Raw genomic sequence first — 60,948 nt, 5'->3', positions numbered from 1 at the left:
CTTGGAGGTAGTCTTTCTGGAATGATGGAAGTTCGTAGTGCTTAATACTTGCTTTGATTATTATTCCGGTGCCACCGTGGGCCTTTCCGCTGGGGTGTTGGGTATGGTAGAATTTGTAACCATTTATTGTCAGGTAGTTCTTGTCGGTGAAGTGGGTTTCCGATACGAGCATTACGTCGATTTGCTGGTGTTTTAGGAAGAGTTCTAGTTCAAGTTTGTGTTGCGCTAGACCGTTGGCGTTCCAGAGTGCTATGCGCCTTGGTTTTATTTTGCGTCGGGGCGTGTTAATTTATCCACGATGAGTGTTAGTACCGATAGCAAGTTATTTATTTGCTCTGTTTGTTTCTCTATTAGCTTTTCAAGCCTAGAGAAGTTGTCTGTGTTAGGTGGGTTGGTGACACTGTTTTGGGGAAGATTCCTTTGGCTATTCGGGTTATTTTGGATGCCTTGTACTGCTTGGGCATAGAAGGTTGAGGTGGTGATGAATTTGGTAGGACTGGGTGTGGTGGATGCTTTGTAGGACAACCCGGAAAGGCCTTTCCTGTTTGAGTTGGTAGGTGTGGAAGTTGGCGTTCAGGGTCCTGAGTATCTTGGTGAGTTTTCTGTAAGCTTCTGGGTTCGTCGGCAGTATTTTTATTTTATTGTTGTTTAATTTAAGGTTATAATCCTCCTTGGAGATATCTCTCTCTAGGGACTTGATCATTGTCTGTATGTCGATGACGTCGTCCAAAAATATTGGTGGGGGAGGGGGGATTTTCTGTGAGTGTTGGTTTGGTGGCGGTTCTACGATTTCCATGGCGTCGTTTGAGGATTCCAATACGGCGAACCTGTTGTGAGTGTTTACTTGTATTGTTGTTTCTATTTTCCGTTTCTTGGTAGTATTAGCGTCTTTGGTGTGGAGAGTTCTGCTACACTTCTGCCACGGGGGAGGTAGCGCGGGGTAGCTGCGAGTCTGCTCCGGAGAGCCTGGTCGCAATTTCTGGGCCATCATCGAGCTAGTTAATTCGGAATGAATAACTAGTCGTGAGGCTATGAGGCTAGTATTCGGGTTGGGGTTAGGTGCGTGGAATTTTCTTCTCCCTAAAGGGTAGGGGACACTTGGTTGTGTTCACTTTCGACGGTTGGGCGACACGTGTTGTTTTCGGACTACGCTGGGCACTAGAGACACGTCTGCACGCTTCGGCACTCCACAGCGAACTGATCGAGTAAGATGATTGCCAGATGTCGATGCGTCTCCGCAGTACATGTTCAGCTAGCCCGAGGGCCTGTTATAAATCTTAATATTTAGTCAACTAGAGTCCTGCAAACAGACAAACAGCCTTTGTCCCAACTACGGGAAAATAGGGGTGACCCATTTTTCAACGAGCGGCGTCTCCCACTAGCAACTTTCCCTCGAGGGCGGCTAGCATCCCTTTCTAACCACCGGTATGGAGATTGACCAATTAGCAGCAACGCCAATTTCCCTTACTTTCTAAACGAAGGCTTTTCTCGACGAATCCGATGATCTCGTGTCCTTAGACACGCCCCATTATAGTTTTCCTCCGTGGCATCATCGGGACGGGAAAGTCATTCCCGCTCGCGATCTCATCGATGAAAAAGAGTAACCCCTTACGACCAGGGAACATTACGCATCCGACTTAGATTTTGTGAGTACGTTCATCTATCATCCCGTCGACCGCGGATTCGTTATTGAACCTAGGATCATTGTCATTAGTTTCTCGAGTACCTAACTACCGCGGTTGCTTGTCCGGTTCTATAATAATCGTATTTGCACTAGTCAATGTCTTCTCTGTTGCATAACGACAACGTGTAACCCAAACGAAGATTCGTTTCACGCCCGTAACCCTAATTCTAATGTAAACCCGACATACTTAATATATAATATTATCAAATAATAGTTAGTAAATAGTGTACGTAGAAAGGCGATGTTTGGGGGGGCCCACCTCCAATACCCTTGACATTCTCATATGTTATTAAGGTTATCAGGTTCCAGTCCTCGCTCGTTGTTCGTTATAAAATTATTAAAATATCTTTGATAGGAAGAACGTATTTTTCGACACTGCGTACATATTTAAGGAGTCAGCATGTTGTATGTACGTGTTGTGAACTAATTGCATTTATCATTGTATTCTGACTTCTTCTGTCGAGATTCTTCTTCTATATTCTATATCCTCTTCTTATGTATTACTCAATATAACTATTCACAGTCAGTTTATTGTGTAATCAAGCAGTAACTTACACAATTTCTAGACGAAGAGTTTCACGAAATTTCGAAATGCGTTTTTTTATTTGGAAGAATTTTACAGTCAATTCTCATTGAGAACTATAAGTAAATTATTCTGGCGTGGTACTATAACTTAAATAATAAGTGTTTAGCCTATGTTTGATTCTAGTTGAATCTAATGCTTAAATCTAAAGGGTAATGCCTTCTTAGCCTGCGGATCTGATTCGTCGTATCAAGTAATTGAGTAACTAGTGGGTTTTGGTGGTAGTTAATTCTCATGTTATATCTATTACTGAATTTGGATATTTCTTCTTTAACTGTAGATATCTTAAGGTCGCGATGTATTGTTTCGTTGGTAACATACCAAGATGCATCTATTAAGGATCTTAGAGTTTTTGATTGGAATCGTTGAAGAATTTCTATGTTGGAATTACTCACTGTTCCCCATGGTTGGATCCCATAGGTCCAAACAGGTTTTATTATTGCTTTGTATAGCATTATTTTATTCTGCACACTTAAGTTGGAGCGTCTGCCAATGAGCCAGTAGAATTTTTAAAATTTTGATTTAAGTTGTTTGGATTTATCCATGATGTGTCGTTTCCATGTCATTCTTCTGCCCATCAAAATGTGTTTTCACGAATTCGTTAGCGCGCGTCTTTTATTATTACAAATGTCGAACAACAAACGGGTGAAAAAATTTAACGGTTTCTATCCTTTTGCAAATCATCTTATGGAAGGTTTCTAATTTCATACGTCCTATTTTGCACATTTTTCCAAAGTCTACAGTTGTCAATCTAAACTGTTTTCTGTAACATCATTATATTTCTTTCTAGATGCAAAAAACTTACTTTTCGTACTTCCGTGCCTCTTCTTAGCAATGACATTCAACCTCTCACAAGTTTCAAAGACATACATTTCGTTTCTAATGACCTTCCGGAGCATCTTATATAAGAAAATGTAAAGTCCGAATGCTCGGGGCGGCCGCCTGTACTTCGTTACCTTTGGCTGTGGAAACAGAAATCGTAGATAACAACCATAAATGGTCTGTGGTAAATTACTATGGGTTGGATACTAATTTTGCTATAATTTTGTTCACTAATTTTGTTGGATGCTATAATCACGTGAAATCATAGAATATCACAAACTACAAGAATGTTTACAATTTTTACGATCATGCATGTGCCACGTCAAAAGTCGTATGGACCTTTTTGTCTTTCTTTTTTAAATAAAGTTTGACATCTCAAAGGGGGATCGAGAGTTTACTGCGTACGATAAACTTCGCTTAACTTTGCAGAAAATATCAAAATTTAATTGTAAAGTGTTACTATAATTTTTTCGCAAAATAAAAAAAATTGAAAACAATGTTACGAATCAATTTTATTAAATTCACTCTTTGAAGAACAATACAAGAAGAACCCATTTCTGGTGGTTGGGAATGGCTTTTATAGTCTTGCAATCGAAAAAGTGGGGTATTCGTTCTAAGAACTTCGTGGTTTTGATGGACCATGTTCAGATGACAAAGGAATTTTGTCAGATGCGCCACACATGCTTGATGACTCCATTTAATGTAGAATCGACGAAAACAAAAATTATATTATAATTTCGTAAATCCGAATTCCAGGTGATATATTTTTTATAGGAATTTTTGAACTTTATGAATGGGAATTTAGATGAAAATGTTATTACCTTATGTATGTTATTACCTTCTCACACAGCATCAACAGCGACAAACAGCTAGCACGTGCCAAAGTACCGGCATCAGCAAGATAATTATGTGTTTAGTCAGAGTATGACCTATCACCAGTAGAAACTAATACTGTAAGAAGAATGCAGCAGAAAGGACTTGTTTAAAAAAGTGAAACTAGAATAATACTTCCACGAAAACTACATCAGCCGAAACCCTATTAATTCCGGAAAGACACCCGTAGAATCGAAGATTGGAGCGTCCACAAAAGTAATCACGTACCAAAACTCCACGCTATCATGGAATAATCCTTCATGTGATAATTAGCTCTTGATAATCTTAGTATAAATAAGGGTAGCCACTTAGAGACAGTAGTCAGTCAGTTAAAAATTTGTCTACATTTCAGTTCTTTATTTGTCGAGAGTTCGGTTATTGAGTTTAGTTCAGTTCTTGAGTTTAGTTATTCGTTTCAGATATGGAATTCAGTCCAGTTAATTGAAATTTTGTCAAGAGTTAATTAAAAATTTATCGCGAGTTAATATCACGTTCAGAAGAACGGCAGTATTTGCTTAATCGAGAATTGTTTTTAATCTAATCTTTGAGTATTGTCAAGCAATAAACCCGATCATTTTATTAATCATGAACGATTCATACAGTGTTTAAACTGCACTAATTTAATACAATAGTCCAAGAGTGCGGTCGACAACATATATAAGCAAGGTGAGAAGCTAAACATTGTAACATTTTCTTCTTCTTCATGAATAAAATTATTCATTGACTATTATTGTCAACAATCAAGAAGATATTGAGAATATTTTATTCATTCCAAGAAAACTGTAATCTTCCCCGTGCTGGTAGTCCTAGACATAGTAAGTAAGCCGAAACGTGGAGTTTACTTACCAGTCGCATTGATACGCTAGTTAATGCTACTCATACGGTTATGAATTAGGATATCAAGGATACAAGAATCTGGGAATTCAAAATAGTGTCGCGCTTTAGAATGGTACGACAAGCTTTTGCCTTGTTTCAAAAATAACGAATGAGAATCGAATTAATCGAAACAAATTAACGACTATTTCTTGTGGCAGCAACTACTGTTTTGATTTAAACATAACTCGAGAAATTTGAGATTCGCCATCTAAAGTAATACATAACGGTTACGAACATCGAAGATCAAGACCAGATCGCAACAACCGGCTTGCCAATGGCTATCGGAGCAATGGCTATCCCAAATCCTTTTTCTATCCATTTTCCTTTCTCACAGTCCTATCCTTGACATTCGATGTGAGGTTCTAGGCGTGGATGCTGACTGCTTCAGAAAGATAAAGCAAGCGTAAAAACCCACCCGAGAAAGGGAGCGGGACGGCGATGTAGGCTTAATACATGGCATCGGTCCGACCGGAGGACTTCGCGGGTTAATAACCCGCCTGACCTGCGTCAGCCGCTGCTCGGAAATGGACATGGACGGGACATGGCCGCGAGGCCGTCAGGGCTGTAATTGTTCGGAGCTGCTGTCACGGCTCGTCCTTTCTCTTTCCTGTAATCTTACCACATTCCCCTTTCCAACCCTTCAGGGGCCGCGATTCCGCTAGCGGCTCGTTGTACGGGAATGCGATCCCGAGGAAATCCAGCCAAAAATATCGTACCCCGTTGATCATATCGCAACAGGTGGGAGCCCCGCCTTCATCCACCGGACTACCAGGATGACTCTATAAATGATCCCTAACCTTACGCTGAGGTGCGCGGCTATGGGGAATTTTCCCATCAGTAGCACTGGGAGGTGACTGATGAGTGTATCAGTCATTAACGGCCAACCTCGTGATTCCAAGTGGTATTAGCCGTCGATCGACAAGCAGCTTTACTGGGAGCTTCGCCTTTTCCGCTGAAATTGGAGGCCACCGGAGGCTTCGGTCAAGGGGGAAAGGCAAATGACCCAGTTGATGTTTGATTCCATGAAAGCCAAAACTACAACCAGGATTCGAAGCAATGACGACAACAGCAAGCATACAATAACGGAAACGAGAAGGACCAGAAAGGAAGCGACATCGGCGGAAGCGATATTAGGTTCTCCGATCCCGGTGACGACAGAGAGAACTGCTGACATTGGTGTAGCTTTAGTGGGAGTTCCAAGGAAGCGGATATCATCGGAGGACGAAGAATCTACTGGTAGTAATGAGGAGACTGATGCAGGAAGGCAAAATTGCCTTGGATGGTTGACTGCAATGGTCGAAGCCATAGGGCAGAAAGCTTCTAGGGAGGTAGCCTTGTAGTACCTCGGGTACCTCGAGCTGGAACACGTGAGGAGGACATGTGCCTCAACGGTAGATCGGTGGTACCCATGTTATAGGTGCCCTGGCTCCGATCACCGAGCGAGGGTATGTCCTGCCTCTGCTTCCAAGTGTCCACTTTACGAGGTGCTTGGAACACATACGGCACATCGGATGGAGTGGCCGATATATGTGCCCCTCCCCGAGATTGAAGAATAAAAGATTGTATAGGTATCATAATTGAGGTCTTCACTTTTGGTTTTAAATGTCATGAAATCATACTTTTCTTAAAAATAAACAATACTTATAATTGTCTGTGACACATTTTTTGTGACAATGCGCTCATTTAAATGGCCCGCTTTAACATATTAAAGTTTGAAAAATCGAAGATATTCACCAAGTTATAAACAAAGCAAATGGATAAGATAACACGAGAAAAAAGATAAAAGTAGGTTTAGAGAAGTGGTATCAAAAAGAATATGGACGCAAGTAAAGAGAGAAAGCACTGTTCTGGATTTGTATTTATTTCCCACCGACTCAATTTATCGAGAGAGCGTGCCCTGAAGGGGGATCAGGTTGCATCGACATCGGCACAGCGGCAGGTGAACGAATGTCAGGGACTAAGATATGAGTCATCGCCACGTTTCAACGCATTTTTCTGCTGACGGAAACGAGCGAAATAGATAATCTCAAATGTTCAAATCCTCAAATGCTGGAAAGAGGAACGGTCGAAATGGAAAAAGGATAGAGAAACGATTAAAATGGGAAGAGGAAAGAACTTGGCAGATATCCTACAGTACAGATGGACAGGGCAGGGCAAAGACAGATACAATATAAAAAAACAATAAAAGAAATGGAAAGTACAAGGAATTAAGGAGAATATAGAGGAAGAAATCAAGCGATGATAGCAAGATTCAAATACGGTAATAAAGAAAGAATCAATAACTTATGGATAAAATCAGAAGAGAAGAACCTGAATGGTACTAGATTGTAATTAGATTGTTTGGACAAGCTGAAGAAACGATGGAAAAGAATAAAAGAATGCAGGGAAAAGGATAGCCATGTGTGGACAAGAGCAAGGAAGGAGATAATGAAGAAAATAATGGAAAAGAAAAGAAAGTTAGCTGGAGAGATCTAACGAGCATTTTGAACAGTTTAAATTACTTTAAATACCATTTATTTTAATATCATATGAAAATTTCAATAACTAATTAAAAAGATTATTATAATGTATGTGTACTCTGATTTTCATGACACAAGTATGTTACATATCGGGATTATGAGCAACTTTGCATGAGCTTCAACGGAATTTTGTGTTTCTTGTAGAATTTCCTTGTCCGCGAATAGCGTGTGCTTGACCTCGAATTTATGTTGAACGAATGGGAGTGGGGGAGAGGGGGTTTAGGTAGATTAATGTAGCACAACATACTTTGTTCCTTATACATATTTAATGAGGGAGGGCGAGGAGTTATATGGCGATAAGGAACTTCGCTAGACTGTATGAAATAAGCACTATGAAATTGTTTCCCCTGTTTTCTTCCTTATTCTAGCGAGCACAAGAATGTCATGCATGCCGCACAGCGTTTCGGAGGAATGTCTTCGCATCTTATGTATTTTTTATCTAAGAGCCTGACTGCATTTTGAAGGAACACCTTTTGCGTATGTTGCATAATATTTCGGACGAATGTTTTTTACGCGTTATTTATTTTACGTAACTTGACATATCCTGTTCCTTTGTATGTTTGATTTATATCCTTTCCAAGAAATCGTACAAGAGCAAGAGGAAGAAATTCATAGAGAAGGAATGGAAGGCAGAAATTTATCTAAAATAATTCTTTTAATTTTTTAAATTTTGCAGCATCATAGCTTTATTTTCTTTCCCGAGAGAACGATTGAGTTGGGATCCATGGTTCCTTTCAGATTTTTAATCCTCACGCTGAATAAAATATGACGTAATAAAAGAATTTCGTCTTGAACTTTAAGATGAAAGTCATCGCGTAGCTGCTTTCTTTGCAGTTCTTCACCGATCCGTATATGTAGAATAACGCTCGCAGCAAATCATTTTCGAATACCCGGTACATTTTCAAGAGATGCAGCGAAATTAATCCTTAATTATTATTTTCACTATTAAACTATTTAACCACTATACTATTGATATTATATAATTATACTATTATACTATTATTCTTAACTATTAGGTTTACTCAAAATTGAAATATTTTTCGTTATTTTGACATAAATAATATAGCATGCCATTTAAAAGTAAGAGGAAGTTGGCTTTTAAATCTTCAAACCGCCACGAAGTATATAAAAGGAGTACATGCACTTCATAATGTTCGAAACCGTTCGAAATTATGCAAACCATGCAGGAACACATTTTTTCATATGACGCATACTTTAGATGTTATTCGAAATTTTCGAGTTGCGTACACCATCCTGTACACTGATATTTTGTATTCTCTGTACAGTAGTCTGCGGATGCTCGTCTTCAGCCAACTCATTGTTTATCAAATGTTTTTCAGTATATTGTAAGATATTTAATTTTTCGTATAACATATGTGGAGAGGACTTGTATAGAGGGTGTCTGATCGTGAGATTTATTGAATGTTATTGCATGTTGTTGAAACCGTCGAATATATGTAATATCGTGATATAGTATACTTATAAGGAATGGACAATAGAGATGTTAATCAGACAGAAAAAGACGATTGATGTTCAACCTGAACTATTCACACCAAACGTACAGAAAACAGCGCAACTAAATAACTAGCTAACGACTCGACTTTACAAAATGCATTCAACACTCTCTCGGCAACGCCACTCGCAAACTCCGCTTCTCCGCTCACACCCTGCTTTTCGAATCACACTCTATTTCTCGACTAACGCTCTGCTCCTCCACTGACTCTCTCACCGTTGTCGCATTCTATTGCCTTTTTCCTAGGCCCACCGCACACGTGTTCTACAGACGCTCGTAGCCAAGGTCACGTAGGTCTTTTCCACGAAACTATGCATTTGAAAAGACCGATGACACATTGATGGGCCCGACGGCGCCTCGGCTCTCGCGACATTGTTCATAGTTCGCCCGATATTTCTTAGGCCTTTCGTCCACGATACTACATTCGGCCATCCTGCAATAACATCTGCTCTCAGATGTTGCCTTCTATCTCACTGTCATCAGATGCGTCACTTTCGGCGTTTATGACCCAAGGTTTCATAAAATCGAGGTGTGTGCGGGTCCTTCCTTCGGTACTGCTTCGCACGCTTTCTTCTTTTCTTGTAATTTTGCAGGTTCCCTTCTAGCTTACCTATGTTTCGTTCGGTTAGGCTACAGTCAAGGCAGTTGGATACCACGTGTTCGACCTTTTCGCGTAACCCCTTGAACCAGAAGTCCTTCTTGACCACAGCTTCTGTTTTGGTAACCTCGAAATGCCCACGCTCGTGCGCTTGCCTGACTACTTGAGCCCGCATCGCCTTCGGTACTACTATTAACACATCGTCCTTACACTCCTTATACAAAATATTGTTCCTTACTACATACCCATTGGCCTGACTGCACGTTGCGGCGTCCAAAATCCTACGGACTTCAATGTCCTTATTCTGTGCCCTTCTCAACCGTGCAATCAGCCCGTCTTCACTCTCCGTTACATACATAGTGCTCGGCAGGGGGTTCCTACACGGAGCATCTACATGCTGCATACTTTTCCCCGGCCGATGACACACCTGATACTTAATCTCGCCTAGTAACAAGGCCCATCTAGCCACACGCACACACAAATCTTTCTTTCTAACTACACCTATCGGACTCGCATACTCCGAGTCTGACGATTTGATGACACCCTCGTTTGTCCACGCTTCCATCAAATCATCTTCTTCCTTTCTTTCCGACGGCGCCAGTCTTCGCGGTCTTCGCGCTACCGGCTTGTCGCTTTCCAAAACTACTTTTGCGGTTATTCCGACGTCTCGCTTCTTCTCCGGCCTATACCTCCTAACGATATCTGGAATCGCTTCACGATAATGCGGTTCCCGTACGTGTGTTAGGTCTGTTTCGTCGGTCTGTTTTACCACGTTAACTCTAAACACATCCGGCACGTCTTTGTTAGTCTGTTCGTCAGGCCGCAAGAAAGTCACTTCGCCTCGTTTAACCCGTAACTCTACCTGATCCAGAAAATCAGTGCCTAACAACAGGCCGTGCTTCGTCAATATTTTGTTGGAAACAACGTGCAAAGTGATTGGCAGTTTACACCCATCAACCGTCATTACCTTGGTGAACTCACCCCAGGTCTCATTGCCAGCGGAACTAAAACCGTCGAACTTAAACTTGCATTTACCTAGCGGTGGTGACCCTAACCTCGCATACTCGTCTGATCGAATGAACGTGAGATCACTACCCGTATCCACTAATGCCACAAACCTACAATCATCTATCGCCACTTCCTTCACATACTTCCCCTTTTCGGATCTTGACACTACGCAAGTCTCTTTCCGTCGTGCCGTACACCTCGCTGCAATATGTCCAAATCCGCTGCACTCGAAACACCTAACACCTTCTCCCCTGTCCAGACACTTAACACTTAGATGATCCTCACTACCGCAAATGAAGCATCTTCTTTTCTTCATTGCATCTACAGATTGACTGGGCTTCCCGTTCTTCTGGGTTTTAGCCGGCTTCACAATCGACTTTGCTCTGCGACTCTTCTGCTCTTCGTACATCACTAACCTCTTCCTCAACTCTTTGATTGACGTAGCGCCGTACAATATAGCCTTATTGTTCTCGTCGTCTATTATTCCATCCACTATGTATTCCACCTTTGCTTCCTCCTCCATGTCCACATGGCTGGCTATTTCGAGCATGCGGTACATGTAAGCCAAACATGCTTCCTCACTCTCCTTTTTTGTTTCTTCAAGTTTCTGATGTACTTGCCTACTGTTGACTTTCCTCGAAAATTCTTTCACTAGCCCCCTCTTCAACTCATGCCAAGTCCTGGCTTGACACTCGAAGCTCGCAAATATTTTCGCTGATCCCTTCAGCAGCTTCCTCGCGTAGACTGCCTTCTGCCCATCCGACCACATGCACGTATCAGCGACTTCCTCGAACGACTCGAACCATCGTTCGACATTTTCACCTTTGTCGCCACTAAGCGACTCTAATGCATCTTCGACGTCTCTAAAACTCAGTGTCGAACCAACACATGCCCTTCGACAATATTCATCACGGTCCTGATACACCCTTCGCGTATCTCTCTTGTATCCTCTTGCGTTTTTCTTGTCATCTTCATCCTCACTTTCGTCGTTGCTTTCTTCTTCCGACGATATGTCGTTACCATCCATGGCCGCTTGTAGCCGTGCGCGTAATTCTACTTTTCTTCCCGTCGTTTTTAAACCCAAACTAGCGAGGCGCTCCTTCAACTCCTTCGTATTCATTTTCTCAACATCTTCATCTTCGTTACAATCACGCTCAGCTCTCTGTACATTTCCTAAATCTCGTTGACCGGTTAGCTCTTCACCGCCCGTCGATCCCTTAGGATACGATTGTCCAGCCCTACACGCCCGATTCAGCCTTGCCATCAGCACTGACCTCGCACCAGATATAGGGAGGTTCATTCGCGCGAGCTTACTCCTTAGCTCCTCCAGCGTCGAACCCTCTTCACCCGACAATCGTTCGTCCCCGACGTTTGCCATTTTTCACATTACACAAACTTAAACAGTCAACGATATCGTCTTTTACCGCACCGCGTACCGGTAAATTCACAACTAGCTCGAATAGCTCTGTTAAACCGTCTCGTTTTCTGTCTTGTCCTATCCCGGCTGAGCCCCCAAAAATGTAATATCGTGATATAGTATATTTATAAGGAATGGACAATAGAGATGTTAATCAGACAGAAAAAGACGATTGTTGTTCAACCTGAACTATTCACACCAAACGTACAGAAAACAGCGCAACTAAATAACTAGCTAACGACTCGACTTTACAAAATGCATTCAACACTCTCTCGGCAACGCCACTCGCAAACTCCGCTTCTCCGCTCACACCCTGCTTTTCGAATCACACTCTGTTTCTCGACTAACGCTCTGCTCCTCCACTGACTCTCTCGCCGTTGTCGCATTCTATTGCCTTTTTCCTAGGCCCACCGCACACGTGTTCTGCAGACGCTCGTAGCCAGGGTCACGTAGGTCTTTTCCACGAAACTATGCACTTGAAAAGACCGATGACACATTGATGGGCCCGACGGCGCCTCGGCTCTCGCGACATTGTTCATAGTTCGCCCGATATTTCTTAGGCCTTTCGTCCACGATACTACATATATTTAAAAATAATAAGTTAGTAAACAGGCTATATTTTCTAAGTCGCTCGTACAGTTTATAAATTGCAAACTAAGATTGCTAATTAATACTTGATAGATGCTCGCAAGATACTCGTCGATAACTTAGATAACGCGTCGATACTGTCGCGCACACGATCACTTCTGTTTATTTATACTAGTCGGGGAAGAGTCGGAAAATTCAAACTCGTCTTTATTCGACGGTTGTATGTAGCGGCGACATTGTTTTGCCCGGAGTTTATTTGTTCTTACATTACTTGTAATCTAACGGTCTTGATACTCCGAGGCAAAACAACAACATGATTTGAAATGTCCTCTGTCTCGTGTGCCGCTACACATACTTTGCAATAGTTACTCACTTATTGTGATATGATTTATTATCGCAACAGTTCCTTTTACGCGGATACATATTCGATTATGTAACAGTTACGACCTCTTGGACTACCAATTCAGACTCTCTAGATGTATTTTCAGAACTGTTCTTATTTAATATTTTCCTAACATTTCTTAACGATCTTATCTTAATGATCTTAATCTTTTTGATCTTCTCGAGAAACGATTCTGGGCGGTGTATATATGTAAATTGTATTACAATTTAAATAGTAAGACAGTCCATAAATTTGGCTGGTGAGATATTTCTTTCTAAATTTTTAAGATTTAAACCAATATACTTACTCATATGTGTTAAACTATTTCGCAATATTTTAATAAATTTTATTAGCAGGCTGCAAGTGATGAAGTGGTGAAGAGAAAGACAGGAAGAAGCGGAATGTTATTTAATTATTCTATATGTCGTACGAATAACAGAAAAAAATAATTGGAGAAGGTGTCACCATACTCATGAGTCATATTAATACGCGAGTGAATTCGCCGATCTTTCTACTTACGCATGACCGACCGCCTTGCGGCATCGGAAAATGAGGAATAGTCCCATCCTTATTTAATAACCACCAATTTAATTACAGATATATGCTCGCACTAACGTCAATAATATGTTACTTTATTCAAGACCACTGGCATTGCACCGTCCTTTTAAATTATTTTTCTTCTTATACATACGTCGTGACAAAGTGATTAAAAAAAATCTCTTTCAAATCCTTGAAATTGCATTTCGAGACATTTTTCTTTTGCATATTTTTTAACAGCGGCCGCCAACACATGTCAGATCTATGCGTTTAAAGGATCTTTTTTTCATTTTCGAAGTAGTTTTCGGTTAATAAAAAAAAGAAATAAATAGTAAAATGTTTGTGCGTTATAGAGATTGTTTCGAGATGGTCGTGATGTATTTATGGATGCAATAGATAAGCGGGCGCACCATGCAGATACAACGTTGCCATGGGCGGTAAGATTCAACTTAATATTAACAACAATTGTTTGTAAATATCTCGGAAACTAAGGCCGAGCGGTGGTTATATGTATAGGAAAATGTTGCTCGGAATGTTGAATTTTACAATAAATTTAAATTTCAGCAAAATCGACAGTGCAGCCTTACTTATGAATAATTACAGAATATCATTGTATCTTACAAAGCTGCAAATTTTTCTAATTCGTTTGCATAAGCAACACCATACGTCATTCTTCATTTTATAATACGTTATTTATTATATATTCCATTTTTATTTCTATAGTTGAACAATTGTTTCGACCGTTCGCGGAGAGACGCGATCGCGAGATAGCACGTCAACGAGAGTTGTAAGCTCCCATTACGATTAAATAATCGACGCCACGAACTGATCGATTCCCTTATTTCGATTAGGATAATAAGGGTAGTTCAATGAATTCCACAGAATTAACACCAATAAATTAACGTTTATTTTAACAACTTATCAACTAGGAAGACATAAAGAGAACAACAAAAAAAATGTAACTACGTTTGCTTGATAAGTAATGCGCGATATATGAGATGTGTTGACGGTTCGACTTCTCGAAAAGTTCTGCCCGCCTTTCGATTTTTTCCGTTTTTTCTGGAAGGCGACCCCCACTACGTTCGGATCACGCCACATTCTTTTACGCGAGGTAAAATAACGGCCACGAGTCGACGTTTCTGGAGGTCGCCCTGCTTAATGAACCATGCGCGTGCCACTACAATGTTTGTTTGCCGGGCAGCCGCGACGATCCGTCTGCGACATTATAGTGCCGCGATCGAGAGTTAAGAATATGACCTATGGTAAGCTGCATGGCGTAACAACAATATAAGAAAAATGTTTTCAGCCCGAGAAAGATTTCCGTACGTTACTTCACTACTTATTGCATAATAATTATGCTATAAAATGTCGATACTTATACTAACTTATACTTGTAAATGTAGGATAAATTATTCTGTTCTAAACTCTTCTATGTTTTTGACTTCCATATTAATGTATAAACGTTAGTAATGAAAAGAGTTAATATGGATATTTATATCATTAATTTTCACATACACATCTGTTTCACATACACAAACGTCTGTTTCCGAAGAATTTCTAAAGACTATTGTCTACCACGGCTTGACAAGGGAAAGACCCTTCGTTTAACCAATTAACAACGAAGCCTATTCCCTCACTCTCCTAACTAAAATCGTCACCAACAAATCCGATGGTCCCGTGCGCTAGACACACCCATCCTTAGCTTTCCTCCGACGCAGCATCGTCGCTCAACTTCACTTCTTCTACATCGTTGGAAAAGTCAACTACTAAGTCTACCGCTAATGCCCATCGGGGCAGTCTAAGCATAACGCGAGAGTCGGTCTCGGTGTCACGTAAAATAAAAAAATAAAAAAGGAATTTGAGGTAAAAAATAAAAAAAGAAAACTTTATTTTTTTTCTAACATCAATACACTTTACAATCTACTTCCGAACTCTAGGCGTGACTTTCTAAGACTGACTCTTATGATTTTACTTTCGATCGGATCCGATTACTTTCTTTTGTCATCCCTCAACATCCCCACCGTCCATGCATTTGCTAGGCGTCCGCGATCGTTGCCACGTGCTCTTTCTTCTAGAACCTTCGGTGGAAGGACCGTTGGGATGTTGATGGCTCATTGGGCACTTCAGCGATATACGTTGTCGCCGAGTGCTTTATCTCTATCGTCAGTCCGTCGAATTTGAAGTATGCCGGTCGTGACATACCCCCCTGGTTAGATTGATCTTGGTCCTCTAAGATCGTAGTAGAATGGAGTTATTTAAATGTAGATCAAAGGATATGTTTACGCTTTTTTTTCAGGGATCGCTATGAATTGATTTTCTGCATGTGATGGTACAAAAGTTATTTCGTTAATCTTAAATATAGCAATTTTACAATATTTGTTAGTTAGCTAATAATTTCAGAGGTGTAATCATGTTGTAGTTTTCGATCGTGAATTAGTTGGGTTTGTTTACAAAGCGTAATTCCTATCCCGTGAATTTAAGGCAACTAATTAAGGGTATTGTTACTAGTGCTAGGCATTATCCCGAAAAAAGTACGCTTTCAATCGGTTACCATGTATCTTTTTGTTAGCATTGTCGATAGAAATAATGTAATAAGGAGTTTTCACATCGTTAATCCTGTAGGGTCCTAACCATTCAATGTCCAACTTATCTCTTTTATGGTCGTTGTGAATTAAAACAAAGTCTCCTTTCCTAAACACAGTCTGAGTTTTAACAATCTTTCTTTCTTGGTCTCGCTTGTATCGTTGCTTATTCTGAATAAGTGTTTTGTGAGCTGTTTCCCAATATTTATTCAACTGTTTTTGCCAAAGTGAGTACATATCATCATAGGTAAGTGTGGGAAATTTGGATATTGCGGAAGGTAAGTTAGCTTTTCGCCCAAAGGTCAATTCAAAGGGAGAGAATCCTGTTTCTTCATGTTTCGCGGTGTTGTACCCTAAACAAATGAAATTAAGTACTTCATCCCATTCTTTGTCATTGTCGTGTAATGCAGTACGAATTAAATCTTTAACTGAGGCATGCGTTCTTTCGAGGGATCCGTTACTTTGTGGGTGAAATGAAGTTGTTTTGATGTGTTTGATTTTAAAAGCTTCTTCAAATTTCGTCATTAAATCACTAACAAAATTTTGTCCCTGATCTGTTAGGATCGTTTTTGGTGCCGAAAATATGTAAATATAGTGTTCAATGAGCGCGTTAATTATGGATTCAGTTCGTTGCGTTTTAAGGGGAACTAGTATCAGATATTTCGTAAGTTCATCGTGTATTGAAAGTATGTATTGGTTTCCGCGTTTGGTTTTCGTCATCGGTCCTATGATGTCCATAGCGATTTTGTCGTTAGGGTTAAGTGGCGTGTCTGAGATTTGTGGGGATTCTTTGGGTCTGATACGTGTTAGTTTCTCCTTTTGACGTGAGTCGCATGTTTTCACAAAGTTTTCTACTCTTTTTAAAAGTCCGGAAATTTTGAATTTATCCTTGATCCGTTGATACGTTTTCTGTATCCCTAAATGTCCTACGGTGTCGTTATGGTTTTCCTTTATTGCTTGTATTATTTCGTTTTCGTCTAGTTTTAAGATGGGATTAGGTGCATAAGTAATTTTCTTGTACGTGTCGTTAAAATATATTAGCATGAGTTTAATCTGTGTTTTCTCTAATTCAGTGAAATCGTTATTTCCTATACCGATTTTTGTTGTATCTTTAAGAATTTTGTAAAGTCTTCTGATCCAAAGTGCCTCGTCGTATTCTCCCAAGTCGTTTCGAGTTAATTGGTAAAATGTTTGGTCATTCGGTTTAATTTCTAAGAGTTTCGGATTCTCGTTGTTGTCTTTCCATGCGTTGAATGAATTAGTGTGAGCAATTACTAGGTCGAGGTAAACTACTTCGTCGCGAGTTACTGCGTGAAATCTAGATAAAGCGTCTGCAGCTGTGTTATCTTTACCCTTTGTATATTCGATTTCATAGTCATATTCTTCGAGTCTAAGTCTCCAACGAATCAGTCTGCTAGAAGGGTCTTTGCAATTGTGTAGCCACTTAAGAGCTTGGTGGTCGGTTCGAATAATGAAGCGTCGTCCTAACAAATATTGTCTTAATCTTTTCACGGCCCATACGATGGCTAAGAGTTCCTTTTCTGTCGTGGTATAGTTTCGTTCGGGTGGATTCAGTGTTCTTGAAATGTAACAACAAGGATGACCGTCTTGCGACAGTATTGCTCCTAGTCCTTCGTTACTTGCGTCGGTAGTTAAGGTAAAGGTTTTGTTAAAGTCTGGATAAGCTAATATTGGGAAATTACAGAGTTTGTCTTTTAAAGTATCAAAGCTAATCTGGTGTTTGTCGGTCCAATGGAATGGTGTGTCCTTTTTTTGTTAAGTCTGTAAGGCTTTTCGCGATTTTGGATAAGTTACGAATAAATTTGCGGTAATAAGCTGCTAAACCTAAGAATGATTTCACGTCCGTGGCATTGCGGGGTAATCGAAAGTTTTTTACAGCGTCTAATTTCTTGGGGTTGGGTTTGACTCCTTCGGATGAAACTACATGGCCTAAGTATTCTAATTCCGGTTTTACGAATTCACATTTGCCCGTTGCAATTTAAGTCCTAATTCTCTGAGTCTCTGAAATACTATCGTGAGGTTTTCGTTATGTTCTTGAATCGTTTCTCCGAATATCACTATGTCATCCAAATAAACAAAGCAGTATTTTCCTACAAGTCCAGTTAAGGCTCTGTCCATGAATCTTTGAAAGGTAGCGGGTGCGTTTTTAAGTCCGAATGGCATTCGATTGAAATGAAAATGCCCTTGCGGTGTCGAAAAAGCGGTATATTTTTTAGATTTCTCGTTCATTGGAATTTGATGGAATCCTGAGGATAAATCAAGTGCCGAAAAGAATTTTGCGTTTCCTAGTGTGTTAAAATGTCGTCTATATCAGGTAAAGGTCAAGCGTCTTGTTCTGTGAGTTTATTTAGTTTCCTGAAATCGATAACTATCCTCCATTTCTGTTTTCCTGAGGCGTCTAATTTTTTCGGAACTACCCATACCGGAGAGTTATAAGGGGATTCGGATTCTTCTATAATATTTTTCTTCAACATGTCTCCTATTTGTCGCGAAATCTCGTCACGGTGACATTCCGGTGGTCTATACGATCGTGTGCTAATAATTTTGTCTTTGGTTAACGAAATTGTGTGCTGAGTTAAATTAGTACAGGGTAAAAGATCGGTTTCTAAATTAAAGATGTCAATATAATGGAGGATAATCTTTTCGATGGATTCACGGATTGGTTTTTCAATGTGATCTGTTCTCACTAGGCTTTTTAGTTTTGATACGTTGGAAAAGTCATGAGAATTTTGAATATTGCTAGAAATTTCAATGTTTTGCTCACCAGTGTTCATAAAACATACTTTAGTTGGTTTGCCTTCCAAATAGATTGTTTGAACTCTGTTTTCTCCAGGAGTCAAATGTATTGGTTTCTGAAATAAAATGGTTTTGTCGTTTAATCGGATTTTGTCATTGAATATTGAATAGTTATACTTCTCTAAACATGGTAGCCCAATTATTCCGTCTTCGATAATAGGGAAATTGTTCGGTACTATGTGAAAAATGTGATTTTGTCCAAAAATTCGTTTCGTTACGTATTCGTTAGTTTCGTATTTGTCTCGTCCCATAGAAAATTTTTGTTTAGGCCCTATTTGTATCGCGTTGACAGTTTTGTTACGTTTCACCAGGTTTATCCCTGCTCCTGTGTCGACCAGAAATACTCGCTCTTCGGTTCGGGTTGACAAAGGTATTGCGAGTAGTCTCTCCGTGGCGATGTTGACTCGTATGTCTCGTACGGTTCGTCCACCTCCTGGTTCGATATTGTTTCTTGTATTTCGTCCCATTCCTGGACTGCCTGAATCCTTGCGGGTGGTCGATCGCGCTGGCTCGGTGGTAGAAAATTTTGACACTTGTTGGCAATGTGTCCCAGCTTTCCGCACTTGAAGCACTTCATCTGCGCGCGTTCAGCAGGTGATCTATTTTCTACTTGGTTAAATGTAGCAGGTTTCTGAGCTACTGGCGTGTTAGGCGATCTTGATGGTACATTAGATCGTCTTACCTGCATATGCTGGTTGTCGGGGCGATTACTAACCGAAGGTAAGCGATTACATGACCAATTAGGTTGTCGTTCTTCTCGCAAGTAACGTTCTACATCGGCTGCCTTTTTTTCAGCTTCCGGAAGATTCAAGGGTTCACTACTTAATAGTATTCGCCCTATGTCGCGTCTGAGTCCCTTTAGGTACACACGAACAGTCTTCTTCGTGATTTCTTCAGTCATAATTTTACGTGTTAGCGGTTGTGGTACTCATTGGTTACTGCGTACAGCAAACGGTTGAGTATTCTTCTAAACCGAATATTAAAACTTTGCACTGATTCCTCGCGTCCCTGTCTCAACTCTCGTAATTGTTCTTGGTACTCATCCGAAGTCACTTGTGCTGCTAAGTTATTTCTCAGTGCGTCGTACAGATCACTGTAACACTCAATAGGAATGTTGCGAATACTTTAGGCTGCTTTCCCCACGATTTTTTCCACTTTTATTGCTTTTAGCCATAGATCTTGCTCCGTACAGCGATCCTTCATACTTCTCATTTCTTTGATGAAGTCTTCAACTCCTACATCATCATCTCCGTTGAGCGTTGGGATGTAGCGTATTGCATCCTTAGCTCGTAGAGTGGGAGGAGCGGGCGGAAAATAGCCTCTTTCTTCCACCTCGGGTTGTTCGATGTCGAGGTGGACAGGTGGGGTGTCTGGAGCTGCTAACCCTGACAGTTTGCGTGCTTTTGCCATATTCACGGTGCGATTGATTGCTGTCGACGCACTTTCATTGTCTTCGGTGATAATGGAAGCAAATTCATCGGTCGCAGGTGATCCGAACCCAGTCCGTAGCGCTGCGACGGTTTTCCCGAGATTCTCGATTTCTGCTGCCGTGTGTCTGTTCTCTTCGTCATTTTGCATAGACAAACGTAACATTTCCTCTCGTAAAAGGGCAATGTTCTCGTTCTGTTTTTGAATACTGTCCCATATTGCTCGCAACATTGGGTCAGTTGAGGTTGAAGTTTGAGATTCGTTTGCCTTAGACATTATTGCGCTGATTTATAATTTTCAGACGAAGACGAGTCTTGACTACTGAAGCTAAATTTTCTTTCACGGTAACGTACAATGGAATTCAGTTTACCTTTTATTGTTACTTCACTTGGTTCGTGATAGTTACTTTGTTGTTGCGGATGACCGTAGTCCCAAATAATTCGATCTTCCGTAGATGATGAATGTCTTTTTGTTTCCGAACAAACACTTTTCACTATCCTGGCAGGATCGCCAAAATGTCACGTAAAATAAAAAAATAAAAAAGGAATTTGAGGTAAAAAATAAAAAAAGAAAACTTTATTTTTTTCTAACATCAATACACTTTACAATCTACTTCCGAATTCTAGGCGTGACTTTCTAAGACTGACTCTTATGATTTTACTTTCGAACGGATCCGATTACTTTCTTTTGTCATCCCTCAACATCCCCACCGTCCATGCATTTGCTAGGCGTCCGCGATCGTTGCCACGTGCTCTTTCTTCTAGAACCTTCGGTGGAAGGACCGTTGGGATGTTGATGGTTCATTAGGCACTTCAGCGATATACATTGTCGCCGAGTGCCGCCACATCTTTATCTCTATCGTCAGTCCGTCGGATTTGAAGTATGCCGGTCGTGACATCGGTATTGTCGAGCATACATTTCCTCTCCTAAATATCTTATAGTGCTACTATAGTCCACTAATATATTAAATCCAATTATAAGAGCCCTGCTCTAACGTACATATATATCTTATCTTCGTGCGATAAGTGATTATCTATCTATCTATGCTCATCAGTGTAATCTAAGTGTTGGAAATATATAATTTATAATTCTGTGAATCACAGTGTTATACAAACTCAATCACCCCTATTATCTCACCGGAAATCAGGGGATCGATCAAGTCGTGGTGTCGATTGTTATAATCGTAACGGGAATTTACGACTCCCGTTGACGTCTCTCCTAGCGACTACGTCTCTCCGCGATTGGTCGAACAAACACGTAAAGTTGGTACTTGGGTTGTAGTAAGAACGCTGAGTCGTAACCCAACTACTAATTTCCCTTTATAAAACTTTATTATAAATGTTAACACTTACAAAATAACACCGAACCGGAGAAAAGGTGTTGTATGAGTACAGCAACTAGAAGAAGAACAAGAACTGCCCGAGCTGGGTGAAGTCTCGGTTTATATAAGTTTTGGTTTTAGGATGTTGAGGGGCTAGGTGTGGGTTATGATGTGAAAAAGTGTCCGAAGGTCGGCGGTCGATGTCTTATCACTGATGTAGGTTGAGGTATGATTGATGTCACACGCTCGTCGATATATTGTATATGTTCCGTCGGGCAGATAAGACGATCTGCCTGCGACACTGTAGGACCGCGAGCGACGGTTAGAAATACAGCCTGTAGTAAGCCTCGTGGCGTAACACCTGTCAAGTTTGCAGAATGAAAACTAATCGAATTCTTTAGTTCGGCACATAACATTGAAATATCTGTAAGCATTCATTAAATCTGACACATATATGCATGTAATGATAGCAATCTGCCGCAATAAAATGGTAAACATGTTTATAACTTGATTAACAATACATTTCATAAAGCTTATTTATCCATGGTTCAGAACATGCATTACGTATTATAATACTTGAATTTATACTCACTTTCTTCAATTGAATCTCGTGCTCGAAGAGGAAAGCAATGCGCTCCTTGCGATTTAATTACGTTTTGTAATTGTATTTTAAATGTCTTTTAGAGGCTTTCATTAAATGTTTTGTTAAACTGATTAGTTAAATTATTACAAAGCGTTTAAGATGCATTTATATTCTTATTTACAATTACAATTCCGTGTCATTGATTTTTATTTAATAAAAAAAATTAGGAATATTCATCAGTCTTTAATACGATTTATCTTTGGTACGTGGCTAAATAAGCTTATTACGGCTACAGCAAAAAGCATCTTCGTATATACAGACACTCTTATAAAATTTAAATTATACTTAATAAAATTTGCAATCCAGATAGTTCATGCGATAGCGCTCGATGTAGCCTAGATCTTCGTAACCTGGGTGTAGACGAGGTTGTGTCATAACGGAGCCGCAAAAACCCATCGCGACGTAACAGGTAAACGAGCTAAAGATACAATGGCTCATAATTATTAATGGTAGTTGATCGTTACTTAATCGGAGCTTTTACAAGCAATATTAAAAACCATGCAATCTAGTTATGCATTTATGAATTCAAAGATCTCATCGCTATAAAGAATACATATCTTTACTATTAATATGTATTACTATTATTGCATATATAATTAATAAAATATTATTTCATAAATTACATCCAAACAAAGTTAAGAGCTTTACACATTTCCGTTTACACATAATTTGACAAAATAATGTTTCGAACGAAAACTAATAAATTCTCAATCGGCTATAAATTTCAATGCATGAAATTTCCAAAAAATTGTTTTTTCGATAAAAGGTCAAGGTGACTTTATACTACGATCTTAAAATGACCTTGAATCTTGAAACATCCTGTAACAGCAACAGACATTTTATTCATCAATATTATAGGAGTTCTCAGTTGTTGTAACAAATATCGAATATTCAACGAATAGATACTATAACGATATTAAATCATTATTACAGTTAAATTTATATCGTAAATATATTATTTATTTTTAATACTTACTTAGGTTGTTCACAGTTTAAAGCTTATTCATGTTTTTGATTGAAGTGAACAATTTTGAAGATAAGAATGTCACTGAGTTGTACATGCATAATATATTATCTATACACGTTATTATACTATACATGCATTATTATATTATAGAATTGCTACCTACTTCAGCTTATTTGAATGATGAAAAAATGTTATTTGTAAATTATTCTTGATAAGTTCTCTTTTCTGCACAATACCTCTTATGAAACAACTAATTATTTATGTTACGATTTTCATACCTTTCATTCAATAAATATGCAAATAATATCAATATATGTATTATATTGTGAAATATAACTAATATTTAATAGTTTGGTATTTTTATATATTTCATGGTACCCTTTTTAATGTACGTCCTAAAATAACGTATTTCTGCGAAATTTTCATTAAATGGAATCTAAAATATCTCGAGAACACTTTTTAAGGAAGTTCATACGAATAATATTTCTTTCCATAACAACTCCACAGATATGGAACAGGAACAGATATTTTCTTAAACGGAGGTATAAGTTCGAACAGAATTTTTCGAGAAATGAAAGTTAACTGTTTACTTTGGTCCCTGTTCCCTATAGATATAAAAGCGCAATTTTACATTTTGCTAACAGAATAACTCAATTCATTACGAATATTTACTGTATCCTGTTACCTTTTAATGTTTCTGGTTATATAGTTGCATTTATTTGAATAACGACAATAATGATAATACACAACAAATAAATACAACAACAACATATAAATAAGTTACAAAATGCATTTTCTTTAATAATAGCTTGTAAGAACCGTAAAGTAAATAGATTTTATTTCTACAAAACTTTACGAATAAGCTTAAAGCGTTTGATACAGAAATCAATCTTCTAGCACAATCTTATAATCCAAAAAGAAGGTACTACCACAAAGCGGTAATAAAAATTCAAATTATAATTTGAATACACATAATTTGATAAACACAATCTGCACACCATCAGTGCAGTATGTACTGTCACCCCAAATACATCCTCCGGAGGCACGGTGGACTGCGTCAATGTTGGAAGCTGCACTATTTTTATTCATCGACAATGTACTATTTCAAAGAAATGTAATATATATTTGGTGCAGGAGTATCGTAACAATATCATATAATGTAAACGGCCCTATCAGCTGCTACCTCTACTCTTACAGCTAAGGGTAATCCCTAAGCTTCACACTAAATGGTATATCAACCTTCAACATATACGCTCAGCTATAACACATGTAAAGTATCCGATTGTTACGACGAACACTTTGTATTAATCATAATATTACGAATAATGGAACAAGAATTTTAACTAGTCATCAATCATGCAACTAATTATAAGTAATGTAACTGTTACAATATACAGAGTCACATTTTTTAACAGTGATTCCTGTTTATTCGCCTATTTGTGCATTACGCAACAAGTTCAAAGTTTGATATAAGTATTACAATTAGTTTTCACCGATATTATAGCGTTGACATTTTACTAATTGCGGAACTTACTTCGTAATCGTGATGCTAATCATAATCGTAACAAAAACTTCATTATATGATAAAATTAATACTCTGGATACGCTTATGTAGAATTATCTCCTATCGCGGCACGTAAAGCGGTGAAGATGGACATGGCATTGGATAGATACTGAAATGTCACCAATTTGTTATTCATATGTTATCCTTCGTCGATATATTTATCGCAATTGACATTTGAATATTAACTTGTCGTACCGAACAATAATAACGGAGAGAGAGCTCTGGTAACACGCAACTGACAGACAAAGTTACGGGTTCTTGAAATACTAATACGTTCAGTAAATTCTTTTGTATTTCTAACGTCTGTTTATACCATATCAAGTTGTATGCACTTCGTGAAACATTTGCGCTCTAAGAAATGTGATAGATCGATTGTAACAAATAAATTATATACAAATTACGATTACATAGAACATGACTTACCATTTCTCTTAAGTGGTCAGCAGGCCATGCGTACATGAAAACTTCCGTAAGTACAGTGAGAGATACGATTACGAACTGCAGTTTTAGAAGTAGTGGTGAATTCTATTTAGAAATAGTATTATCAAGTCGTTATATTATACGTAAAGTACAAGAAGTCTCACTTACCACAATTAATATAATTCCACCAAAAGTCAAGACAAGTGTGCTTATTATTATTGAAAAAAGTACCATAATACGGAAATTATTTAGCACTTCCTCTGCGTACCTAAAGGAATAGAACACTTACAACGAACGTAAATGTATCATTCGATCTATACTTTGTAAAATATTGGATAATTATATCGATCAGACTACAATTCATCGATTTCAATAATTTTCAAATAAGTTACCAGGGTTATTATTCTGACTAATTTCACTTATATATATAACTGTTGTTTAATTTTAGTTTTCGAAACATTTTTTGTTTTAATTAAAATTTAAAAATTTTATGTTCATTAAAATTATTTCGATACCTTTTACTTTGTTGTAGATCAAATGTGCATTAAGTTTGGGTGAAATTTAGCCCTAGTCGCGAATTTGTGTTTTTGAATGATGTATATTTGACCCAAAATACAATTTTAAATACATTTTGGTATTCACAATAAACTATGAATTTTGGTAATGATGTGTTAGGCAAGGGTACCGATACGCGACGGTACGACGTAGCCATACTATATTATGTGTCGGCGCTTTACATTTTTTGTGTTTAATACAAACTTTGGGTTTAAACCGCTGGAGAGCGGAGCTTTTATATGATTTTATTTTTTTTTTTTATTTTTTCTGTCCTGAAAACTTGGTCGCAAAACAGGACGCTTCGGTAGTCTGCTTTTTGGGTGCTGTGTAACTTTGGGGAGGGACGGGATGGGGGGAGGGAGAGGGGAGGGGTCGCGAACTTGTGTCCTTCCCTTCAAATGACTATGGCCTGCTGCGATGAAGCGTTGTTACGGACGATTCGGATAAGGACGGCGTGGCCGGAAAATATCATACAGTGTAGCATACCATAAGGGGAAGGCGTAAACCTCTCTAAGAATGATGGTCGATGACCGTAGTTCCTTTTCTTTTTAAACAGTGTTTTATTATCATGATAAATGTATATAATACATAACAATATTCAAACGTAGTTTCGAAAGACATCAATAATTGATTACGAAGTTTGAAAGAAATTTGAGAAGATAGATGGGAAGGAGGAGAAGGGTGGACCCAGAATTTTAGCTTTAGGTATTTATTAGTTTCCGAGGTATTACTAAAAAAATGTCGGTATTACACATTGAATTCTGTCTATACTGTCTATACTATACAAATGAGAATTGAGAACACAGACTCTAAGAATTCAAGACCCGCGAAGAACTATTTCGCATAAATGTACTTTTGTTTGGTGACATCATATAACTACCCCCGTGATTATTACAATTACAGCGCAGAAATTAATTCTTGTTACCAATTTCCAATCTGCAAACTCGTCACTAATATAAGGCAGAAGGACGATAAAGAGTATCGACCTATTAAATAATTTACGATTTGGTGACGTAAAAATTCCTCAACAAGCAATACTAAGAATATTCAGCATTCGGTGCAACACTAAGAATATTCCCGACAGCAAAATTAATGGACGAATATCATACAAAAATGATAGATGATCACTATTGATCCACATTATTATATGTACATTATTGATTCAGTAGACGAGTTTCGCTAGATATGGAAAAAGATTACCCAACGATGTTATTTCTGCAAATGTAAATAAATGCAGCGAAATGTTGCATACAATAACGTTAACGTTAACTATCATTAATTATGTTACAACGAAACATAGCAATTTCTGATGGTTTGATGAACGGTCCAATGGGAATCGTAAAAAATTTATATCGTCAACATTTTGAAGAAATCAGCTGGAAAACGAAGCATTCCCTGACGCAGTGCTTATAAAATTTGACGACCAATCCATTGAAAGCAGATTCAAAGATATCAATGGCTACGTTCCGATATCTCTAATAGTGCAACATTGCAGGCGATGAACGGTTATGAAATTAACGTTAAACTAAGAATGTTATCCCTTATCTTATAAGCTGTAGTAACTGTATATAAATTACAAGAAACTACATTAACCAGGGCTATAATTGGTCTTGGCAGAAAGAATTCTTCAAAGGACAAAATCTACGTTGCTCTTAGTCGTGTTAAAACGTAAGATTGTCTAGCTACATCTGATTTAGCGCCTAACAAATTTCTCCATGACTCGCATGACGAAAAAGCACTTGCAGAAATGCAAAGATTACCAGGACTTCCTTCGGCAAAAAAGCACCTGAAGTATACTTCCTATGATCAATGTGTAAAGAAAAGACCCAAGTATCTTTGAAACGAGGAGTTAGTAATAAAATACGCGGAGCAAGTCAGCTTTGAGTAACAAGCCTATGTTTAGAAACGGGCGATGATAGGAAACTTTGTAAAGCAACCGCTTAATTTCATCACTTTCAGCGACGAGTTTGTGGAGAAACGCTGGGATAGAACCAAATGAAACGACGAATAATTCAGATTATTTGCAAGAACGATAGTTAAGAATAAAGAAGTTGAATAAATTTCACAAGCGAGAACAATCGTTGGACTATCCCTACAAGATGCAGGATGTTTCACGGTGACAGCTTCATCTAGCACAGAGAGATCGATGCGCATACATAAAAATTAAATGTTTGTTACAGACAGTAGTTGACAATAAACATGTGTGAAAAATTCTGTAATGGGATCAACAGAAGACATACTCTACACGAAGCAAATAGAATCATCTTGAGACGCAACAATTGCAGAGCTCTCACTGATCATACGTAACTGAAATTGACGATCAGCAAATTCTTTGCAATAATAGCAGTAAATAATAAATAAATTGGACAAAGTTTGCAAACGAGACTAATCTCAGCGCACTACCCCTACCAGGGATGCAATGCAAAAGGTTTTATCCTGATAACTCCATCGAATTCAAAGTAATCGATAAACGTACATAAAATTTGGATTTTTGCAAAAAATATAGTTTACAGAAAATTAAAACAAAAAGATTATATAACAAGGCCAACGGGAAAACATATTCTATGAGATGCAACAGGAATCGTTTTGGCTGATGAAGTCTTTCCATGAAAATCGATGAACATACACGAAATCAGTATAACATTCATCGGTGAAATTAGTGTTTTAAAACAGTTTAAAGTAAACAAATTGAAAAAGTTTACTTAACGAGATCAACGGCAGGATATGCCCTACAAGATGCGAAAAGGATCATCAAGATTAGCCAAGGTGTTTCTTAGAAATTGACGAACATACATGAAAAAGAGGAAAGAAAATATCGATATAATAGAAATATCATTTAATCGGATAAAGATTTATTCCAATTAGAATATGTGTACTTGTTATATGTATTTAATTATATTATGTCGCAGATCGAGGAACATGTTTAATATACTGAATATAAAGTATTTTTTCATGCATTATTGTACATTTCTTTTCATATTGGCCTTTACAATGAACTGTCTTTCAAACGTTAAATATAAAAGTCTTTTGCTCTTTGGTAAATTTATCATTGACGCATAACTGAATAATCTCTCCCTGGGTGTAGGAGAAGAGATTGGTGTGTTATACCAAAGAAAATACACGTCGAATCAATGGGTAATACTTTAACATATGCAAATCACGACTTTCACGGAAGAAAAATTTTGTGACTTCCAATTCTGCATTAATAGAAACTCAATTATTGGTTTCAGGTTGTGATGATCCAAAATCGAAAAACTCATCATCTGCACTATCAATATCCTCTGACGGTCCCTAACGAACATAAGAAATGGAAGACAAGTTGCATAAAAAAATAATACTGCATACGTTATCACAATAATAATACGAAAATTTTGTCTATACGTACTTGTCAGCAACAATCGTTTGAAATTCTGCGTATAATTGTGGATGGTGACTCGTTTCGATGCAATTCAGCCATCCAGATTTAAATTTTGAAAGCGAGAACGTTATAACTGCAATTTGCTTAATCTCAATCGTGATAAAATAAAAAAATAATGCCAATCTTGTATAGAAACTTCAATAATCCTTGAACTAATGGCGCACAGTGCTTGTATTTCTTTTTTATTAATGTTGCTAACTTTTTCTAACATAAAATCTATAACACAATGCCATAATGTGGTTCTTTTTCTCCCAGGATGATATCTAAAACTTTTGTTAGTGGTGTTAGACATTGTAGATACTCTTCGATATATTGAAATCCAGTGCCTTTTATGTTAGCGTTTAAAGTTACTCGCGTATTTTAAACATTATTTGCAACGAGATCGCATAGCAAATTCCATCTTGCTATTTCTGGTCTGTTCAAAGTATATCTTAATGTATTTTACATAATTTCGGCAAACTTAGGATGTGCGGTACATTTCCGTAATGTACCATTCCATTTGGATATAACTTTGTTGTTAATTAAGAGCAATGTGTCACATTTTTCACACATTGCCGCCATGCAATAAATTGTAGCACATAACCTTAAAGTATGTGCACAACATTTTAAATGTAGTGATAAACACGGCCTGATATCCAAGGGGAAAGATTCATCGTCTTTATCGACAGTTACATAATTTTACTGTCTTTATTTTATTAGAACTTTAATTGAATTCAAAGAGAATTTAACGAAGAATATCAACAATCTTATCAAAACTGTGTACGTCTTTGAATCTCTTACATGCCAAAGCTGCTGACCACCGCTCGTATGTAATTTGCAACCTAAGCAGTGTACACTAACATCGAGAGAACTTCTTCCTTTATCAGACCACACATTGGCTGTAGTGTATAGATACTGTGTTTCATGTAATTGTTGCTTTTACTGAGTAACTGTGTGCAAATACATCTCACTTATCATTATTAACTATGTTTCTACGGCTCGTCATCTTAATTGCGTTTCCATGCTCTTCGATTCCTAAGTTTTCAAAAATAAGTCAAAGGTCATCGACAGCTGATAAGGCTGCCATTCAATGCACAACATATTTGTTATTTATGCGTTACACCGTTCTTCCAATGACCGTTCCTTTGCTTTTTTGCTCATTGTTACATGTGAAGAGAAATGTGTAACTAAAACAATATAAGAAATTTCCTCAGTTTAATTAGATTTCCTGCTTTGTTTAATAAAATCTTTGTTGAGAATGACAACGTGAGTTCGTACTCGCCATCCATATGCAGATGCGCTAGTTACAATAAATAGTAACTAGAAGATAGTTTTAGATATAATCGATAGGTTTAAAATATTCTTTTGTTTTTTTATCCCTAGTCCATGTAAGAAAGCGCAATAAAGGTTATTCAGCTCAGAACGGTGTGATAGATTTATTCGAAGAATAAACTAATAGCTATTGTGATCCTACCTCTAAATACAGAAATAACAACAATTTTATGCTTTTAATATGATTTATAATTAAAGCTGTTCCTTCAGCCGATGCCACTGATGTCTCGAAAACGTTCTGATTTTCAATATAATGGTTCATATTTAAATTCCATAAAAAGGACATTCATAAACACTACGTAATTTTTCAAATTAATCACTGTAAATGTTTCCTTTCTTATAAAATATTGAAATGGATCTCACTTGTAGGAAAACTCTACATCTTCTCTAGTGTTTAGTTTGTGGCATAACGATTCTCTTTACAGCAGCTTTTTTGGTCTTTATTATAGTACCGCCGAAAGATCGCCGGCATACAGACAATGTCGACGATAAAGTGCAAATGCCGACAAATCGAAAGGGTCGGGAAACTTCAATATACAGGGTGGCTGGTAACTGGTGGTACAAGCGGGAAGGGGGTGATTCTACGCGAAAAAAGAAGTCGAAAATATACAAAAAAAATTTTTTTTTTATTTTTCCATCGAGACAACAATCTACAGTGAGATCCGTCATAACGAGACGTGATAAAGTGCACGCGTACCGAGCGAAAATTCAAAGTCGATTTTCTCGAAAACAAAGCCTCAAACGAAAAATTTTTATTCTATATTTTCGACTTCTTTTTCGCGTAGTCACCCCCTTTCCGCTTGTACCACCAGTTACCAACCACCTTGTATATCGGCACCGCAGTCGTTGATCGTCAATTAGCCACTAGAGAGCGAAGAGTCAAGAATCGTTAATGGGGTGTTGTCATATCACACTACTGCATTAAGTTCCAAGTTAAATAATCATCGTTTTCTGTTTAATCCACTGTAGTAAATCCATCTATCAATAAATTACTACATAGGGTAGAAACCACTAGAAATCTTAATTTCTAATATTTCTGAATAAAGAAATTCTATAACACATTCATTCACGTTTGTTCTCTCTATTCCGAGATAAAATCTCAACATAAAATACTTTCACACTCATAATTCAAAATATCGACTTTTCGTATTTAACGAATACTATTCTAATGCTGATAACATGTTTATGTGTTATGCTGCTGTGCGTCGAATATTCAGTTAATTCAATACAAAAGATCGAGTATGTACATGATTATAGATAAAATATTATCAGCAGAATAGTGAGAGTTTACAATTCAAATGAAATCGAAAATAATTAACACTTACTCGCAATATTATTCAAATAGTATTGCAATTGCTATTTGAATAATGTATTCGAATACATAACGATAAATTATTCGAACGACTAGAGAAATTAACTTCCTATGAATAATGAATAGTTATTATCCGAATAAAATATTCAGCCGAAAGAATTTATACGAATAATTAGTTTAAATAAATATTTATTCGGAATCATTCGAATAACGTCCAAATCAGATTTTAAATTACATTACATTTTAATTTTGGTGGTCGGAAAATATGAAGTTACAATATACCGTACTTACCGTAATTTCGGATAGCATGTTGGATGCTGCCTTATGGAAATAAGAAAGGGTAAATATTGGTAATAATCTTGGTAGTAACTTGGTAATAGAGTAACATTTGTTGCGCTATATATTTTTCCAGTCACCCTTATCTAAAGAAAGCAAAATGGCAAAAACGCAGAACAAAAGAAAACAAAAAACACCTAAACCTCGCAAAAGAAATAAAAAACAAAATAAAAGAGCACAACAACAACGAGTTCACAAAGTTCATCGAGTCACTATCTGCACACGAGAACTACAACTACCCCCTATGGAAAGCCACAAAAAAAATAAAGAAGACAATAAAAATGGTACCAGCGATCAGAAGAGCAGATAACACATGGGCAAGAAGCAACGAAGAGCAAGCGGCAGAATTTTCCAACCACCTATGCAACACATTTACCCCACACAACATCAACAACAGCAACCACAATAGTCATACGGACGAGGATGCGCTAACTACTAGTACACCAACTGACAATTACTACACCATACACAAAGCAACAGCACAAAAAATCAGAAACATAATTGAGAAAACAAAAAATAATAAAGCACCAGGAAACGACCTAATTAACGACAAAATCTTGAAAAACTTTCCGCCAAAAGCGATAAGACAAATCACAATAATAGTTAACGCAATACTAAGAATACAATACTTTCCAAAAACTTGGAAACTGGCGCAAATCATAATGATACCCAAACCAGGCAAGGACCCACACGAAACCAAATCCTACCGACCAATCTCATTACTTCCCGTGTTCTCTAAGATACTAGAGAAAGTAATTTACGACCGAATAAAACCTATAATAGAGAAGAATCAACTAATACCGGATCACTAATTCGGATTCAGAAACAAACACTCCACAATAGAACAAATGCGCAGACTCGTCAATGAAATCTTACAGGCGCTGAAAACAAAACAATATTGCACGGCATTCTTTATGGACATCGAAAAAGCATTCGATAAAATAAACCACACTAGCCTACTTCAATCAATCAGGAAACAGTTCCCGGAGCAGATATACCAATTAATCAAATCATACTTAAGCAGCAGAACCTTCATAGTAAAAATCAAAGACACATACTCTGAAGTTAAAGAAATCAAGGCAGGAGTTCCGCAAGGAAGCGTCCTAGGACCAATTTTATACACATTATACACGGCCAACATACCAACAACTAACAACAGGAAAATACTGACATTCACGGATGACACAGCTGTACTAGTCAGGCACACTAACCCTGCAACAGCAGTTACATTACTACAAGAACATATCACAAAAATAGAAAAGTGGCTTCAAGCAAAACAAATTAAAGCAAACCCCGATAAATGCAAACACATTACATTCACACTGCGAAAACAGAAACCACCACACATTGTACTAAACGGCACACACATAATACAAACAAGGCAAGTCAAATACCTAGGACTCCACTTAGATTCACGACTCACATGGAAACAACATATTAAAGGAACAATAGACAAAATACAGATGGCAAGGAGACAAATGCATTGGCTAAGAAGTCTAAAATCCAAATTAAGCACAAAAAATAAATTAAAAATATACAAAACGATCATAAAGCCAATCTGGACGTACGGAATACAACTATGGGGAACAGCAGCAATGAGTCATATAAGCAAAATAGAGACAATGCAAGCTAAAATTCTTAGAACAATAGTAAATGCCCCATGGGACGTTAGAGACGAGGATATTCGGAAAGACCTGGGAATACCAACGGTCAAGGAGGAGATTAACAAAAGTGCAAGAAGGTACAGAGAAATAGCAACGCACCCAAACCGGCTGGCAGCGGAAACGGTCGGCGCATCAAACATAAAAAGAAGATTAAAAAGGAAACACCCAACAGATCTCACAAAGGACACAACCTAACAAACAAACACTCACCACACTAAAGAAATAAATCAATCAAATTCGAAGATGGTATCCCACTGGGGGTAGCCATCCACATGTTATATTATTATACCACTAAGCTATAATATTTTACCAAATGTCCTACTGGACAAATTGTAAAATGTAAATAAATAAATAAATAAATAAAAACCCTTATCTAAAATGTAATTTTATGAATCGTTTCATATATTGAAAATAAATTGATATTCCACTACATTCTATTACTTCAAGCGCAATATTTATTTAAATAAATAAAGTTTATCATCTAAATGGTTATCACGTTAAAGTAAGCCATGCAGTACGCTGAGAGAACCAAGCTTTGGAAACTCATAAATTTTGAACTAATGGATTCCTAAACTCAAAACCATTACATTTTATCTATATTATAGTATCATCATCAGAAATATTAGAAATTAGGATTTCCAATGGATTAAACAGGAAGCGATGGTTATTTAATATGAACTTAATGCAGTAATATGATATAACTAAGACTATCATTGATAGTTCACAACTCACAACTAATAATTAACAACTCATAACTGTTGTGTCGCGTAAGACATCTGCACTCCATCTCTCGTTGCTTGGCAGCCAACAATCTATGTACCGTCATTCCGACCCTCAATAAATCTATGGACCTACCATAAACATTTAACTTTTTAACTTCATTGTTTCAACATATGTTTTGCAGTTAATCTGTTTGTTCTAAAAGATTTCCTAATCTTAGAAATGTTTTCAGTTTATGACTGGTTTTTAGAAAAGTCCTGGGGTTTATTATGCGTTTTTAAAAATTAGGGAGAAAGCGGGCAGTGATTTGACGGAAAAAGTGGATATTTATCTAACGGAAAACCCGAGTTTTCCCTTAAACAATGACACCAACTAGCAACATTGGTAGGAGGTTTCCTTCCCCTCTCATCACTCATTAACATTGACTAGAACCAATGAACATCGCAGATCGTTGCCCTCACCTTACTAACGAAAAGTGTGAACAACGAATCCGCTTTCTTCGTTCAAAAAATCACACCCACACCGAGCTTTCCTCCGTAATTGCACGAGAGCGGAACATCAGTCTGTTTAATTGCTATTTCTGCTAGACCAAGAAAGTCACCCTTTTCTTATATTCAACTGTAAGGGCTTTGCTCTACTACAAAAAAACATTCAGTGCTCATCTATCGGAGTATCATACTTCAAAGTATCGTCTACGATATTTATATCATACATAACGGCGTAACACATCATTGTATTAAGTTGTTGGAAATATAAATTTTATAATCCTGTTAATCGCAGTGTTATATCACATCAATCATCCCTATTATCCCACAAGAAATAATGGGATCGATCTGTTCACGGTGTCGATTCTTATAATCATAGCGGGAATTTACGACTCCCGTTGACGCGCTTCCTCGCGATAGATCGAAAATACAATAACAACTCGGCAAACAATGATTAACCAACTTGCAACTCGCTCTTAACTCTCTCTCGACTCAACTCTCTCGACTCAACTGACGACTCGCAACTAACTCCTGGCAACTAGGCTCTCAATTAACAACTGATGATTTATTGTCTTGCATACCCCCACCACGTACATGTTCCGTAACCGTCCGCGATCATGGTCACGTACGCCTTCCTTCGAGTAACTATTTGACTGAAGGAATTAGGATACATTGATGGGCCGTTTCGCCAATTGAAGTTACCCTTTTGGCCTGTTGGCACTTAGACTTTCTCGCAATATTATTTATATTTCGTCGGATGTTTCTCAGACAATCTTTCCACGGTACTACAATATTTATCGAGTACTATCAGGAAACACAAAAACGGTTACAAAAGAGTGGTGTCCAGATATGAAGTTTAACCACCGGTTGCCTGCGCATCCAATATCATGTACCATGCAATTTGAATCCGTGGAATATGGAAGCAAAATATAAAATCTTCCATGGGCCAACTCGTTTTGTGACATTTGTAGATATAAACCATATTACGTGACATTTTGTAAGAAAAATCGTAGATTAAACATTATACCTAGCTATTCATTAAAATCCATAGCAGCACATCGAAGACTGCCTCATGCAGTATTTGTTTAATGTTTCCTTTAATCCTTCCTTTAATCCCCTGTATCCATAAATAATTAATAAGGTTCAAAGATCTGAAAATGGCAAGGACCCAAAAAATCTACGGCAGAATAACTTAAACCTATACTAAATCTGCAATTAACTCCAACTTTATTGTGGATTTTTACAGTGTATACAATTCTCTAGCATTTTGCCTTGGATATCGAATGATTCTGTCCTTCCAGAACTATTCTACTCTCTTATCGAATTTCGAAAGTCGCTAAAATATGTTACGTAATATAATAATAGTGGAGAGTTCATTCGCAAAGAAAAACTTACGATATTCTTCACCAATGTTTTCCCCTTTTTTATATAATTTTCTCGAAATTACCCAGAAACAGTCATGATCCCCGAGGTGTTTCTTCTAAAGCATAAAGAAGTATGCCTATTGAGAAAACATTCAGAGAAGACATTCAGTAGCACGATTGTAGTGCGTGCGTGAAATTTGTATAAACATTGTTTATATGTACTTTTGTTTATTAATTATTCATTGAGGTAAAGGATTAGAGAAAACATTAGTCTTCTGTACTCAAAAATTCCTTGTATTGCCATGACAAAACTTTGAGAATATTGAGATATTGTTCGGAAAGGCACCAGTGGTCGATCGATACGGAATTTGAGGAATGTAGTGAAGAGGGAGGTAGTCAAACATGTGATAGGAATTTTGAAATTGATGCGCACGGCTACATTTTTGTTCAGTTGGAACCATGTGGGCATTGATGGCCTAAAGAGTAGTTGTGTAGTTTCACACTTGATGGCATTAATTTTAAGCTTCCAGTATGAAAGAAATACGTACATTTTATTAAGTAGGTCTTGCAAATGTTTTTTGATTATTGATAGTTTTTTATGACTAGTGTATACTATTAAGTCTTTGGCAAAAGCAATTACAGAGTTATTGACGTTATCAGGAAAGTATAATTTTAAATAAATACAATGTTAAATAAGTACAATTTATCACTGAAATAAAGAGAAAATAGAATTGGTGAACGTCCCTGATAGTAATCTGCTGGGGATTTTAATCTCAACGTTAGCAGCATAAATCGAAAATAAATTTGTTAATTTCATGCGTTGTACTTATTTTATTCGGAAAATCAAATTTTGAATAAGGCGGAGAAGATTGAAATAACAAAAAACAAGTACATACTTGTTATATTGCAGTTTCAAATTTCTCCAATATCTTATCTTAAATATCTCCAATGTCTTACTTATATTTGGTAAAAGTGAAAGAGGTATATACCTAGTGAGGTTGGAACCACTTTTATCTTTCTTTAAGAGTGATATAATTTCAGTTTTTATCTAAATATTGTATTAGGAAAATAAACAAAATCTAAGTAATTCTTGAATATAACGACATAATCCCTTCTATATGCCTGAGACATATATATGAGCGCTATATTAGGGATCTTGTTATACCCACATACTCTCTCTGGTTTAAGTTTACTAAAAATTAATCTGATCTCATCATAAGTGACGAAATGTTTATCAACCGAGGGAATCTAGAACCGGGTCGCAGATAGGATAGACTTTAATAAGTATACTTAAGGTTGTCTTTTGAGATCAGTCTGCAAACGTCTGTTTTAAATTGTAATATTCTACTTCAGACAAAACCTCCAAATTTCTTGCTACCTAGATTTGCATTTCACTCATAGATCGTCTTAAATTTAACATCTATATTTTGTAAATCAATATTTACTTTATTAACTAAATTGGAATTGTCATGTGCAATTAATAAAACAAAACAGAAATATTTGCTTTAGGACGAAGTATTGAATGTATCTGAGGGAACATTTTTCCAGAATTATTAATATTAATAATTGAAATTCTATTGTACCAATAAAAATTTATGAAGTTTTGAAATTCTTCTTTTATATGTCTTTTAAAGGAATTTAGGCCTTGCTACGGACTGCATGCAATCTTGCAAAATATACTGTATCTTGGTGAAAATGATCTTTACAGGAATGCTTCTGCGTTACAAAGAAGCTTTTAAACTGTTTTAATTTTTTAGTTTTAGGTGTTACATACTGTAAAAGGAATTGATATTATTATTCACTTTGTGGTTGATGCTTCGTAAGCGTTACTTACATTCTCGTTCCCTTCGGCCAAATAGAAGCGCGTGCTTACGCTGGGACGGGGAGGATACGTTCAAGTAAGAGCGCCGTGAAGGTTCTAGTCGGTACAGATTCGGCACTACGCGTTAGGATTACGAAGTGTCTGTTAAAATTTACTTCACATTGAAAAAAAAAGGTTGAGATAGGTTTTCTATACGGTCATGATTATATTACATAGGATAACTCAATAAAAACTATTATCTAACATAGTTTGTTATCTATTAATTGTATCAAATAACGTTCGAAATGAATTATGTTGCATTTGAATGATTTCTTTGTATCTTATATTTTTGAAATATCAGGGTCACGTATCTTTATTTTAATGTTACGTCCTAGCCAATAAAATACGATTTCAATTATCTGTAATAGGGTGTCCTTGGGCCATTGAACCGTACGACGAGACAAGATATCCAATCTAATTGTATCACTTTGTTTTATTGTGTTTGTTCGAAGTTTTCGTCGTTCATTCCTTCGCGTTTCTTCAAACGTTGTCAGAATAATTGGTGAACTATTCTGAGTGAGCCCTATTATCTCGCACATTTCTTCTAATTCGTTGTGTCGTATGCATTCTATAGCAATCTGTACATCGTGATAAACGAAACAAATACGTAAGCTCATTGATAAATGTATCATATCTGTTTTTGGAAGAGCTTTCGTACGATGTTCGCAAAATTTACATTGTACTTATATTTATATTGTACTAACAAGACTAGTACGCTACACATTACACTTTAATTTCGAGGAAAATTACCCAACAACTATTTTCAAATAGATGGATTTGTCCAAACGGATTCACTTTCGTCGAGTCTAAATCCACAATTCTTCTTGCGGAAGGCATTAAAACCCGCTGTTTATCAAAAAGTACCAATTGGCGCAGAAGATATACGATGGCGTATTGAAAGAGCGTTCGAGAAAATGAAACCGGACTATTACACTCAGTATTTTGTGTAATTTTGAGATTCAAGGAAAAATCAAGACCACCTTACTTTAAAACTTGAATTCATCTTCTCATCGGTTACAACAGGGGCGCAGAACTTCTCCGCCGAACACCGCACGACTAATCCTCTCAGCTGTCCGATTACCAGACCATTGAGAATGCGAGCGACGAGAGCGAAAAAGGCAGTCCAGGGGCTACCGGGAATAGTGTAAATAAGAGAGTATGGTGGAGCTCGCTTTCCTGCGGTCTACGACAAACAAACGACTTACTCGAGGCCCGCGAATTACGATATCGTGTTAGGAAACAAACACATTAACCTTGAAAAATCCAAGGTTACCTTGATATCACAGAAAATATAAGATGTAAAAGAATCAGATTGTATCCATCCGACAGACCATTTCAAATGCAACTTAATTCATTTAAAATACTTTTTATTATTATTATTTTATTTATTATTACAATTCTAGCTATATTAGATGATAGTTTCTTTTTACTGACTGTGTATGTTTCTACGGCGATGCATTTATACGTCTCACGTTTTATTTTGTATACAGAGAAAGAAAAGAAATGAATACTTCAGTAAATGACCAACTTTCCTTCTTTCATATTCTTTGGTTTGATTTTAGGTTTGGATCCTTTGAGTTAGTTAATACACGAAGAAAAACAATAAACAACCTAACCGGATAACTCACACCGAAATAAAAAGCCTACAAAACATTTTTACAAGCACTTTGAAAACTACAGCCTTGACAACACTTTAGCCTTGACAATACTTGAAATTGGTGATGTGCGCCCTGATCGATATAATTACCAAATGTTGCCTTTACCTCCTTAAAGATAATTGCTTTTTAATGCAAACAATTAGCGTATTGATACTTGTACTTTTTTCTAACTCCACAGTCAAACATTCGAATCTTGCGGCTGTGAACCAAAGCAATAGCGCTCCAAATATGCTCACGCAACTGTGTGCAGCGCATTGGTAGCTAAGAATAGATTGATGCGCATATATAATAATATTCATTGGCGTATAATTAACGCGAAACGGATATTCCGCATCGGCTGGAAAAGAAATTGGCAAGATTGCAGGTCCCAATGAAAAACCAGTCGCAGTCGCGTACATACATACTATGGTACATATGCACAACATGTCGCATCTTGTGATATATTTATAGAAAATTTCCTTTTCATACTGTTGCGTTTCTTTAACATAAGTCATCATTTCTCTAACTGTACGCTGTAATTCGTAGTTAAAACACATATCTGTTTACGTCGAATGCCAAAGGTAAGCAAATAGAAACTTACTTGTAGAGAGTCTTGCTTAATCCAACACATAGTAGTCTGAACGATAAGTTGACACAAAGCTGTTGACATGCACATACATTTGAAAACAACGACCAGGTCGTCAGGGTGCAAATAAATCGAATATAACATAGGCAGTAGTAACATGCAAGCACTAATAATTGCACTTATTTGTAGAATTCTGAAACCAAGGACTCGAGTTCTGCTGCTACTAATAGGAAGCGGCCAACAGAAAGATAATGCAGCACTAAGCCAAACAATGTGGATAACTTTCTCCGGTGTCACTTGTCTCAACATAATTACAACAAAGTACTTGCTTTGCGATTCGAACGAAATGGAATTAAAGTGATAGATAGAACGATAGGAACGATATAACAATATATGCAAGTTGTTGGGACTTGAAAACCCGTTACATTGCTTTAAATGCATCTGAATAATCACAGATGTTACCCGTATAAAATTCTGTTGCATGCATGAGAAATTTAATAAATTATACCCGGCGTAACATTCAAAAGCGAGATATCGATTAGTGGTTTTCTTTGAATAGTATTTCTGACGTTAACAGCTGTGTTGATAATGATACATTGGCGGTGCATATGTTATTAGACAGGTGCAAAGGGAGGCTATCATGCAACAATGCTAGAGTTCATGAGCACCGTATCTTAGGAAAAGAATATACATATGTATGTATATATTCAATTAAACATTCAGTAAGACAAGAGCGTGCTCGCAATGTTTACGAAAGACAATGGTCAGAAAGAGAACGTAATAGCTTAAACGTACGGTATCGCTTTATCGATAAGTATCTTTTAACGTCTGCTAGTCTAGTCTATATCGCTACAAAATACAAATGCATTGTCCCTTAAAAGAGTTTTAAATGCCTATTACAATCATAATTCAAGGTTAGCAGTTACATCTATCAGTGAAAAAATTATTTGACAGTTTTTTTTTTATAAAGAACTTGTCGTTGCCAGTGAGCAGCGAGGAGGAAAAAACTTACTTTCGAGAAAACATATCAAAAATTGTCTGACTAAGCTACCAATTCTGATCAGAAAACCATTGTATAATACGAAATATAGTGAATTCTCCACGTGACGTGGGGGATACGTTCCATGTCATAGGAAACAGCACTGTACGATCGACATGTGTTATACGGATTATATGTTATCACGCGAATCGGAGAATCGGCTGGAAATGATCCCACATACAGCAGTGTGTCGAAAAGAAAGAGTAAAATTTTTTCACCCGAGGCTTCATTTTCGAAAATATCAGATTCGCAAATTTACGCGGTACACGTGCACTCAACTGTATGCCGACTTTATGCCGCATCTCGCTCTACATTCTTGTTTCGCTTTGTACTTGTAACTGTAAATAACCTAGATTGGTGGTTTACTGTCGGTACTGTCGGAGAGTACGAAGTAAGGATGCACATTGCGCACAAAAGGCAAAATCTTTGCTTTGCAATATTTTTATACTTGTGCTCTTATATTGTATGTAGTCATCAATTGTTGAAAATATTGTCTTGCCGTTGCATGCAAAGTTGATCTCTTCTGATTAAATTATTATGAACTCTTCCTAACCTATTCTGTTTTCTCAAGGAGCCAGATGCAAAAAATTCTTAAAGGCTCTTTACTTCTAAACGATTGATGGTTACATTAGATACGTATGTTTTATAGGAAGAGGGCTAAATAGTTTTAAAAAAAACGAATCACGTTTGTCTGCTAAAGTGTTTTATGTACTGAAGGTGACCGAAGTCTCAAATCTGAACCTCTTGAAGTTTTCTCGCCGATTAATTAAACCGATCATCGACGGTTCGATGTCGGGGAAATATTTAGATTATCGGCGCTCGATCCGCCGTGAACACTGATGCCTGACACTGAAATTTCCGCATCTTACAGCTTATAGTTTGTATAGATTTGTATAGATATTGATGGTAAAACTTTAGATGTTCATGTATCTCCTTTTCACATTATTTCAAGCATTTGATCCATTTTCATCTGTGCCTTTAACTCTAGACTAACAATGAAACATCTCCAAATGTAAATTACAGAAGATATGTATCCATTGTTATTTTGAAGATTATATATATACAGCGCTATGAAAACAGTTGATTCTTGGATTACTAAACAGGCGCGTTGCAATACATGCACGAATATCGATACAGCATATTTCAGTGTGTCGGAAATTATTAAATGTGGCAGTTAAACGTACGACTATTCGATTCAATAGAATTTTTATCGGCAAGCAAACAAACATCGTACCAAAGTACGATAACAAGTACAAAAATACAAACTTACATAATAATGCAGATAAGCTTTCATTCCTTTCACTTAAGCCAGAAGAGATACGAGACGATGACGCAATCGATAAATTCGAAATTAATACTATTGAAGCATTACCCGTGATGTTTAACTATTTGGTTGCAGAAACAGCAGAGGATATTGAATTACAAGAACTTTTTTAAGGCTTACAAAATGGTACTGAGTTGAAAATGAAGACTAGATTTTACATTCGAAAAATTCGACAAAGGAATTTGGTTGTCGAAAGAGAGTCATGTAATGCGACAATCGTGTGGTAGTGCCACGAACATTGTAAGACTATGTTTTACGTGAACTAAACAGCTATCATCCGGATATTGCAAAAATTAAATCTGTAACGCGTTGATATTGTTGATGACCCGATGTTGACCAGGATTTAAGGACGATAATGAGAGATCATGCGAACTACAACGTATTACGTAATGATCCAAAAATGGTTAACGAATCACGTTGAAAGATCACCGAAAGACCCTTTCAGTAAGTCGATATTGATTACCCTGCATCTGGAAAAGGCATCATGGAAAAGAAGTCGGTAAGATTACTAATCCTAACGAAAAATTGTCATAGTGAAGTATGCAAATAACATACAACTACCTTAAAAGATGCATTTTGCAATACACTTGCAGAAATTCTTCATTATTATTTTTATTATATTAGCGTCATGTTGAAGAAAATTTCTGTTTTGTGTTATTGCGTATTGCTACTTCTTTGACATATGTAGATCTCCATTTCATCGATTGATTACGCGTAGTATCTTTTAATTAACTCAAACGTTAGAAAACGCAGCAGCAACAATATACTTTCCATGTATTATTTTTTCTTCTAATGCTATGAACGAGAATTAGGTTGAATATTTATTTTATCACTAATAGCAAATTAATTATTATAAAGGTAGGCTTTTTATCGGTTTGTAACTTTTTGTAACAATTGTCGAAATCACGTCGACGAAATGGTATAAAAGTACGAATATTCTTGATTTCTGTACATGTACAGTCTGTATGATAGCGTATGATAAAAAATCTAAACAGTGCCTATGCAAATTGAAATAAAATGATAATGAAGAATAAAATGAAAGTGAAGAATAAGTTACACTGAAACTTTGTTTATTAGGTGTTGGTTTTTAAAAATTAACGAACATGTCCTTGAGGCCAGGATAAACTCATCTATATGAACGAACGTAATGCAATTTAAGCAACGGGAAACACAGCAATCATCAATTACTAAGGTTAATTTTTAAATGCCAATAAACAAAGCTTTAAACAATTGAATGATATATATATCAATAAAGTAAATTCGTTTTCAAGTATAAATTAATTAACGATTTGTGTTCCGTGTCCTGGATTATTATTGGCATGTGATGCATAAATTTATTGTTTGAATAATGTTTCTTCAGCAAAAGGGGAAGGATATTGAATGAAATAGAATTTAACTGGTAGGATAAAACGATATACGCAGATCATTGAGTTCCAGGATACTGTTATACTCAAATTATGCTCATTGTCAGTCAGAATGGTATGTCGGTTAGTGTAACGGTCAATAACTTCCTTTGTACAAATGTAACGTTGTTGCCTGACTTGAAGATGATAATTATTGGTTGCATTACACATTCATATGACTTGTGGTATTAAGCACGTGCTAATGGAAGATATTATACTATGGAAAAATAGTATTACACATCGATGCTATGCCATAATAGAAAGGAGAACAGATTCAGTTTTTAAACACATTTTTATTATATTTTATCATCTGAAATATCTTTGTTTACTTAAAGTTCTAGAAAAATGTTGCCTACGAAAGTTAATGACCTTCATCAAGGTCAACGTATAGTAATAATAATTTCGTCCTGAAAAGAATTGCTAAAATAAACGGACAATACGTCAAGTTTCGTCTTTTTAAGTAAACTCTATGTATTACTAATTTGTTTTACTTACACGATTGTCATTTCGAAACTGAATTCAATAAACTGTGCACTGCGATAAGACTAAGGCTTGTGAGCCACCAAAGATTATATAAATTAAGTTTCTCTTAATTTCGCTATCATCATGAAATTATTATAATTCGATTCGTAAAAACATTACATTTCACAGTACGATGTTTTTCAGTTGGTCAATTGTTATAAGTAGACTGCGGATTTTTTTCGCATTTAAAATACGCGAGAAGTACATGGCATCTATGCATATAAAATATACAAATATGTAAAATATATGTGTATGGTTGAAAAATGTGTATACATATATGTACATACTGTAGGTTTTTATTCTTATTTATTTAAAATAGATTAAACAGGAAACGATGGTTATTGAACGTGAACTAAATACAATAATGTGCTGTAACTAAAATAATTAAATAGTTAATTTACAACTCTCGTCACCACGGTTTCAACACTCTCTTTCACGCGGACCATACTCTCTCACAACGCTGACCACACTCTCTGACTTCTCATGACTGACTGTCAATTCGTTTTTCTTCCTTAAGCATCCCTTTGTCTTTTCTCATGGCCCCACCATGTACGCGTTCCGCAACGGACCGTGGCCATAGGCTTTCTCGCGACATTGTTTATAGTTCACCCGATATTTCTTAGGCCATTTGTCCACGATCAGTTCGCTGTGGAGTGCCGAAGCGTGCAGACGTGTCTCTAGTGCCCAGCGTAGTCCGAAAACAACGCGTGTCGCCCAACCGTCGAAAGTGAACACAGCTAAGTGTCCCTTACCCTTTAGGGAGAAGAAAATCCCACGCACCTAACCCCAACCCGAATACTAGCCTCACAGCCTCACGACTAGTTGTTCATTCCGAATTAACTAGCTCGATGATGGCCCAACAACCGCGACCAGGCTCTCCGGAGCAGACTCGCAGCTACCCCGAGCTGCCCCCCGCCCCCCCCCCCCCGTGGCAGAAGTGTAGCAGAACTCTCCGCACTAACGACGCTAATACTACAAAGAAAAGGAAAATAGAAACAGCAACGCAAATAAACACACACAACAGATTCGCCGTATTGGAATCCTCAAACGACGCCATGGAAATCGTAGAACCGCCACCAAACTAACACTCACAGAGAATCCCCCCTCCCCCACCAATATTTGTGGACGACGTCATTGACATACAGACAATGACCAGGTCCCTAGAGAGAGATATCAGCAAGGAGGAATATAACCTTAAGATTAGCAACAATAGAGTAAAAATACTGCCGACGAACCCAGAAGCTTACAGAAAACTCACCAAGACACTCAGGACCCTGAACGCCAACTTCCACACCTACCAACTCAAACAGGAAAGGCCTTTCCGGGTGGTCCTACGAAACATACACCACTCAGCAGACATAGACGAACTCAAATACGAACTCTCAAAACTCGGCCACGAAGTCATCAACGTAAGTAATATAAGGCATAGAGTCTCGAAAGACCCGTTATCCTTATTCTTCCCAGACATTAAACAAAAGCCGAACAATAAGGAAATCTACAACATCAGTCGCCTAATGAACGCGATAGTAAAGATCGAACCACCGCTCGTGAAAAAAGAAATAGTGCAATGCAAAAGGTGCCAAAGGTACGGTCATACGCAGAAATACTGCAACCATACTTTCCGCTGCGTTAAATGCGCAGGCACTCACTCCACTGACCAGTGCGCCAAATCACCGGAAACCCCAGCGAAATGCATCCACTGCCAAGGGGACCACCCTGCCAACTACAAAGGCTGCCCAGCATATAAAACACTATACACGAACAGGTACCCTAAGCTCAGAGCAAAAGAGGTATCCAACCAAGCACCCAGCCCGCCGAAATTCACGACTACCCCAACCCCCTCAACCAACCAAACACCCAGTCCTACCAAATTCATCTCCACCTCAACCTCCTATGCCCAAGCAGTACAAGGCATCCAAAATAACCCGAATAGCCAAAGGAATCTTCCCCAAAAGAGTGTCCCCAACCCACTTAACACAGACAACTTCTCTAGGCTTGAAAAGCTAATAGAGAAACAAACAGAGCAAATAAATAACTTGCTATCGGTACTAACACTCATCGTGGATAAATTAACACGCCCCGACGCAAAATAAAACCAAGGCGCATAGCACTCTGGAACGCCAACGGTCTAGCGCAACACAAACTTGAACTAGAACTCTTCCTAAAACACCAGCAAATCGACGTAATGCTCGTATCGGAAACCCACTTCACCGACAAGAACTACCTGAAAATAAATGGTTACAAATTCTACCATACCCAAAACCCCAGCGGAAAGGCCCACGGTGGCACCGGAATAATAATCAAAGCAAGTATTAAGCACTACGAACTTCCATCATTCCAGAAAGACTACCTACAAGCAACAAACGTAGCAATAGAAGACTGTCATGGCTCAATCACCACCTCAGCAGTATACTGCCCTCCCAGACACTCCATCGCCAAAGAAGACTTTGATAACTTCCTGGACACCCTGGGCAATAGATTCATAGTTGGAGGAGACTATAACGCCAAGCACATCCAATGGGGCAGCAGACTGGTTACAGCAAGAGGCAAAAACCTCTTAAACAGCATAATAAACAACAACCTCAACTACCTCACCACATACGAACCCACATACTGGCCCACTGACACCAACAAAATACCCGACCTTCTCGACTTCTTCATAACTAAAAATATCCCATCAAGACACGTCCAGATCAACTCCTCGGCTGATCTCTCCTCTGATCATTCTCCCGCGATAGCAACAGTCAGTTCAACAATCATCGAGAATACACCTAACGGCTCCATTCACAACCAACACACCAACTGGCAGCTCTTCAGAGAAGTCTTTACACACTCAACCTCAGCCTTCACCCCACTAAAAACAAAGGAAGATATCGAAGCAGCCACGGAATACTTAAACACGAGCATAATAAACGCAATCCGCCTCTCCACACCGACAAAGCCATCTAACAGCAAACAAGAATATCCCCAATACATACTAAAAAAAATAGCAGAAAAACGTAGACTAAGAAGAGTACGGCAGACCCATAGAACACCGGAGGACAAACGCAAACTTAATAACGCAACTAGGAAGCTATCCAGAACCTTAAAAATCTATAAAAACGACTGCTTCCATAAATACCTCGCCAGCTTATCCCCCACAGCCGACGCCAACTACTCACTATGGAAGGCCTCCAGGAAACACACACGCCCCCCACAAATAATTCCACCTATCCGCCGTCCGCAAGGTGGATGGGCGCGAAGCCCTACAGAAAAAGCCGATCTGTTTGCTAAACACTTGTCAAAAGTATTCAAAACCCATTCCCCCAAAGCCGCCGCGGACGTTACCGAATACCTGCACACCCCCTTCCAAATGTCCCCTCCTATCGAACCCTTCTCCTCTGCAGAGACTATAGAAACAATCAGTCGCCTAAACCCCAAGAAAGCAGCAGGACACGACCTAATAAGCAATAAAGCAATCAAGGAACTTCCCACAAAAGGGATAGCACTCATCACATCGATTTTTAATGCTATCCTTCGCCTGGAACACTATCCTAAGGCCTGGAAAATCTCATTGATTACCCTCATCCCTAAACCCGGTAAACCGATATACGAAACCTGCTCATATCGCCCAATCAGTCTTTTACCTACCCTGTCCAAACTATTCGAGAAGATGCTCACGAACCGACTCCTTCCAATCCTAGAGAACTTGAAAACACTCCCAGATCACCAATTCGGCTTCCGAAAACATCATTCTACAGTAGAGCAAATCCACCGCTTAACTCATACGATCAGCCAAACACTTGAAAAGAAAAAATATTGCTCAGCGGTTTTCCTAGACATCCAACAGGCATTCGACAAAGTATGGCATGAAGGGCTACTATACAAGATTAAAAAGATCCTACCTCACCCCTACTACTCCATCCTAAAATCTTACCTAACCAATAGACAATTCATGGTTAAATGCCTAGACGCCACTTCCGCAACATTCCCAATAGAAGCCGGCATACCCCAAGGTAGTGTCCTCGGACCCCTACTGTACTCCATCTACACTGCCGACCTACCCATATCAAACGATATAACAATAGCGACATTTGCAGACGACACAGCGCTATTAGCTACCCACGCAGACCCGGTAATAGCCTCATCCACTCTCCAGCGCAGTCTCGACTCCATGGAAAAGTGGTTTCACAAATGGGGCTTCAAAGTCAACGAAAAGAAATCCTCACATGTAACCTTCACGCTCCGAAAACAAACCTGCCCCCAGGTCACCATCAACAATGCAACAATCCCTAGCAGGGACACAGTCCGATACCTGGGCATGACCCTGGACAGGAGACTAACGTGGAAGACACACATCTCAGATAAAACGAAGCAACTAAAGGACAAACTAAAAAAACTCTATTGGCTCACGGGCCGACGCTCCAAACTAAACATACAGAATAAAATTACCCTCTACAAGACCGTAATAAAACCTGTCTGGACCTACGGAATCCAACTATGGGGAACAGCAAGCAACTCCAACATTGAAATACTCCAACGCTTTCAATCGAAAACGCTAAGATCCCTAATTGACGCACCTTGGTATGTAACCAATGAAACAATACACCGCGACCTCAAGATACCCACCGTCAAAGAGGAAATAGCAAAATATAGCGACAGATATAGCAAAAGAATCAACAAACACCGAAACCCCCTAATCACTGGACTACTCGATACGACGGACCAGATTCGCAGGCTGAAGAGGCACTACCCGCTAGACCTAAACGTTAGATTCATTTAATTATCCAAATTAAGCATTTGCACTTACTTATAATACTTATAAATTATAGCTATCTATAATAAGTATTAACTTATTGTAAATAAGCAGCCATGTCACTGCGCCACGCCAGAAAAATTACTGAAAATTCTCAACGCGAGAATTGATTGTAATTTCAACAAATAAAAAAAAAAATTTGTCCACGATACTACAATACAGTATAAAATGCATACTGTGCGTTGCGTGAAAGATAACGAGTGAATAAAATGTGGGTGTGATTGATCAGAATAGAGGGGGCAGGTTTGCCTCTTCTCACACATATACCATACAAATTGCGTGATGAACAGAACGAATGAATACAGAGTTATCCACTTGACTCGGTACCCGCGTTTGTGAGAACGTTAAGAATGGCAACAATGTAACATATACGCTTCCTAATACAATCAAATGTCGTGAGTCACCTATAAGTTGTTGAACACTAATGCTAACTCTGCCGTTCAGCTTCTTGTTCTAACATAAACAACTTACTTCGTTTATCAGTTGGAACGAACCCACGCACTACAATACAAAAGGTAAATTTATTTCTATCTTTTTAAACTAGTCTATCTAAATACGAATTACGTGATTAACCCTGTTGTACCTCAATTACTTCCCTTGTTCCTTATTCGTAGATCTGACGTAATCAGAGCAGAGCGATCAGATAACAGTGATTAATTCGTAGAAAGTGATCGTCAACAAATTTTAAAGTTGGCGTAGAAGAAAATGTTTAAAAAGTTAACAATGAAAATTACCGAACGAAATAGAAAAAGGGCCTCGATGTTGGTAAGGACAATCTCGTTGTAATTCACTAATAGCTCTGGAAGATGAATGCAATTTTAAATAAAAAAGAATTACATTCTAATTAAATTTCAGGTATGCATAGCTCAAAATGTCAGCCTGAAAAAAATTGAGTTACTTGTGGGAAGAGAACTAGGTTCGCTTGCTTGCTTTGAAGTTTCGGAATCGTGCATAAAATCTTCAGGCGACAAACCGCGAGGCTCGCTCTCTTAACGATAGTCTTCTTCTTACTATGACATCAAATTTGAAGTTCTTTGGCGACAAAGAAACCGTTCTATGAACTCGTCTAATTATAATACAATATAATGTTATATAACAGAAAAACCACAAAATATTTTTATAGAATTGTGGCGGCACTTGACAGTAAACTTCACAACAGTTTACGTCGCGTGACGCACGACACAAAGACCCTATACCTGCGGACAAGATGATTGCCAGAAGTCGATACATTCGTACCGAATATTTCCAGCTAGCCTAAGGACCGCCATAAATCTTAGGATTTATTTTAGCTAAGGTCCTCCAAAGAGACAAACAGTCTTTGTTTATCAGTCTCGAAGTTGACCACCTACCACGGGGACACACGAGAAATCTGCTATCTCTCACGTACGATGCTTCCCGCTAGCAACACCCTCTCAAGGGCAGCTAGTATCCTTTTCCAACGACCAACACGAATTAGCCAATAAACATTAACGTACATTTCCGTACATTACATTTCCATAACGTATATTACATGAAGGGTACCGGACCGTAATTCATACGTATTCACGATATCTCCCGTGAGCTCCTCGTTCTGCAATTTATTGACGATCTCAGAAATTTGGGAGTCGCGACGTTATTCCACTAATAGCTAGTCTTCGGAGATTTCGGTCAGATTGATTTCCTTCCCTATGACTCCGTTGATCGTAAGGTGATCCAAGTCTACGGGATTTCGCGAGACAAAATTTACGTGGGACATTCGTTTACCCTCCCGGTACGGAATGTCAAAAGTAAAAGTTTGTAAGTAAGCCCTGTAAACCCTGTAAAACCTGTAAACCCTGTCATTTAAATTTACCTTACTACTGGATGCCTTCAAAGGATTACAATCGGAGACGACAAGAAATTCTCGTCCGTGGAGATAATGACGGAAATGCTTGACGGCGTTCACAACTGCTAACGTTTCTAGTTCGTAAGAATGATACCTAGATTCCGCAGGGCTACTTCTTATACTGTAATATTCTATTACTCTATTTTTACTTTCAATCTTGTGCATTAAAATAACCTCATATCCATCCGAACTAGCGTCGATACGAAGTTCTATCGGGTAGTTCGGGTCAAATACCATTAACACCGGCGCGTCGGTCAGGGCCGAAATTACCTTTTGCCTTATTTTTCCATGCCTATCTGTCCAAGTCATGTTTTTATTATCGGAAGTAAGCGCATACAAGGGTTTCATTACCCGTGAAAATTTAGGGACGAATTTTCGGAAATAAAGGGCTAAACCTATGAAATGCCTGAGCTGTGTGACGGTCGTTGACGCAGGTAAAGAACTCGAGGCGTGCATTTTACCCGGATTGGGACGAACTTCTCCGTCGTAAATTACATATTCCAGATACAGTACCGATGCCTTTAGAACAGAACATTTTGAAAAGTTAAAGGAGAATCCGGCTTTTACAAGGGTAATAGTAGGGTGTGCAATACTTTTAGAGCTTGATCTATCGAGTCGGCAATAATTAGGGCATCATCCAAATAGACGACAACGTACGAATGGCACGTTGGCTGTTACACGTGTTTTCAAAGGAATCTCAAGAATGATCTCTCGTTTCGTTTGTTCGCAACATCGAAATCAGCAGCCGCTGCTGAAGATAATGGAGGAAAGTGTGGTACAGATCACTCTGGCCAAATGATTTCTTATGTCACCACAATTAAAAAGGGTCAAATGCTACAGAAGACTTGGCACGCGACTACTCCTGAGGATTTCCGTAGCAAACGCTTTGACGGTTCACAAAACTGTAGCAAGGAAGAACATAAACATTAGAATACCCAGACAAGTACAAGTTGCAAAATTATTAGGGTTGTCCGAAAATGTAAGAATCCCCATTTTCAACGGAGTCAGCATAGTATCGCCGTCCGGAAAATGACTTCCGGAAGAAACATTAAACGCGCACGCACTTATGTTATGCAAATAAAGGACATCGAATGAATCGAACAAAGGCACAAAAGAATTCGAAGAAAACAACAACCCACTATCCAAATTGATCATCGAGGGTAATCAAGGCTGTATACTTCCTAGAAATAGGATGAATAGGGGTTTGGAGAAACCCACCGGCCATGTCCAGAATAATAAAATATCTCGCTTTTGCAATCTCGCGACTTGATCCGCAATGAGGGGCAAAGGATACCGATCCGCGACCGTATATTTATTTAGTTCTCGAAAATCTACCTATCATCTATATGAACCATTGTTCGTCTTCACGAGTAACACAGGGCTCGCGAACGGTGAATTACTAGGCTTTATGATTTTCGGCTGTAATTAAGTCGCTTGTTCTCTCACGTACTATTCTGCGCTCGCGAAGTCTATTAGGACTCCTTGTACAGCGATGTTAGGATCAATTAATTGTACTTCTACCTGGCCTGTATTTTTTTCTGTACGAGTACGTAGGGAACCCGTAACGGATGAATCTCTGAATTTTCAAAAAGAAAGATTAATCGACTTCTATCACTACCACGTACATCATTGTCAACTTCATTAACATCGATCTCGTTTTCAGCGGTTTTATTACAGGCATTAATTATTTTTGTTTTGCACATAGCGAGGCTATTTTGTGTTATATTACGTCAAAATCTTGGCTTAAAATTTAACAAGCAATCGTGACATCGTATTGTTAAATAACTATCAGCGAGAACATGAAAAGTTTATCTCTACCCGCCGACACCTGCAACGGACAAGATTTGAGCGATACGTTTAGTACCAATATTTCTTATTCCTCGCATTACTACTATATCAATCGTTCTTTTGCCAGAAATTCTCAAGACTACGGATTCTTTAATTAGCGAACACTCGGCTCCGAAATCGGGGTAAAATGGAAACGACTCACCCCGATGGCTTGATCTACCAGTTGGCGCCTCCACTACGTAGAAGTCGATTCGACACTCGGTATTGAAATTACATTCAGGGCACTGCTTTGCAAAGGATTTTCCTCCATAATCAGATTGGTAGCTGCGCACCATGCAGCGGAGTCGAAAAATTGTTAGGTTCCACATTCGATTTTTGCACTCGCGACGGAATTAACTCGCGCACGATGGTCGTAAGCTCTTGCACTGTTATAACCGGCACTGATCCCTCTTCTGATGTCGGGTCTACATTAGAATTAGGGTTAGGGGCGTGAAGCGAATCTTCGTTTGGATTACACGTCGTCGTTATGCAATAGAGAAGACATTGGCTAGTGTAGTTACGATTACCATAGAACCGGACAAGTAACCGTGGTAATTAGATACTCGAGAAACTAATGACAATGATCCTAGGTTCAATAACGAATCCGCGGACAACGGGACGGTAGTCATACGCACTCGCAAAAATCTAAGTCGGATTCTGTGTTAATATTCGCTGACCGTAAGGAGTTAATCCTTTTTGTCGGTGAGACCGCAAGAGAGAGAATGACTTTCCGTCCCGGTGATACCTCAGAGGAAAATTAGGACGGGGTGTGTCTAAGGACACGAGATCATCGGATTCGTCGGGGACATCCTACGTTCGGAAAGTAAGGGAAATTGACGTTGCTGCTAATTGGCCAATCTCCATATCGGTAGTTAGAAAAGGATGCTAGCCGCCCTTGAGGGAGGGTTGCTAGTGGGAGACGTCGTTCGTGGAAAAATAGGTCTCTCCTGTCTTCCCGTAACTGGGACAAAGACTGTGTATCTGTTGAAGGATTTTAGGTAACTAGATATTAGTGTTTATAACGGTCCTCGGGCTAGCCGATCACACACTGCGGAGACGCGTCGGCATCTGGTAAACATCCTGCCCGGAGAATAGGATCTGCGTGTGGCGAGCTACGGGACAGAAACCGTTGGAATGTTTACTGCCACGTGTTGCTACAAATCTTTCTTTTAAGGAGAGCTATAGGATTACTCAATGCCTTTGTTAGATGGAGAGTTCCTCCCGTTGACCGCGGCTACGTTCGGCGACTAATTGTCGCCTTGAGCCCAAGCTCATTGTCACAAGTCTCAAACAAATACAATTGGGTAGAATGTCGGCAAATCGTTTAATTACAACTGTAGATTTTAATTACAATGTTTTTATGGATTTTCCCGAGGTTTCAGAGGGAAGGCACCGGTGTCCTCTTATCTCCGACATATTAAAATAAATAAATATAATATATATGTCAGAGATGTAGGGATAACGGGCCTTTCTTTTGGAATTTGGGAAGATTCCCAATATCATACTTTGGTCTAAACTGTTTGTTACAGCTGTTCATTGTAGTATTGTAACAGTGGGCTTGGGGTTGAGGTGACACACCTGGTCACCGAACGTAGCCACGGTCATGGGATGAACGTTTCACTTAACAGTAGAAGTACCAATGTTGAGGGACACACGTTGTATTAACAAACAAGTCCCGAGGAGGGGACTAATGACGGCTCTGCGCGTGTCTGCTTAGTAACGACGCCTGGAATTTTGTTGATAACCCGGGTCAATACGCAATTGACAAGTGTGATCGTGTCAGTCTTTTATTCTTATGATCACCTTGGAGAGTTTATACACAACGTCAGTCTGTCAGTCTGAAAGATACCGTACAACACAGCCAACGTCATTTTGAGTGTCAACACATATCCAATTGTATAAAGAGTTATCCCGTTGATCGTGGATTCGTTTGAACCTAAGAACATTGTCTTTACTTTAAGAGTTTCTTATAATCACGTATAATTGTTAAACCCTGTTAAATCAATTCTTGTACATATCACTGTAAATATAAACCTCTTTGAACAACTACAATGGCGTTCATTTATTTACACTGGTCGGGAGAGAGTTGAAAAATTCAAATTCGTTTTTGTTCCACGGTTGCACTAGCGGCGACATTGTTTTGCCCGGAGTTTTATTATCGTTACGTTTCGTGCGTCAAGGCGGTGTCAATGTCCCGAGGCAAAATAACAATATGAGTCGCTCTCGATTCGCATCGTCCTCTGACTCATGTGCCGCTACATATAATTATGTCCACTAATATAACATACAGTACAATGAAATAACAAGTATAATAAACGTGACAAAAAGTAAGTGATCCATTTGAGGTGTAGACTCATCCAGTTGTAAGGCTTCTAAAATTACTCTATCAAAAGTAATTTCATTATATTTATTTTTATCAGCACAATCTTTACAGATTTACAATTGTGAAAAATAAATTTTTCACTTTCTTACCTCATAAATCTTCTAAACTACTATTACTTTCGCCTGAGTCATTTGAGGTTCATCTTGAATTTGTGTACCCATATCTTCCGTTGCATCCTCTAAGAGTTCATTTCTCTCTCTATATATAGTGGTTTTCTAATTTTTCTACATATGAATAATACTTCATCCACTCATTTTGGTCAACCTTGTTGAATGTACGATGTATAGGATGGCCTAATTTATTGCTCGTCAGCGTGGGAGTATTTCCTTAATAATATATTATTATATATTTATAATATTTTCTACTTCAGTTCAGACCAATTCGATTTAGTTCGCACGTATAGGACGGTAATCTTCAAATACCCTATACCTATGTAATTGTATCATTTCACCGGTCTTGAATATTTTTTCCGTTCTTCTATTTCTTTTAATTAATTCATGCAAGTGATATTTTCTCATCGTTTCCTCGCGCGGAATCTAGTTTTCTTTCAATCACTTTATTTTGAAATTGTAATTCAAAGACTACCCGCCGCCTTCCATGACCTTGCAATGGTCAAGGACCCTTTTCGGTCTAATGAATCTTTTGATCCAGTCTGCGCTTTTCCAAAAGATGGTTCCTATGGCAAACGGACTGTAGTCCTTTGAATGAATTTGAGTAGGGAAAGTCTTGAGAATGTAGGCGTTGTCTAGAAGAAGACACTAGATCATGGTTTAATGTTTTGGAGTTAGCACGGAATACAGCTTTTACAATTACAAAAACGAAAAATGCACACATCTATCATATATATAACATCTAGGATGTTGCGAATTATCAACTAAAGAGCGACCGGTCAAATCCAACCGATCGGCCGATATCGCCAACCTTGAATGAATTAACGCTCAAGGTGGAGGAGGTTTAATATATCGAGTGTTAGTGTAATTTGGCGCTTTATTTGCACTTGTTGTATACAAGCAAAGTTTGATGCCCTGAACACTACGGTTGTAAGAATCTTGTTGAGACTGGAGTATTTTGGAGCAGTTGATGACTGCTCTAGTATGTTGTTAATACTCGACCCCACCAGCCGTTGAGTTTCGTCCTTCCATCGTGCCTTCCCGGCCGAGGGGGTTCCCTGAGTTTTTCCCCTAACCTCTGAGTCATCAGGTTTGCAGCTCGGGGAGGACAGGTAATTCGGAATTTCTCAAAAAAAGGTCCGTTACCGGACGGGCCTTAAACATTGATTGTGTTCCTGGTATTCACTTACATTGGAACCTGCGCTCGCAAGAATATATGAAAATGGCAACAGCGTAACATGTATGCTACCGACGACGATGTGGTTATTAATGAATCGCCGAAATAAGGCGATTATAATTAAGTGTCAAATGAAGCTTCGACTATTCTGATAATCATACAAATTAAAGTTCTCCTAGCTATAAACAAAATAAGAATTCCGTTGTAATTATATTTTAGGTAAGTCTTACTCAAGATATTAGTTATTAGAAAAAGATTGAGTCACATGTGGACATGTACTGGAATCGGCGTGACTGTTTGCTCCGAAAGCCAACTTCGGAATCGAGTAGAAAACGTGAAGCTCCCTTTTTTTCATGGTATAAAGAACAGGGCTCGCCTTTTCCTTCTTGTGACGTCAAATGTGAAGTCCTTCAATTTAATTGCTCTTTTGTCTCACTTATTATATAATTATATTTCTAGCAACAGCTCATAGATTGCGCGCGGTGTGCATGTTCACTGTTGCCATTTTCATATGTTCTTGCAAGTGCGTGTTCTAAGTTATATGGATAACCCTATATATATACCATTCTTACCTCCCGCTTGCAGTATAATGGATCGGTACGAGCAACTGGAATTTTTTAAAATGCCTAATAAGTTTTCATCTTCCCAATATTTGTAAAGCATAACATAACTACCCATATTCTGTTATCCTACTCATATATTGATAAATAATATTTCTCTTCTGGCAGTCGCTTCATAACTTTCAAATATTTGGTTCGCCACGCTACAACATTTAGCCTTTCAATTTAAACTTTTCCGGTGGGATCCTCGTCCGATTATCCGCCCATCCGCGCAAGTAATCTGTACAAAGTAGACATTTTTCAAGAAAAAATTATTTTATCACGAATTGCCGCTAACAGCTTCGGATCCGTCGGTACGATTTTTTTCTCTATATGAAATTCATAATAATTCTAACTCATCAGCGCAGTGAAACTTCTTATGCTCCCTTCTTAGATATTTTTTTCCTGCCGATGATAAAAGTTCATCTTCTCCAAAAGTTGAATCTTCCTTCCAATTGCTTGTAATTGATGCAACAAATGCGCTGGTATACTCCCCTAAACGCAAATGTACCTGTTGTATTTATTGTATATCATGAAACAGTTGCACCTTTCTCGTTTCTTCAGCACATTTTTTAATTACTCGTCGCCCAGTGTTTCGAATTTCACTATGAGTCTATCTATGTTTTCGAGATTCCACAACGTTTTTATAATGTGGATTAATATGGAATAATATGGTAAATTAACAGTTAAGTTAAGTATAATAAAGTTAATAGTTTTCAGTGTCCACATATATTTTAACTACAATTGTATTATAGTTACTGAATCAGATTTTAAGATCTACATATGAGAATTGTATAAAAACAGGCACATTAGGAATAATGTGTTACATGAGCACCTTTGTATAAATAGGTTTTCATTTCTAATATACACAAGGTCCCGGTATAAAATTTAAATTTAATTTATCATATTAACTTAAGACATTTAAACATAGCACAAAATAACAGAATATGAGAGAAGTTATAACAAAAATACTATTTGACACACACTTTAACATTAAAAGAATTAAATTAATTAACTTAAAAGAATAAAAATGATGCAATTATAAACCTTTTATATTAAAGGAAGGTTTTATGATGACCCTTGCACTTCGTACTCCATTATCTATACCGGGTACAATAAAAACGAGTTTCTCAGTGATAAGTCCATCGATATGTGTTGTGATGAGTGTGCGTATGTGTGTAGCTTATATATGTAGTATCGTAAAATTAATATTATAATGAAGATTTATTTACGATGAATGGATTTTACAGATATTGATTAATCACAATAACGTATTATGGTCTAGACAACGAAATAGTTAATTTGTAACTCTCGTCACAATGGATCCAACGCTCTCTCTCTCTCTCTCTCTCTTTCTCACGCGTACCACACTCTCACGACAACGTTGGCAACACTCTCACTTCTTGATTTGCACTCTCTGACTCCTCAAAACGTTACTGCCCGCCCTTCGCCCCCTCTGGTCCCGTCTATGATCGCGTATGCACCTTCCTTGTGTATGTGACAAAAACGGACCGAAGGTGAATCTACGTTTCTGGAACTATACGCTGGTCGCTACATTCTATGCATTTCGCCGGTCCAATACGACGATCTGTCTGCGGCACTGCATTATACTATCCCGAGAAACTCGAACTTAAATATATATGATGGACCAAGCTTAAATATATGATGGACCGAACTTAAATATATATGTCCCCCTTTTTTTTTATATTACATATACAGGGTGGTTGGTAACTGGTGGTACAAGCGGGAAGGGGGTGATTTTAAGCGAAAAAAAGAAGTCGAAAATATAGAATAAAAATTTGTTTTTTTTTTAATTTTTCCATTAAGACAACGATCTACAGTGAGATCTGTTATAACGAGACGTGATAAAGTACACGCGTACCGAGCGAAAATTCAGTCGATTTTCTCGAAAACAAAGCCTCAAACGAAAAATTTTTATTCTATATTTTCGACTTCTTTTTTCGCTTTCGCGTAGAATCACCTCCTTTCCGCTTGTACCACCAGTTATCAATCACCCTGTATATCAGTACAACTAGTATTATACGAAATTTATCGATATGGAAATTATACTAGGCGATACAGTAATTGTTTTATACTAAATAATGGTAATAATAAGATTCTATATTATTGTACATGCTAGGGTATCGGTGTTATTATTTTTATACTCGGTCAATTTCACGGGATTACCCGACAGTGCTATTACATGTGCTCACGAGGTAGTGTCCAAGGAGGTTCATACGGTACTGCAGACATGTGATCTCACGAGACTCCAGTTCCTCGGAAAGATTGTTTCCCGGCTGTTACGTATTCTCATTAATTTCACTATACGTACTGACCTAATGAAGTTTGATGAGGGGTTTCCTGGTATTGTTTCCTTTGATACATATGCTCACGAGATCGATTCGAAAATGCTCAGTACTTCGTTCGATACGATCTTAGCTGTTGGGGTCTCACTCACCGTATGTATGTTTTCACTGCCGGGCGTGTTACGCAGCGTCGAGTTGATGGAGTGTATTTGGTATTTTGGATCTTCCAATCCTTTTTCGAGCAGAGGGTCTCGTCGGCACTGTTAATAGCGCATTACTTCGGCGAAACCCCATTCGACGAGTCAACTCCTTATCTAACAAATGCCTCCATTTCTTCGGAGATAGTCATCATCCTCTTCTTCCCATTCTTCGACTCGCTCCACCTTTGTGCCTGTCTTGTCTTCATCACTGCCCCGCAGAAACTACGGAACAGCCAAGTATGGTCCTCGGCCGACACCAGTGCGATTGTTACTCAATGTGAGCGTATCGCCAACGAAATTTTCCAGAGTAATACGCTGGTCTGCTCATCTTGAACACCTCAGTAAGACGTGCTCCGCATCATCTGGGCACGCGTCGCAATCCCAGAATTTGTCGACGGTTTCCTTGTTTATTCTGACCCTATACGTGTTGAGGACACCATGCCCAGTCAACAGCTGCATGGTGTAGTGGTCCATACTTCTTTTCCTCTTCCTAAAGATGGCTGCATCCTCGATCAGCCTCCTTGTCCAATTGTTCGTGTTGGACCTGGTCCGCTCTCTTCTCCATTCGTCCACCGCTTCCTGATTTAGGAGTACTTCTGAATTTAACCCCGTAGATTCTTCCTCGCCACCGCGTCCTAATATGAATTGGCATAGTCTCCGTCAACATGCACAACGCCGCATGCGAAACCGTCCTGTAGGCCGTAGAGGTACTTATCAAGGCACTCCTCTGTGCCCTGCAGAGTTCGCCTACTGTCTTAATCCTGCTAAGCGCATCCACCCAGACCAGGAAAGATATAGCACGACCGACTCCCACACCTGATAGTATAACTTTCTACAGGCGTCGGAGGGGTTTACATTCGGCAGGAGCCCTCTGATAGCTCCTACAATCGCATCCGCTCTATTAGAAACCGCTTCAAAATGATCACAATATTTTCTGTCAGAGTCCAACACCACGCCTAGGTATTTGCGTGTGTTAAGCGTCCCGTCAATGTTATACTAAACTTCTTC

At 38.2% G+C, this 60,948-nt stretch overlaps 1 protein-coding gene across 1 annotated transcript; it reads right to left on the bottom strand.

Annotated features, from left to right (window-relative positions):
- Positions 1–24,765: 24,765 nt before the first annotated feature.
- On the bottom strand, positions 24,766–40,700 carry LOC117159304 (uncharacterized). Its single transcript, XM_076625974.1, has 6 exons — positions 40,407–40,700; positions 39,932–40,338; positions 25,311–25,410; positions 25,146–25,247; positions 24,918–25,073; positions 24,766–24,831 (listed from the first exon to the last, which is right to left on the bottom strand). The coding sequence occupies exons 1-6, from the start codon at positions 40,698–40,700 to the stop codon at positions 24,766–24,768; spliced, it is 1,125 nt and encodes a 374-aa protein (XP_076482089.1).
- Positions 40,701–60,948: the final 20,248 nt, after the last annotated feature.

Source organism: Bombus vancouverensis, chromosome 17 (assembly GCF_051014615.1).
Source record: "Bombus vancouverensis nearcticus chromosome 17, iyBomVanc1_principal, whole genome shotgun sequence".
NCBI lineage: Eukaryota > Metazoa > Arthropoda > Insecta > Hymenoptera > Apidae > Bombus > Bombus vancouverensis.
This window is presented reverse-complemented; position numbering and strand designations above follow the sequence as displayed.

Excerpts from the sequence above, each read along its gene's own strand:
- LOC117159304 (XM_076625974.1), bottom strand. The coding sequence starts at position 40,700 with ATGTTGAGACAAGTGACACCGGAGAAAGTTATCCACATTGTTTGGCTT. Across the intron at positions 40,339-40,406 it reads TTAAGCAAGACTCTCTACAA|CGTACAGTTAGAGAAATGAT; the intron begins GTAAGTTTCTAT and ends TACGAATTACAG. Across the intron at positions 25,074-25,145 it reads CTGACCACTTAAGAGAAATG|AGCGCAAATGTTTCACGAAG; the intron begins GTAAGTCATGTT and ends CACATTTCTTAG.